Genomic DNA, 72,089 nt, shown 5'->3' on the forward strand with positions numbered 1-72,089 from the left:
TCTCCGCATCCTCGCCAGCATCTGTCATTTCCTGACTTGTTAATTTTAGCCATTCTGACCAGTGTGAGGTGATATCTCATTGTGGTTTTGATTTGTATTTCCCTGATGACGAGTGACGAGGAGCACTTTTTCATGTGTCTGTTGGCCATCTGGATGTCTTCTTTGCAGAAATGTCTGTTCATGTCCTCTGCCCATTTCTTGATTGGATTGTTTGTTCTTTGGGTGTTGAGTTTGCTAAGTTCCTTATAGATTTTGGATACTAGCCCTTTATCTGATATGTCGTTTGCAAATATCTTCTCCCATTCTGTCAGTTGTCTTTTGGTGTTGTTAACTCTTTCCTTTACTGTGCAAAAGCTTTTGATCTTGATGAAATCCCAATAGTTCATTTTTGCTCTTGCTTCCCTTGCCTTTACCGATGTTCCTAGGAAGATATTGCTGTGGCTGAGGTCAAAGAGGTTGCTGCCTGCGTTCTCCTCAAGGATTTGGATGGATTCCTTTCTCACATTGAGGTCCTTCATCCATTTGGAGTCTATTTTCGTGTGTGGTGTAAGGAAGTGGTCCAATTTCATTTTTCTGCATGTGGCTGTCCAATTTTCCCAGCACCATTTGTTGAAGAGGCTGTCTTTTTTCCATTGGACATTCTTTCCTGCTTTGTCGAAGATGAGTTGACCATAGAGTTGAGGGTCTATTTCTGGGCTCTCTGTTCTGTTCCATTGATCTATGTGTCTGTTTTTGTGCCAGTACCATGCTGTCTTGATGATGACAGCTTTGTAATAGAGCTTGAAGTCTGGAATTGTGATGCCACCAACTTTGGCATTCTTTTTCAATATTCGAGGTCATTTCTAGTTCCATATAAATTTGAGGATTATTTGTTCCATTTCTTTGAAAAAAATGGATGGTATATTGATAGGGATTGCATTAAATGTGTAGATTGCTTTAGGTAGCATAGATATTTTCACAATATTTATTCTTCCAATCCAGGAGCATGGAACATTTTTCCATTTCTTTGTGTCTTCCTCAATTTCTTTCATGAGTACTTTATACTTTTCTGCATACAGATTCTTAGCCTCTTCGGTTATGCTTATTCCTAGGTATCTTATAGTTTTGGGTGCAATTGTAAATGGGATTGACTCCTTAATTACTCTTTCTTCTGTCTTGTTGTTGGTGTACAGAAATGCAACTGATTTCTGAGCATTGATTTTATATCCTGACACTTGACTGAATTCCTGGACAAGTTCTAGCAGTTTTGGAGTGGAGTCTTTTGGGTTTTCCACATATAGTATCATATCATCTGCGAAGAGTGATAGTTTGACTTCTTCTTTGCCGATTTGGATGCCTTTAATTTCTTTTTGTTGTCTGATTGCTGAGGCTAGGACTTCTAGTACTATGTTGAATAGCAGTGATGATAATGGACATCCCTGCCATGTTCCTGACGTTAGCAGAAAAGCTTTCAGTTTTTCTCCATTGAGAATGATATTTGCGGTGGGTTTTTCATACATGGCTTTGATAATATTGAGGTATGTGCCCTCTATCCCTACACTTTGAAAAGTTTTGATCAGGAAGGGATGCTGTACTTTGTCAAATGCTTTTTCAGCATCTATTGAGAGTATCATATGGTTCTTGTTCTTTCTTTTATTAATGTGTTCTATCACATTGATTGATTTGCGAATGTTGAACCAACTTGCAGCCCTGGAATGAATCCCACTTGGTCGTGGTGAATAATCCTTTTAATGTACTGTTGAATCCTATTGGCTAGTATTTTGGTGAGAATTTTTGCATCTGTGTTCATCAAGGATACTGGTCTGTAGTTTGCTTTTTTGGTGGGATCCTTGTCAGGTTTTGGAATCAAGGTGATGCTGGCCTCATAAAATGAGTTTGGAAGTATTCCTTCCATTTCTATTTTTTGGAACAGTTTCAGGAGAATAGGAATTAGTTCTTCATTAAATGTTTGATAGAATTCCCCTGGGAAGTCGTCTGGCCCTGGGCTTTTCTTTGTTTGAAGGTTTTTGATGACTGTTTCAATCTCCTTACTGGTTATGGGCCTGTTCAGGTTTTCTATTTCTTCCTGGTTCAGTTGTGGTAGTTTATATGTCTCTAGGAATGCATCCATTTCTTCCAGATTGTCAAATTTGTTGGTGTAGAGTTGCTCATAGTATGTTCTTATAATTGTCTGTCTTTCTTTGGTGTTAGTTGTGATCTCTCCTCTTTCATTCATGATTTTATTTATTTGGGTCCTTTCTCTTTTCTTTTTGATGAGTCTGGCCAGGAGTTTATCAATCTTATTGATTCTTTCAAAGAACCAGCTCCTAGTTTCATTGATTTGTTCTATTGATTTTTTGGTTTCTATTTCATTGATTTCTACTCTGATCTTTATGATTCTCTTCTCCTGCTGGGTTTAGGGTTTCTTTCTTGTTCTTTCTCCAGCTCCTTTAGGTGTACGGTTAGGTTGTGTACTTAAGACCTTTCTTGTTTCTTGAGAAAGGCTTGTACCGCTGTATATTTTCCTCTCAGGAATGCCTTTGCTGTGTCCCACAGATTTTGAAAGGTTGTGTTTTCATTATCATTTGTTTCCATGAATTTTTTCAATTCTTCTTTAATTTCTTGGTTGACCAATTCATTCTTTAGAAGGATGTTGTTTAGTCTCCATGTATTTGGGTTCTTTCCAGCTTTCCTCTTGTGATTGAGTTCTACCTTTAGAGCATTGTGGTCTGAAAATATGCAGGGAATGATCCTAATCTTTTGATACCAGTTGACACCTGATTTGTGACCCAGGATGTGATCTATTCTGGAGAATGTTCCATGTGCACTAGAGAAGAATGTGTATTCTGTTGCTTTGGGATGAAATGTTCTGAATATATCTGTGATGTCCATCTGGTCCAGTGTGTCATTTAACGCCTTTATTTCCTTGTTGATCTTTTGCTTGGATGATCTGTCCATTTCAGTGAGGGGAGTGTTTAAGTCCCCTACTATTATTGTATTATTATTGATGTGTTTTTTGATTTTGTTATTGATTGGTTTATATAGTTGGCTGCTCCCACATTAGGGGCATAGATATTTAAAATTGTTAGATCTTCTTGTTGGACAGACCCTTTGAGTAGGATATAGTGTCCTTCCTCATACCTTATTATAGTCTTTGGCTTAAAATCTAATTGATCTGATATAAGGATTGCCACCCCAGCATTCTTCTGATGCCCATTAGCATGGTAAATTGTTTTCCACCCCCTCACTTTAAATCTGGAGGTGTCTTCACGTCTAAAATGAGATTCTTGTAGGCAACATACTGATGGGTTTTGATTTTTTATCCATTCTGATACCCTGTGTCTTTTGATTGGATCATTTAGCCCATTAACATTCAGGGTAACTATTGAGAGATATGAATTTAGTGCCATTATTAGCCTGTAAGGTGACTGTTACTGTATATTGTCTCTGTACCTTTCTGATCTACTACTTTTAGGCTCTCTCTTTGCTTAGAGGACCCCTTTCCATATTTCCTGTAGAGCTGGTTTGGTGTTTGCAAATTCTTTCAGTTTTTGTTTGTCCTGGAAGCTTTTGATCTCTCCTTCTATTTTCAATGATAGCCTAGCTGGATAGAGTATTCTTGGCTGCATGTTTTTCTCGTTGAGTGCTCTGAATATATCATGCCCGCTCTTTCTGGCCTGCCAGGTCTCTGTGGATAAGTCTGCTGCCAATCTAATATTTTTACCATTGTATGTTACAGACTTCTTGTCCTGTCTTGCTTTCAGGATTTTCTCTTTGTTGCTAAGACTTGTAAATTTTACTATTTGGTGACAGGGTGTGGACCTATTCTTGTTGACTTTGAGGGGGGTTCTCTGCATCTCCTGGATTTTGATGCTTGTTCCCTTTGCCATATTAGGGAAATTCTCTCCAATAATTCTCTCCAATAGACCTTCTGCTCCCCTCTCTGTTTCTTCTTCTTCTGGAATCCCAATTATTCTAATGTTGTTTCGTCTTATGGTGTCACTTATCTCTCGGATTCTCCCCTCATGGTCCAGTAGCTGTTTGTCCCTCTTTTGCTCAGCTTTATTCTCTGTCATTTGGTCTTCTATATCACTAATTCTATCTTCTGCCTCATTTATCCTAGCAGTGAGAGCCTCCATTTTTGATTGCACCTCATTAATAGCTTTTTTGATTTCAACTTGGTTAGATTTTAGTTCTTTAATTTCTCCAGAAAGGGCTTTTATATCTCCAGAGAGGGTTTCTCTAATATCTTCCATGCCTTTTTCGAGCCTGGCTAGAATGTTCAGAATAGTCATTCTGAACTCTTGATCTGACATATTACCAATTTCTGTGTTGATTAGGGCCCTAGCCTTTGGTACTGCCTCTTGTTCTTTTGTTTGTGGTGATTTTTTCCGCCTTGTCATTTTGTCCAGATAAGAGGATATGAAGGATCAAATAAAATACTAAAAGGGTGGCAAAGACCCCAGAAAAATACTCTGTAACCAAATCAGAGGAGACCCCAAATTGTGTGGGGGAGAAAGGGGATAAAAAGAGGTTCAGAAAGAAAAAGAAAAAAATTTTAAAAATAAAACAAATAAAGGAAAATATAAAAAAGAATGAAAAAATATAAATATTTAGATAAACTAGTCAAAAAGCGTTAAAAAAGAAAAGCGTAAAAGTTTTAAAAAATTTAGCAGAAGAGGAAAAAAGAAAGAAAAAAAATTGAAAAAAGAAAAAAATTGAATTAACCGCGAGACTAAAGAATCATGGGGAGGGAGAAAGCCATGAGTTCTGTGTTTTGCTTTCTCCTCCTCTGGAGTTCCGTTGCTGTCTTAGGAATTGAACCTGCTTTCCTTGATAGATGAACTTCGTCCTGGTTGGATATTTTTTTTTTTTTTTAGATTTTTATTTATTTATTTGACAGACAGAGATCACAAGCAGGCAGAGAGAAATGCAGAGAAAGAGGAAGGGAAGCAGGCTCCCTGCCGAGCAGAGAGCCCGATGTGGGGCTTGATCCCAGGACCCTGGAATCATGACCCGAGCCAAAGGCAGAGGCTTTAACCCACTGAGCCACCCAGGCACCCCTGGCTGGATATTTTGTTGTTCTTCTGGGGGAGGGGTCTGTGGTAGTGACTCTCAAGTGTCTTTGCCCGAGGCAGAATTGCACTGCCCTTACCGGGGGCCAGAATAAGTAATCCGCTCGGGTTCGCTTTTGGGAGCTTCTGTTCCCTGAACACTTTCCGTAGAGTTCTGGAGGACAGGAATGAAAATGGCGGCCTCCTAGTCTCCAGCCCGGAGGAGCCGAGAGCCCAGGGCCCCACTCCTCAGTACGCTCCCAGAGGACAGCAACCAATCACTCCCGTATCCTCAGCCTCTAGCCGCGCTCCGAGCTCACCCAGCCTGCGACCAGTTCAAGGTAATCCTGAGCTGAGAGTTCAGTTCTCGGCTCTGTCTCTGTAGCCGGCTTCTCTGTTCTAATACCTGCGAGCTCTGTGACACTCTGACACCCCCGATCCTTCTGTGACCCTGCAGGACCTGGGGCCATGCTGACGCCGTGTGGCCTTCACCCCGGTTTAGCCTCTGGAGCAATGTCCCTCAGTGGAACAGGCTTTTAAAAGTCCTGATTTTGTGCTCCATTCCTCCGCCGCTTGCCGGGAGCCAGCCCCTTCCCCCACGGTCTATCTTCCCGTCGTTTTAGGTTCACTTCTCTGCCAGTCCTACCTTTCAGAAAGTGGTTGATTTTGTTTCTAGAATTGCTGTTCTTCTTCTCTTCGATCTCCCATTGGATTTGTAGGTGTTTGCAATGTTTAGATAAGCTATTGAACTGATCTCCTGCTACCTGCTGTAGTCTCAGCCTGCTACTTCTCCGCCATCTTGACTCTGCCTTCTCAATACAGTATTATTAACTACCGTTGCCATGTTGGACATTAGATCCCCAGCACCTATTCATCTTATAATTGAAAAATTGTACCCGTTATGAATATTTCTCGTCTCTAGCCTCCGTTCTACTGTCTGGTTCTATAAGATTGACTTTTTTAGATTCTATATAAAAATTAGACCATGTAGGAATTGTCTTTGTGTCTGGTTTATTTCATGTAGCATAAACCCTCTTGGAAAGTTTTCTTTCTTTTTAAGACCAAGTAGTATTCCATTGTTTACATGTACAACAGTTTCTTTACCTATTCATTTGTCAGTGGATACTTAGGTTGTCTCCTTATCTGGCTACCATGACTAATGATCCAATGAATTCAGGAGTGCACGTATTTTTGAGCCACTGATCTTATTCCTTAAGGTATTTACCAGGAAGTAGAGTTGCAGGATCACATAGTAGTTCTATTTTATCTTTTTTCGAAAAAACTTCATTCTTTTCTCTATAAAGTCTGTACCACAGCTATTCTAGTAAACATATTAAGTCGATTTTTTTTCAGAATAGTAAAGAAAGTATTTAATTCTTAACTGACACTTGTGTTGTCTTTATGAACTTTGTATCTGACCAGGTTTTCTTTCCTTTCTTTGTTTATGAATTTTCTTATTTATATCTCCTTTTATTTTCCCTTTATCTTTGATCAATTGAAATTTTAATGCAGCTGGTGTGATGTAATTTTATATCATAGGCTGGTGACTACTTCAAACTTCTGATGTAAATATTTATAATTATTTTTGTAATTAGAAAGTTGTCATCCATATATTTAACCCTCAATTTGTTCCATATCATTAAGAGTCTCTTATGGTTTGTTTCCCTCTCTTTTTTTTCCCCCCTTCCCATATGTTCCTCTGTTTTGTTTCTTAAATTCCACACCATATATGAGTGGAACATATGGTTTTGGTCTTTCTCTGACTGACTTATTTAGCTTAGCATAATACAATCCAGTTCCATCAGCAAATGACAAGATTTCATTTCAAGATTTCATTTCAAAATTTCAAGATTTCATCAAGACTTCAAGATTTTTGGTGGCTAAATAATATTCCTGTGTGTATGTGTGTGCGTGTGTGTGTGTGTGTGTGTGTGTGTATCACCTCTTCTTCATTCATCAGTCGAGGGACATTTGTACTCTTTCCATAATTTGGCTATTGTTGATAATACTTTTATAAACATCAGGAGGCATGTACTCCTTCAGAATCAGTATTTTTGTATCCTTTGTGTAAATAGTAAGTAATGTCATTGCAGGGTTGTAGGGGAGTTCTCCTTTTTCTGCATCCTCACCAACATCTGTTACTTTCTGGGTTGTTACTTTAGCCATTCTGACCATTGTGAGCTGGTATCTCATCATGGTTTTGATTTGTAATTCTCTGATGATAAGTGATGGTGAGCATCTTTTCATGGGTCTGTGAGTCATCTGAATGTCTTCTTTGAAAAAAATGTCTGTTCATATCTTCTGCCCATTTCTTAACAGGATTATTTGTGTTTTGGGTGTTGAGTTTGATAGGTTCTTTATAGATTTTGGATACTAACCCTTTATTACTTATGTTATTTGCAAATATCTTCTCCCATTCCAAAGTTGCCTTTAAATTTGATGAATGTTTCTTTAGTTGTGCAAAAGATTTTTACCTTGATGAAATCCCAATAGCTCATTTTTGCTTTGGTTTCCTGTGCCTCCAGGGACTTGACTAGTAAGAAGCTGCTGCACCTGAGGTCGCAGACATTGCTGCCTGTGTTCTCCTATAAGATTTAGTGGTTTCCTGTCTCCCATTCAGATCTTTCACCCATTTTGAATTGATTTGTGTGAATGGGGCAAGAAAGTGCCATTCTTATCATGTCACTATCCAATTTTCTCAAAATCTTTTTGAAGAGACTTTCTTTTTTTCTACTGGATATTTTTTCCTGCTTTATTGAAGATTAGTTGACTATATAGTTATGGGTCCATTTCTGGGTTCTCTATTCTGTTCCATTGATCTATGTGTCTGTTTTTGTGCCAGTACCATACTGTCTTGATGACTATGACTTTGTAATATAGCTTGAAGTTCAGAATTATGATGCCTCCAGCTCTGCTTTTCTTTTTCAATGCATTGTCTTGATGATAAATGATCACATGTCCCTTTCAAGAAGACCAGTGTATATTTGGCTGTTCAGTAACATCCTTCTTCAAAGGAAGACAGCCATTGAACCCAGTTCAATGCGTTCCAGGTTTCAGAGTGGTCTCAAGATTGAATTCAGGAAACACAGCCTGACAGCAAAAATTTTTTGACATCATTCCTGACCTGCTGAAAGTAGTCCAAACAGAACTTCTCCTGGTTCACTAAGTTCTCCTCAGGAATATATTTCTCAGTCATGATGTGGAGAATGTTTTTTAGGGACTCTAGGGCAGAGTTAAGGGCTGGTTGATTAGGCATGATAAATCCACTCTAACATTCTATGTTCCCTGAGTCTTTGGAAACTTTCCTTTCTGGTTTTCATCAGGAAGATTCTGGTATATCACTTCATTTACTGAAGACCATCTTTGAGTACAGGTATCAGTCAACTATTCAAACATTCTCAAATACAGTGGGTCCAGAATCTCTCTTTAAGGTCCTCATATTAGATACAATTCAGCCTCATGTTATGTCATATTTCTTCTACTCAGATCCAGTACTCAGAATTTTGTATCACACATGTTCCTCAGGCTTTATCTGTATGAGCTGACAAAATCTTATAGCTCTTTGGTTAATGTATTTTATCTCTGGATCCTTCTAGCATTTGTATCCAATTTTAGATCTAGAATTGTACTTCCCCACATACTAGACACTAGCCATATCTGATTATTGAACGTCTGAAATGTGGCAAATTCAACTGAAGGAATGAATTTTTAATCTTTATTCATTTTAATTAAAGTTTAAAGTCTGAAGCCATATAAAATATTTTTCAGTTCAACATAATGCTTTGTTTTGCATTTTATTTTAGCTATTGAAAATTTAGTGTACAAAATAAGTTGTGTTTTGTGTTAAATACTGGATTAAAAAGACCTACTTTTATCATTTAAATGATAGCAAACATTTAATTGTTATGTATATTATTGATTTTATGTTTATACATTTGCATAATATTAAATTAGATTAAATATTCTATTGAATTAATTTTACTTATTTTTAGCTTCCATAACATGGTCAAGAGAAAATTTTAATAATAATAAGTGACCCACATTTTATTCCTATTAGACACCACTATTCTCAGAAACCATACAGAGTGGTGGAAATTTTTATGGCATAGATCACCAGTCCATTTTAAGCCAGTTACCTCAGGGGAAGATATATTTTCTCTGAATAGGGGAGACTATGTACCTCATACAAGAAAAGAAGAGCTGCTTCAAATAGTAAAGGGGGGTTGGCAGAACTTAGGATTTGCTTCACTGAAGTCTACTCACATAATGCTATTCCAATTTTAGAGTTCTATTTCGGTATGTGCTATCGTGAGTGCTGTGAAGTGTGTAAACCTGGCGATTCACAGACCTGTACCCTTGGGGATAAAAATACATTATATGTTAATTAAAAAAAAAAATTGGAAGGGGAGGTGAACCATAAGAGACTATGGACTCTGAAAAACAACCTGAGGGTTTGGAAGGGTTGGGGGTGGGAGGTTAGGGGAACAGGTGATGGGTAATAGGGAGGGCACGTATTGCATGGAGCACTGGGTGTTGTGCAAAAACAATGAATACTGTTACGCTGAAAAAAATAAATAAATTTAAATACTGAAAAAAATAAAAAAATTTTAAAAATTTAAAAAAATAAAAATAATAAAAAATAAATGACCTAGCAGAACATTAGGAGGGTTTTGTTTTATTTTGTTTTGTTTTGTTTGTTTGTTTAATATAGTCTAGCATGCTTTGTATCCGTGCCTGGGCCTTAGGCTAGATATTTAAAGCCCTGAGGTCATTGACTCATTATTTCCTTTATCCTCCTTCTCCAGCTTGTTTATCCCAGAGAGAGCAAATCTATACTTTTCTCATTCTTATTAAATCTTTGGCAGAAATACTTGGACACTCAAAGCCTTGCCTTCTTTAAGCACCTGTTTATAGAAAGTAAAAATATATGTTTGTCACCATATTCTACATACCACCAGTGTCCCCTTTGCCAATAGCAGCATAGGCCCTATTTCCCTAAGCCTAATTAGGTGAGGAACTAATGCCAAATTTCATTCTTCAGAATTTGTTACCCAGGAAGATCTTCTGGTATCTATACTCATGTCACTTAGGGTTCAGAACTACTATGAGTATTAAGGAATAAAGTATTTATTATAGGAATTAGATATAATTGTGGGAGGACATGGGGAAAAAGAAAGATCCAAAAACAAATTTCTAGCCAGGTTAGTCCTGTATGAATGAGTTGGTGTTTGCGGAAAACCGGTACTCTCGGTTCCTGGGATGGGATCATAAAGGAAGTGAGTGCAGAAATTTAAGAAGATGGTTTGTTATTCCTGGCTACTGCTTCTGTGTTTGCAGTAAAATATCTGGTGGTGCATTTGTGATCACTGTTGATAAACAGGTCAGTAGCTGTGGGGAGCTGTGTGTTGCTGAAGGACATGGGGAGAAATGAGAATCCTCTAGTATCAGTGTGTCTCTCTGTCTCTGCCTGCAAACAATATTGAACTACAGAAAACAGTAGTTGCTGTTTCACATTTCTTCCCACAGCATATGCATTTCTGATGTGACCAACTCTGAACTGGAAACTTACAAGGAAGAGAATTGTGGGAAACAGAGTGCTAGCAAGGTCACAGTGCAGTCACTCACCAAGGCACATTTTATCAGGGGTGCTTGTCCAAGTGAGAAACACAATTAATCCTCAGTTAACACTTTAAGGAATTAAAGACACATTATTTAATTAATTGATAGTAAATGAACCAAATAATAAATGAACTTGAAATTCCATCAGGGTATTTTATTTTTTAAGTACAACAAAATGACAACCTGTAATTTTATTTTTCTACAAATTGGTTTAAAGAACAAAGGGAGAGTAAAAAAACGTACAGGAAGATAATCAGCTCTAAAAGTTATTAAAATACATTATAATTTTGTAGTGATGAAAAATCTTGTGATACTGGTTCAAGAACAGACAAACCAACTATAAAAATGAAAAGAGACTCTTGTGCAAATTGAAATTTAATATGAAGAAAGAATATATGAAAATCAGTTCTGAAGTAATGAGTTATTAAGTCATTTATGTTATTAAATAAGTTAGAAATATAAAGATAGTTAATTTTCTTACCTCTCACCTCAAAATAAATTGTAGTGAGATTGGAATTAAAAGTAAAACGTAACAAACACACACCCCAATAACAATATAGATGTTGGGATGTTGATATATAATAAAGTTAGGCAGTAGCCCTAAGTTGGAAAGTGATAAAGTCATGTGTCATAGGTAATATAATCAGTATTGATTTCATTTAAAAATTTAATCTGCCATATGAAAATAAGGTAAATATAAAGGGCTTAAAGCAAAGTGTTAATGTGTCAAGTGTAATCAAAAACTCATTCTATGAGACTTTTAAGAAGCTAGGCAGAAACTTGAAGAGGAGACAGGAAATCAGTAAACACCATAAAAATAAAGAACATGACCTATTCAATCAGTAACGTACTATCTGATGATCCTACTTTTTCTAAACATAGAACCTTTAGAAATTTTTCAAATATGTACAAAACTGATTCATAGAAATGTCACAACATTGATTCTGAATTTAAAATAACTAAAATATTATATATGTTCAAATTATGAAAGATCAAATGCAAAGGAAAGATTCTAGTACATTTAAAAAGGAATAACATATCCCATATACACATATCTCTAAATTTAATAGCAAGTGAAACAATTGTCTGTGAAATGATACACAATGCCGTACCATTTACATGAAATAAAAAAATTATACTCCTAAACCCCTTAGAAATTATTGAGTGTGAAAAGATCACTTTAGATTTTAAGAAAGATAAAAAACATGTAGTGGTCATTCCCGTCTCTGAGGATAAGACAAAACTGGAAGTGGATGGGGTAAGATTCACAGGTCATTTCAAAATAAATGTCTCATGTATTTGATTAAGAATAACATTCAACATAAATAAGCCTCAGTAAAAATGGTTTTTAATTCCATGCTGTGAGAACATTTGTTGGATGTTTCCTTGTCTTACTTTTGCTGAAGGGAGGGAAAAGTAGGACTTAAAAATGGGGGGAGAAAAAAAGCACTGCAAATGAAATGATGGTGAGGGTCATTGCTTGGACTAACCACTCTCACACAGAGTGAAGTAATACAAACAGTTCTTCCTTCCAAGGAATATGTCCTTGAACTTGAAATATTTTAAAGATTATTCAAATCATAGAATCAACAATGGGACAAGATCAAATGCTCTGGAATATAGTTTGGCAGCACTAAATTTAAACAGAGAAAAAATCTCAAAAAAGAGCCCACATTTTCCCTGCTAGGTCAAAATTCTTGGTAAACAGAAGCAAGAGTACCTACTTTTTAGCAAAGACACGGAGTACTCGCTCTCGAATCTGTTTGGTCCTTACACCATAAATGATGGGGTTGAGTGAAGGTGGGATAACCAAATAGAGGTTGGCAACGAGAATGTGAATGTAGCGTGGTATGTTGTGTCCAAATCGGTGAGTGAGGAAGGAGAACACTGAGGGGATATAGAAAACACAGATGACCCCAACGTGAGAGCCACATGTGCTGAGTGCTTTTAGCCGAGCATCCTGTGATGGGAGGCGGAAGACAGCTCGCAGAATGTAGACATAGGAGATACAAATAAGGACCAGGTTCAGCAGAAAGAGAGAGACCACAAAGAGCCCATAGATGGCATTGATACGGATGTTTCCACAGGACAGTTTTGCGATGCCCATGTGCTCACAGTAGGAATGAGATATTACACGAGCCTGACAGAAGGGCAGGCGATAGATGAGATAGACTATGGGAAGTGTAAACAGAACTGGACGAAACACAATGCACACGCTGATGCCCACCAGCACCCGGGATGTCAAGATGGTTGTATAGTGGAGTGGAGCACAGATGGCCACATAGCGGTCAAAGGCCATGGCCACCAGGACCTCGGCCTCCATGCCAGTGAAGGCATGAATCAAAAACATCTGGGTCACACAAGCCCCAAAGTTAATCTCATGAGCATCAAACCAGAAGATACCCAGCATGCGGGGCACAGAGGTTGTGGAAAGGGCCAAATCGAAAGTTGAAAGGAGGGCCAGGAAGTAGAACATGGGCTCCTTCCGCAGGCTCTGCTCCATCTTGATGACCAGCAAAATTGTGGCATTGCCCAGTAAAGCCACAAGGTAAACCGAGCAGAAAGGCAGGGAGATCCAGGCATGAGCCCCTTCCAGACCCGGGATTCCAACAAGGAAGAATGTGGTTGGATGAAAAGTACTCCTGTTGGGATAAAACATCCTCCCAAATGATAGAGAAGGAGATGTCATTCCTACAAAGAGGTGAAAAATGTTTGAAGGTGATCAGGAAAATAACTAGCTTTGTCCTTCAATATATAGTGAAAATGAAAAAGGGCTTGTTAATATATTTTGTTATTATAAGCCAAGCCATACTCATTAAATAGGCCACTCTCAAAGAATCCAATCTTCTTTTTTTTAACCTGCAAGGCTTATCAACAAGCCAATGGCAAAATTTTAAGACACAGAATGTGCTATTAAATATGGAACAATTTTGTCTGCTCTATACCTTTTGTAAAGCTCCTGTCTGAAGAGAGATATGCAAAAACTCAAGGATGCACACATGGAAATGCAGATATAATCCAAGAGGCGACAGACCAGCTAGAAGCAACGTGACAGGCAACAGATGTACAAGACACTTTTGTAATTAGGAAATGCAGAAATTATCTAATGATTCATTCATCAATTATTGACATAGAGAAAATGCCAAGATCCGGCCAAACATTCTGTCCAAGATAAGCAGAATATCAGAAGTACATTGCCACAATCAAAAGCACAGACTAGGGGCACCTGGGTGGCTCAGAGGGTTAAAGCCTCTGCCTTCAGCTCAGGTCATGATCCCAGGGTCCTGGGATCAAGCCGCACATCGGGCTCTCTGCTCAGCGGGAAGACTTCTTCCCTTCCTCTCTCTCTGCCTGTCTCTCTGCCTACTTGTGATCTCTGTCTGTCAAATAAATAAATAAAAATCTTAAAAAGAAAAAAAAAGCACAGACTAGGTCATCCACCTCTATACTTGAAACATCCCAGAAAGAAAGATAACGATAAACCTTTTATTTATTTTTGTTCATGTCTCTGTGTTCCCAAGACCAACCCATTGCATAGCTATCGCATTCTAGAGTGTTAAGGAAATGGTGATTTCTAGCAGTATTTGAAAGCTTCTTCATTTACTCTCCATGCCATATCAGTTCCTCTGGGAAAACCTGCCAAGTTTACAACTGCTACAGAATGAGCATGTCCTGCGTTCCCCCCTTCTGCCTGATGAGCTAGGAATGTGGGTAAAAGACTGCCTAGAAGGCTACAGCAGGCAGGAACCAGAACAAGGCATTTTGAGCAGCACAAAACTGTCTGGAAAACAAAGTCTGTACAGAACTGCTCTCTGTAGTTTTTTAAAGGGCACAGAGAAGGTGGCTTTTTCAATGCCTTCAAAATGATGAAGCACCTAGTCACTCATAAGCTCAAATAATGAAATAAATGGACATTCTCTAGGTCTCCACCTTGAGACAGCGTGGTTCGAGATCAGAAATAGTAACACAGACTTCAGTTTTTATCTGTTATATAGCTTCATATTTCTCTGGGAAGCATAACAAGGTAAAAAAATGTTATATGCATTGTAAGATTAGATGTGTGTGTGTTTGAGGAGGGGAGATAGAAGAGCTGTATTTTGCAATGTCTCCCTTATTTGTGCTTTTTTAAGAACTGAAACTCCAGGTAACAGCCACTGTCCAGTAGTGGGATGCTAGCCAGGAACCAGCCTTCTAACCCCCAAACACCTGCCTTGGGTTTCTCTCTGAAAATAAATTCTCAATAACATGGCACTGCTCACCTCAGGTTTTCACTGTTCTTCAGAGGTCCATCTCATTCATTCCCTATAATCCCCAGCAGAAACAGAAATGATACTTTATCGACCAACTATGTAATCATTCTTCAATGCATTTTTAAATGCCTTGGATTGTCTAGATATTTTTAAAGATACCCAATCTCCATTTAAAAGTTGCAAGGTTAAACTTAAAACAGTAAAAAAAAAAAAAACAAAAAAAAAACAACAAACCCACACAAAAACAAAAAAAAACTACAAAGAAAAAAATTTTTCAGTAAAAAAAAAAAAAATATATATATATATATGTATATATATATATGTTGCAAGTTTCTTCCCCCATTAGATCCAGAAATTGGACCACATGATGCATATCATATCATATCATATCATAACAAGCCAGTAGCTCTTCTCAGCCACCTTTAACCATCTCCCTTTCATTTAACTACAGTACATACTGAAATCAAAACCACATTAATCTTTGATGATTCATTCCTCCATAGGAAGAGACACAAGGAAAATCTCAAGTAGCACAGCTCTGTGTGCTTTTCTTAAAAAAAAAAAAAAAAAAAAAAAAGAACAGTTCAAGGAGAATCATTTTATACTGAGGTTTTAGTTGCTTATAAAATTAGAGCTCGTTTTCTAGTATAAATTGTGCCCTGGGACCGAATCCTCTGAGACTACTGGCAAAAGTCTTGACTATGATTTAGAGAAAGAGAAGCCTAAGAAAAAGTGACATGAATAGAAATTCATAGGGAGAAAACTGCAAATGTGGGACAAAAATACACAGATATTATCATTACTATATGATATAAAGATAGATACATCCTATCTCTTTTAAGTAATATTTTGCAGCCTAATTCTATGGATTATTGTTTCTTAGATTAAAAAAAGATACTTAATCCATATTCTACATTAAAAAATAATAACCTGGGGTGCCTATGTGGCTCAGTGGGTTAAGCCTCTGCCTTCATGACAGAGATCATAAAGGTCATGATCTCAGGGTCCTGGGATCGAGTCCCACATCTGCTCAGCAGGGAGCCTGCTTCCCTCTCTCTCTCTGCCTGCCCTCTGCCTGCCTCTCTGCCTACTCGTGGTCTCTCTCTGTCAAATAAATAAATAAAATCTTAAATAATAATAATAATAATCACCTGGCCTAGGAGACCAAATTTCTTTCCTTTTTAAGATTTTATTTATTTATTTGACAGAGAGATCACAAGTAGGCAGAGAGGCAGGCAGAGAGGTGGGGTGGGGATAAGCAGGGTCCCTGCTGAGCAGAGAGCCCAATACGGGGTTTGATCCCAGGACACTGAGATCATGACCTGAGCCGAAGGCAGAGGCTTAACCCACTGAGCTACCCAGATGCCCCGGGAGACCCATTTTCAACCTGAGTACTCACAATCTCCCTGCATGGACCTGATCACGTTTTCTTTGTGTTTTTGAGATCTTTAAATATCCCATAGTGATTACCGTAGTTTGGTAGAAGAAAGGATGAGAAGGCATGCAAATATATTTATGTATTATCAGTCAACTAAAAGAAAAGTTCACTATTGATACTCTGGTAACATGTTTGTTTGTTTTTTTTCTTTTCTTTTTTTCTGTTGCCATGTTTTGCTATGCAAAACAAAACAAAACAAACAAGTAATTGAGTTGATTTAAATTTGGCTTCTTGACTGAAAGAGTAGCCATGAACTATCCTAACTACCAGCCACTGTATGGGGATCTCCTTTGGTATTTATTCTGTTGAATGATGACCTTCTGACATGTAAGTGTGTGGAAATCCGAGGGGGCTTGATGTTGCCCACATCTCTGAGACTCGAGTTCTGTGAAAGTTGCATTTTCGTTGATGACACCCAACATGCTTCAGCTTCAGTGTCTTTGCATTTGCTGTTCCCTCTGCCTGGAAAGCTTTCCCACAGCCTCACCCCATTCCAGATTCCACATGACTTGCTCCAACTTCCCTTACCCTTACCTAAAAATCACATTCCTGACAATGTTACTTAGAATGACTAACTCTCACCATCAGCATCCTCTCCAACATCCCAGCCTTATATGTCAACACAGTTCATTTTTGTCATCTACGTAGTTTTTTATTCTGTTTCTTGTCTTTTACTGTCCATGCTGTTTACTACTCTATAGGCAGTGCCTAAAATGGCGCCTGACACATAGTAGATGGCAGGTGCATAGTTGTTTCAATTCATCAGTGAATGAATGATAAAACTGACGTATCCATTTGAATGTCCAAGGTCAGCTCCTGTTACTCATCGAAAACCCTCTAGAATGGAAGCTTAAACACTCAACTCTACCTCCCCATGTGAACTACTCTTCTTTTTCTGTTTCTGTCTCTTCATCAGTAAAAAGGGTTGATATATGATGTTAGGACTGTAGGACACTGAATCTCATTTGACGAATGTCCCCATTTTACAGGTTTCAAAATTGAGATTGAAAGGATAAGGCAATTCGACATGGCTTTAAATAAGTAGTCAGGAAAGGAGTGATAAAATGACTAGCCTCTGCCTTCTGGATTTTTATTCCTACTTTCCACTACTGATGGGAAACCTCCGCTGGGATGACACGATAGGTTTCTGTATGATTCAAAAAAGTATGCATTTCCTTACTTCAGGATAGTGCAATTATGCTAAACATTGAGTCATTATGATGCAATTTTAGCATACTTCTTACTTTTTAGCTCTTCAGTTTTAATAAATATTGACTCAATGTGGTAGTTACATGATACTAAAAAGATATACCCAGACTTAATATAATCATTAGCTTATATATATTTGGAGCCTGGACAAGCCACCCACTCCCTTCAAGAGGTTCAAAAGTAATAGCCTAAAACTGATTCCAGGAACCCTATTGGAAAAAATGTTTAAAAAAATTTACAAGACCAAACAATAATAATATTTAATCATCATCATCATCATTATTCCACTGGAAATATGCTATTCTTATATTTGGGAGCCAAGGTCCAGAATCAGGACATGGCCTATTGGAGTCTGGTATGTTCTATTCCACTAGAAAAGGAGTTAATCCAGATCTCAGAGCTTTCTTGCCCCCACTCTCCCTAGGGAATCCCAACACAGACCAAGTTACCACTCTAGAGGCTTGGCCACAGTATAAAAAAATCCTCCCACCAATGCAAAAGGAGATCAGAAGGTTGCTAGAGGAGACTTTCTAACTATTCCAGGAGTCCTGGTTGGTAAACAATGCTTTGGAAGTATGGATCCTTATCTGTGGCCAAATGAGCACAAGAAAAAGAGTGGTAGATTATAGGATAGGAGGGAGTAGGAAAACTTGCTGACTGAAAGCCGGGGATAAAGTAACTGACTGGGGCGCCTGGGTGGCTCAGTGGGTTAAGCCGCTGCCTTCGGCTCAGGTCATGATCTCAGGGTCCTGGGATCGAGTCCCACATCGGGCTCTCTGCTCGGCAGGGAGCCTGCTTCTCTCTCTCTCTCTCTCTCTCTCTCTCTCTCTCTCTCTGCCTGCCTCTCTGCCTACTTGTGATCTCTCTCTCTCTCGCTGTCAAATAAATAAATAAAATCTTTAAAAAAAAATAAAGTAACTGACTGTAAGAATGTGTGTCATAATCTCTATGTGCACGTGAGCAACTGCTGCGTTTATTTTATTTTATGTTATTATTCATCCCGTGTGCTAATCCCAGAGAGTTGTCAATCAACTGGAATTAATTTTCATCATTATATCTAGAAGCCAGCAGAATCCTAAGTTAGTCAGAACTGAAGGGGAAGGTTCTGTTGGTGATGATGGATAATGAGAAAAAGTAGCTAATTAAGTGTCCTCTATTATCTTTAGGTCTCCTACAGGACAGAAACTCTCTGGTAACCTGTAGATTGGGTCAACATACATTTCTGAAGACGTATGCATTACAAAATAGAATGCTCCTTCCCAATGACACCCAGTTCCACCTCTTCTCCTTCTTGTTGCTGGGGATCCCAGGAATGGAAACACTGCACATCTGGATCGGCTTCCCCTTCTGTGCTGTGTATGTGATTGCACTCATCGGGAACTTCATGATTCTGTTTGTGATCCACGCTGAGAGCACCCTACACCAGCCTATGTTCTACTTCCTGGCCATGCTGGCGGCTATTGATTTGAGTCTGTCCACAACTACCATCCCCAAGATGCTCGGGATCTTCTGGTTCAACCTCAGAGAGATCATCTTTGAAGCCTGCCTTGTGCAGATGTTTTTCATTCACAGCTTCACACTTATGGAGTCAGCGGTCCTATTGGCAATGGCTTATGACCGCTATGTGGCCATCTGCAACCCACTCCGATATAGCACCATCCTCACTAACCAGGTTGTTTCTGTGATTGGTGTGGGTGTGTTAGTGAGAGCATTTATTTTTGTGATCCCATTTGTATTTCTTATCTTGCGATTGCCCTTCTGTGGGAATCATGTCATTCCCCATACCTACTGTGAACACATGGGTCTTGCTCGCCTCTCTTGTGCCAGCATCAAGATCAACATCATCTATGGCTTATGTGCAATCTGTAACCTAGTCTTTGACATCATAGCCATTGCCCTGTCTTATGTTCAGATACTCTGTGCTGTTTTCCATCTTCCTTCCCGTGAAGCCCGACTCAAGTCCCTCAGCACATGTGGTTCTCATGTTTGTGTCATCCTTGCCTTCTATACACCGGCCCTCTTTTCCTTTATGACACATCATTTTGGCCAAAACATACCCAGCTATATCCACATACTTTTGGCCAATCTTTATGTTGTTGTGCCACCAATGCTCAACCCTGTCATATACGGAGTCAGGACCAAGCAGATCTATGACCGTGTGAGGAAAATATTATTACAGAAACAAAGAAAGGAAAAAGAATGACACCTATTACATGTTCAGTTCAATCTGAAATTTTATGAAACTCAAATCAGAAAGGTGCCTTCTCCAAGAAAGTATGTTAAAATATATATCTATATTGGCTCTATTCTGTAAGTATTCAAATGCATTTAATTTCCATGTGCTTTTCAGACCATTTCCCAACGTGCATTGTTGCATCCTCTTTGCCCCTTAAAATTTGATGTAATAGGTCATGTCATTTTGCTCTATTCATCTAAATATCTGATTGATATTTATATACCAACAGTTTTGAATGTATCCATTGCCACTGAATTAGTTGATATTTCATGGAGCTTCTTTTTTCTCTGAATATAACCACTTTCTGAGTGTGTATTTCATAACTGCAAGGTGCTGAGGATAAAATGATGACTATTCCACCTTCCCTGACTTTATGGAATTTATAGAGTTTAAAATTAGTCAGCAACTCAACTTATAAACATCTATCCTTTTTTTCCAGCTTTTTAATATTTTGATAAGTCAATTTGTCTCCATTTACAAGTATCAAAGACTATTTTTTTTGCCTTTTTTTAAAAGATTTTATTTGTTTATATTACAGAAAGCAAGAAAGCTCAAGCAGGGGGGAGCAGAAGGCAGAGGGAGAAACAGGCTCCATGCTGAGTAAGGAGCCCAATGCAGAGCTTGCTCGATCTCAGGATCAAGCAAATGAAGGTAGATGCTTAAAGGACAGAGTCACCTATGTGCCCCAGTCTTGCGTTTTTGAGGCAGATTGCTTTTTCCTATAGATGACCACCATATTAGCCCTTAAAGGTGCTGTTGCCACCCTTCCTGTTAGTGGTGACAGGTAAGGAAGATGGTACAAGTCACAGAAATCAGTTGCTTTCTTATACACTAACAATGTAACTGAAGAAAGGAATTAAGGAATCAATTCCATTTACAATAGCACCAAAACCTATTAGATACCTAGGAATAAACTTAACCAAAGAGGTGAAGGATCTATACTCTAGAAATTACAGAACACTTATGATAGAAATGGAGGAAGACACAAAGAGATGGAAAAACATCCCATGTTCATGGGCTGAAAGAATAAACGTTTTTAAAATGTCTGTGCTGCCCAGAGCAACCTACAGTTTCGATGCAATCCCTATCAAAATACCATTGATGTTTTCACAGAGCTGCAACAAATGATCCTAAAATTTGTATGGAACCAGAAAAAAAAACCCTGAATCACTGGGAGAATGCTGAAAAAGAAAAAAATGTTGTTGAAAAAAAAAAGAAAGAAAGAAAGAAAGAAAAACAAAGAAAAAAAAAATGTTGAAAAAGAAAACCAAAGCCGGTCACATCACAATGCCTGACTTCAAAGCTGTGATCATCAAGACAACATGGTTTTGGAAGAAAAACAGAAACACAGATCAATGAAACAGAATAGAAATCCCAGAAATGGACCCTCAACTCTATGGTCAACTAATCTTCAACAAGGCAGGAAAGAATATCCAATGGAGGATAAAAGGCAGTCTCTTCAATAAAAGAATTTATATTTAAATCAGTCTGACAACTTTCATATTTTAAATACACTACAAATGTCATGCATATTTAACAAAATTATTTTTTCTTAATTAAATCTCATATTTACTATCTTTTACTTCAACCCGAGATACAGATATTTCACAACAAAGATTTTCTTCTTTAGAATTTTTTTAATTTTTATTTATTTTTTTAATTTCTTTTCAGTGTACCAGAATTCATTGTTTATGTACCACACCCAGTGTTCCACACAATACATGCCCTCCATAATACCCACCACCAGACTCACCTAACCTCCCACCCCCCACCACTCCAAAACCCTCAGATTGTTTTTCAGAGTCCATAGTCTCTCATGATTCATTTCCCCCTCCAATTTCCCCCAAATCCCTTCCTCTCTCCATCTCCCCATGTCCTCCATGTTATTTCTTATGCTCCACAAATAAGTGAAATCATATGATAATTGACTCTCTCTGCTTGACTTATTTCACTCAGCATAATCTCTTCCAGTCCCAACCATGTTGATACAAACGTTGGGTACTCATCCTTTCTGATGGAGGCAGAATTTTTTAATCATGATTGGTAAGTCTTACTGGCTTTGCTTTGATTTTATACATAAATTTACAGTTACTTTTCCCATTGTCCTACAGATGTCTCAAATGTATCAAATTTTAGTATAAACTGGCTGTCTTACTGTTTTCTATTCATAAAGGATAAAAAAAATTAGTTCCTTTTTCTGCTTTCTGACATATACTATTGTTGGTTTAATTTACTTCTCATAAACTTTGAAGCTTATGCACATAAGGTTATTGCTTTCGAAAGTCAACATTCATTTAAATGTTTCGAAATACTTGCTATGTCTGTTGTTATTCATTCCTCTTGCATCTTTAAAATTTCATCTGTAATGATTTTACTCATGTCTGAAGAAATAAAACTTGAATATTACCTGATACACTTTTTCTGGTAGTGAGTTTTCTTTGCTTAAAAATAACCCTTTGTTTCATCTTCATTTTAAGGTTATTTAGAGGATATGGTATTATAAATTAACAAGGGATCTTCCAGATTTATAGAAATATGACTGATAAAAGTGGTCTATATTTAGCTTGTCCAATGTGATTTTTAAAGGTGTACACGTTATGATTTTATATATATGTTATGAAATGATTGCACAATTTCATTAGCTCATCCATCACCTCACATAGTTACCTTTTGTTTTTTGTAGTGAGAAAACTTAAGATTTACTCTAGCAAACTTTAACAATACAGTATTGTTAACTACAGTTGCCATGTTAGACATTAGATCCCAAGCACCTATTCATCTTATAATGGAAAGATTGTACCCGTTATGAATATTTCTCCTCCCTAGCCACCGTTCTACTGTCTGGTTCTATGAGATTGACTTTTTTAGATTCTATATAAAAATTAGACAATGTAGTATTTGTCTTTGTGTCTGGCTTATTTCACTTAACATAAACCCTCTTGGAAAGTTTTCTTTCTTTTTAAAACTAAGTAGTATTCCATTGTTTACATGTACCACAGTTTCTTTATCTATTCATTTGTCAATGGGTACTTAGGTTGTCTCCTTATCTGGCTACCATGACTAATGATCCAGTGAACTCAGGAGTGCACGTATTTCTTTCAGCTACTGATCTTTTTTTTTTTTTAAGATTTTATTTATTTGTTTGACAGAGATCAGAATTAGACAGATAGGGAGTTGGGGAGAGAGAAAGGAGGAAGCAGGCTCCCTGCTGAGCAGAGAACCCAATGCAGGACTTGATCCCAGGACCAGAGGCTTAACCCACTGAGCCACCCAGGCACCCCGAGCTACTGATCTTATTCCTTAAGGTATTTACCAAGAAGTGGAGTTGCATGATCATATAGTAGTTTTAATTTTTCTTTTTTTGAAAAAACATACTTTTCTCTATCGTGTCTGTACCAAGCTATTCTAGTCAAGAGATTAAGTCTGTTTTTTTTTTCAGAATAATAAAAATAGTATTTAATTCTTGACTGCCATTTATGTTGTCTTTAAGAATATTGTATCTGACCAGGTTGTCTTTCCTCTTTTCGTTTATGAATTTTCTTACTTATAGCTCCTCTATTTTCCCTTTACCTTTGATCAATTGAAATTTTAATGCATCTGGTGTGATGTAATTTTATATTATAGGCTGGTAACTATTTCAAACTTCTGATGTAAATATTTATACTTATTTTTGTAATTAGAAAATTGTCATTCATATATTTTACCCTCAGTTTGCTCCCAATCTTTAAGAGTCTCTCATGGTTTGTTTCCCTCTCATTTTTTTCCCCTCCCCATATGTTCCTCTGTTTTGTTTCTTAAATTCCACATAGGAGTCGAACATGTGATATTGCTCATTTTCTGACTGGCTTATTTAGCATAGCATTATACACTCTAGCTCCATCTGCAAATGACAAGATTGCATTTCAAGATTTCAAGATTTTTGATGGCTAAATAATATTCCTGTGTGTGTGTGTATCACCTCTTCTTCATTCATCAGTCGAGGGACATTTGTACTCTTTCCATAATTTGGCTATTGTTGATAATGCTTTTATAAACATCAGGAGGCATGTACTCCTTCAGAATCAGTATTTTTGTATCCTTTGTGTAAATAGCAAGTAATGTAATTGCTGGGTTGTAGGGGAGTTCTCCTTTTTCTGCATCCTCACCAACATCTGTTACTTTCTGGGTTGTTACTTTTAGCCATTCTGACCATTGTGAGCTGGTATCTCATCATGGTTTTGATTTGTAATTCTCTGATGATAAGTGATGGTGAGCATCTTTTCATGGGTCTGTGAGTCATCTGAATGTCTTCTTTGAAAAAAATGTCTTCATGTCTTCTGCCCATTTCTTAACAGGATTATTTGTGTTTTGGGTGTTGAGTTTGATAGGTTCTTTATAGATTTTGGATACTAACCCTTTATTACTTATGTTATTTGCACATATCTTTTTCCATTCCAAAGTTGCCTTTAAATTTGATGAATGTTTCTTTAGTTGTGCAAAAGATTTTTATCTTGATGAAATCCCAATAGCTCATTTTTTCCTGTGCCTCCAGAGGCTTGACTAGTAAGAAGCTGCTGCAGCTGAGGTCAAATTCATTGCTGCCTGTGTTCTCCTCTAAGATTTAATGGTTTCCTGTCTCCCATTCAGATCTTTCACCCATTTTGGATTGATTTGTGTGTATGGGGCAAGAAAGTGCCATTCTTGTCATGTCGCTATCCAATTTTCCCAAAACCATTTTAGAAGAGACTCTTTTTTCCACTGGATATTTTTTCCTGCTTTGTTGAAGATTAGTTGACCATACAGTTATGGGTCCATTTCTGGGTTCTCTATTCTGTTCCATTGATCTATGTGTCTGTTTTTGTGCCAGTACCATACTGTCTTGATGACTACAGCTTTGTAATAGAGCTTGAAGTTCAGAATTATGATGCCTCCAGCTCTGCTTTTCTTTTTCAATGCATTGTCTTGATGATAAATGATCACATGTCCCTTTCAAGAAGACAAGTGTATATCTAGCTGTTCAGTAAGCTCCTTCTTCAAGGGAAGACAGCCTCCAGTTCAATGGGTTCCAGGTTTCAGAGTGGTCTCAAGATTGAATTCAGGAAACACAGCCTGACAGCAAAAATTCTTGACATCATTCCTGACCTGCTGAAAGTAGTCCAAACAGAACTTCTCCTGGTTTGCTAGGTTCTCCTCAGGAATATATTTCTCACAGTCATGATGTGGAGAATGTTTTTTAGGGACTCTAGAGCAGCGTTAAGGGCTCATTGATTAGGCATGATAAATCCACTCTAACATTCTATGTTCCCTGAGTCTTTGGAAACTTTCCTTTCTGGTTTTCATCAGGAAGATTCTGGTATATCAGTTCATTTACTGAAGACCATCTTTGAGTACAGGTATCAGTCAACTATTCAAACATTCTCAAATACAGTGGGTCCAGAATCTCTCTTTAAGGTCCTCATATTAGATGCAATTCAGCCTCATGTTATGTCATATTTCTTCCACTCAGATCCAGTACTCAGAATTTTGTATCACACATGTTCCTCAGGCTTTATCTGTATGAGCTGACAAAATCTTATAGCTCTTTGGTTAATGTATTTTATCTCTGGATCCTTCTAGCATTTGTATCCAATTTTAGATCTAGAATTGTACTTCCCCACATACTAGACACTAGCCATATCTGATTATTGAACGTCTGAAATGTGGCAAATTCAACTGAAGGAATGAATTTTTAATCTTTATTCATTTTAATTAAAGTTTAAAGTCTGAAGCCATATAAAATATTTTTCAGTTCAACATAATGCTTTGTTTTGCATTTTATTTTAGCTATTGAAAATTTAGTGTACAAAATAAGCTGTGTTTTGTGTTAAATACTGGATTAAGAAAACCTACTTTTATCATTTAAATGATAGCAAACATTTAATTGTTATGTATATTATTGATTTTATGTTTAAATACATTTGCATAATATTAAATTAGATTAAATATTCTATTGAATTAATTTTACTTATTTTTAGCTTCCATAACATGGTCAAGAGAAAATTTTAAAAATATAAGTGACCCACATTTTATTCCTATTAGACACCACTATTCTCAGAAACCATACAGAGTGGTGGAAATTTTTATGGCATAGATCACCAGTCCATTTTAAGCCAGTTACCTCAGGGGAAGATATTATATTTTCTCTGAATAGGGGGAGACTATGTACCTCATACAAGAAAAGAAGAGCTGCTTCAAATAGTAAAGGGGGGTTGGCAGAACTTAGGATTTGCTTCACTGAAGTCTACTCACATAATGCTATTCCAATTTTAGAGTTCTATTTCTTTCTAAAAAAATGACCTAGCAGAACATTAGGAAGGTTTTTTTGTTTTGTTTTGTTTTGTTTGTTTGTTTAATATAGTCATACTATGTTTCCTTGCCTGGGCCTTAGGCTAGATATTTAAAGCCCTGAGGTCATTGACTCATTATTTCCTTTATCCTCTTTCTCCAGCTTGTTTATCCCAGAAAGAGCAAATCTATACTTTTCTCATTCTTCCAAAAATATTTGGCAGAAATACTTGGACACTCAAAGCCTTGCCTTCTTTCAGCACTTGTTTGTAGAAAGTAAAAATATATGTTTGTCACCATATTCTACATACCACCAGTGTCCCCTTTGCCAATAGCAGCGTAGGCCCTATTTCCCTAAGCCTAATTAGGTGAGGAACTAATGCCAAATTTCATTCTTCAGAATTTGTTACCCGGTGGCTCAGTTGGTTGAGCGACTGCCTTCCGCTCAGGTCATGATCTCAGACTTCCAGGATCGAGTCCCGCATCGGGCTCCCAGCTCTTTGGGGAGTCTGCTTCTCCCTTTGATTTTCTCGTCTCTCATGCTCTCTCTCACTCATTCTCTCTCAAATAAATAAATAGAATTTAAAAAAAAACCCCACAAAGAATTTATTACCCGGGAAGCTCTTCTGGTATGTATTCTCATGTCAGTTAGGGTTCAGAACTACTATGAGTATTAAGGAATAAAGAATTTGTTATAGGAAATAGATACAATTGTGGGAGGATGTAGGGAAAAAGAAAGATCCAAAACCAATTTCCAGCCAGATTAGGCCTGCATGAATGAGTTGGTGTTTGCGGAAAACCGATACTCTCGGTTTCTGGGATGGGATCATAAAGGAAGTGAGTGCAGAAATTTAAGATGGTTTGTTATTCCTGGCTACTGCTTCTGTGTTTGCAGTAAAATATCTGGTGGTGCATTTGTGATCACTGTTGATAAACAGGTCAGTAGCTGTGGGGAGCTGTGTGTTGCTGAAGGACATGGGGAGAAATGAGAATCCTCTAGTATCAGTGTGTCTCTCTGTCTCTGCCTGCAAACAATATCGAACCACAGAAGACAGCGTCTGCTGTTTCACATTTCTTCCCACAGCATATGCATTTCTGATGTGACCAACTCTGAACTGGAAACTTACAAGGAAGAGAATTGTGGGAAACAGAGTGCTAGCAAGGTCACAGTGCAGTCACTCACCAAGGCACATTTTATCATCTGCATCTGACCAAGTGAGGAGCACAATTAATTCTCACTTAATACTTTAAGAAATTAAAAACACATTGTTTAATTAATTGATAGTAAATTAACCAAATAATAAATGAACTCAAAATTCCATCAGGGTATTTTTATGTACAAAAAATAGCAGCCTGTTATTTTATTTTTCTACAAATTAGTTTAAAGAACAAAGGGAGAGTGAGAAAAGTGTAGGAGAATAATTAGCTCTAAAAGCTATTAAAATATATTATAATTTTGTAGTGATGAAAAACCTTGTGATACTGGTTCAAGAACAGAAAAACCAACTATATAAATGAAGAGCAGACCCTTGTACAAATTGAAATTTAATATGAAGAAAGAATAGGTAAAAATCAGTTCTGAAGTAATGAGTTAAGTCATTTATTTATTAAACAGGTTAGAAATAGAAACAGAAAGGCATGTCATTTTCTTACATCTCACCTCAAAATAAATTGTAGTTAGATTGGAATTAAAAGTAAAACTTTACATACACACACCCCATTCACAACAGGTGTTGGGATATTGATATATAATAAATCCATGCAGAAGCCCTAAGTTTGAAAGTGATAAATTCATGTGTTACAGGTAATATAATCAGTATTTATTTAATTTAAAAATTTAATCTGCCATATGAAAATAAGGTATTAAAGATAAAGGGCTTATAAGAAAGTGTTACTTTGTCAAGTGTAATGAAAAATTCATGCTATGAGACTTAAGAAGCTAGGCAGAAACTTGGAGAGGAGGCAAGGAAATCAGTAAATAAACACCATAAAAATAAAGAAGTGCATGACCTATTCAATCAGGAACCTACTATCTGATGATCCTACTTTTTCTAAGTGTAGAACCTTCAGAAATTTTTCAAATATGAACAAAAATGATTCTTAAAGATGTCACGATATCGATTCTGAATTAAAAATAACTAAAATATATATATTCAAATATGAAAAGATAAAATGCATATTAAAGACTCTAGTATATTTAGAAAGGAACATTATATCCCCTATGTATCAACATAGATCTCTAAATTTAATAGTAAGTGAAACAACTCCCTGTGAAATGATTCACACTGCATTACCATTTACAGGAAATGAAAAATTTTAATCCCAAACCCCATAGAAATTATTGAATTTAAAAATATCAATTTAGACTCTAAGAGAGATGAAAAACATGTAGTGATCATTCCCATCTCTGAGGATAAGACAAAACGGGAACTGGGTGGGATAAGACTCACAAGTCGTTTCAAATTAAATGTCTCATGTATTTGATTAAGAATAGCATTCAAGATAAATAAGCCACAGTAATAATAGTTTTTAATTCCATGTTGTGATAACAAAGGTATTTGTTGTATGTTTCCTTGTTTTATTTTGTTGAACAGAGAGAAAAGTAAGATTTAAAAATAGGGGGGAGAAAAAAAAACGCATTGCAAACTAATGATGGGAAGGGTCAATTCTTGGAGTGTTCACTCTCACACAGAGTAAAATAATACGAACAGTTCTTCCTCCCAAGGAATTAGTCCTTGAACTTGAAATATTTGAAGATTATTCAAATCATAGAATCAACAATGGGCCAAGATCAAATGTTCTGAAATATAATACGGCAGCAATAAATTTAGGCAGAGAAAAATCTCTGAAAAGAACCCACATTTTCCTTGCTGTGTCAAAACTCTTGGTAAACAAATGTAAGAGTACCTACATTTTAGCAAAGAAACAGAGCACTCGCTCTCGAATCTGTTTGGTCCTTACACCGTAAATGATGGGGTTGAGTAAAGGTGGGATAACCAAATAGAGGTTGGCAACAAGAATGTGAATGTAGCGTGGCATGTTGTGTCCAAATCGGTGAGTGAGGAAGGAGAACACTGAGGGGATATAGAAAACACAGATGACCCCAACGTGAGAGCCACATGTGCTGAGTGCTTTTAGCCGAGCATCCTGTGATGGGAGGCGGAAGACAGCTCGCAGAATGTAGACATAGGAGATGCAAATAAGGACCAGGTTCAGCAAAAAGAGAGAGACCACGAAGAGCCCATAGATGACATTGATACGGATGTTTCCACAGGACAGTTTTGCGATGCCCATGTGCTCACAGTAGGAATGAGCTATTACATGAGCCTGACAGAAGGGCAGGCGGTAAATGAGAAACACCATGGGAAGTATAAATAGAATTGGACGAAACACAATGCATACACTGATACCCACCAAAACCCAAGATGTCAAGATGGTTCTATAGTGGAGTGGAGCACAGATGGCCACATAGCGGTCAAAGGCCATGGCCACTAGGACCTCGGCCTCCATGCCAGTGAAGGCATGGATCAAAAACATCTGGGTCACACAAGCCCCAAAGCTAATCTCATGAGCATCAAACCAGAAGATACCCAGAATGCGGGGCACAGAGGTTGTGGAAAGGGCCAAATCGATAGTTGAAAGGAGAGCCAGGAAGTAGAACATGGGCTCCTTCCGCAGGCTCTGCTCCATCTTGATGACCAGCAAAATTGTGGCATTGCCCAGTAAAGCCACAAGGTAAGCCGAGCAGAAAGGCAGGGAGATCCAGGCATGAGCCCCTTCCAGACCGGGGATTCCAGTGAGGAAGAATGTGGTTGGATGAAAAATACTCCTGTTGGGATAAAACATCCTTCCAAATAACAGAGAAGGAGATGTCATTCCTAGAAAGAGGGAAAAAAAGTTTGAAGGCGGTCATGAAAATGACTAGCTTAATGCTCCGATATATACTGAAAATGAAAGGGTTGCTATTTGAAAGGACTTGTTAATGTATCTTGTTATTATAAGCCAAAGAATACTCGTGTGAATGGGCCACTCTCAAAGAATTCAATCCTCTTTCTTTTAACCCACAAGGCTTATCAGCAAGCCAATGGCAAAATTATAAGACACAGAATGTGCTATTAAATATGGAACAATTTTGTCTGCTCTATAACCTTTTGTAAAGCTCCTGTCTGAAGAGAGATATGCAAAAACTCAAGGATGCACACATGGAAATGCAGATATAATCCAAGAGGCGAAAGACCAGCTAGAAGCAACGTGACAGGCAACAGATGTACAAGACACTTCTGTAATTAGGAAATGCAGAAATTATCTAATGATTCATTCATCAATTATTGACATAGAGAAAATGCCAAGATCCGGCCAAACATTCTGTCCAAGATAAGCAGAATATCAGAAGTACATTGCCACAATCAAAAGCACAGACTAGGTCATCCACCTCTATACTTGAAACATCCCAGAAAGAAAGATAACGATAAACCTTTTATTTATTTTTGTTCATGTCTCTGTGTTCCCAAGACCAACCCATTGCATAGCTATTGCATTCTAGAGTGTTAAGGAAATGGTGATTTCTAGCAGTATTTGAAAGCTTCTTCATTTACTCTCCATGCCATATCAGTTCCTCTGGGAAAACCTGCCAAGTTTACAACTGCTACAGAATGAGCATGTCCTGCGTTCACTCCTTCTTCCTGATGAACTAGGAATGTGGGTAAAAGACTGCCTAGAAGGCTATAGTAGGCAAGGACCTGAAGAAGGCATTTGAGCAGCATAAAACTGTCTGGAAAACAAAGTCTGTACAGAACTGCTCTCTGTAGTTTTTTAAAGGGCACAGAGAAGGTGGCTTTTTCAATGCCTTCAAAATGATGAAGCACCTAGTCACTCATAAGCTCAAATAATGAAATAAATGGACATTCTCTAGGTCTCCACCTTGAGACAGCGTGGTTCGAGATCAGAAATAGTAGCACAGACTTATCTGTTATATAGCTTCATATTTCTCTGGGAAGCATAACAAGGTAAAAAAATGTTATATGCATTATAAGATTAGATGTGTGTGTGTTTGAGGAGGGGAGATAGAAGAGCTGTATTTTGCAATGCCTCCCTTATTTGTGCTTTTTTTAAGAACGGAAACTCTAGGTAATAGCCACTGTCCAGTAGTGGGATGCTAGCCAGGAACCAGCCTTCTAACCCCCAAACACCTGCCTTGGGTTTCTCTCTGAAAATAAACTCTCAATAACATGGCACTGCTCACCTCAGGTTTCCACTGTGTTTTGGGGATCCATCTCATTCATTCCCTATAACCCATAGCAGAAAGAAAAATGATACTTTATCGACCAACTGTATAATCATAATGCCTTGGATCTTCTCAATATTTTCAAAGACACCCAATCTCCATTTAAAAGTTGAAAAGTTGCAAGGTTAAACTTAAAACAGTAAAAAAAATAAAAAATACAATGAAAAAAGTTTTCAGTTAAAATATATATATATATGGCAAGTTTCTTCCCCAATTAGATTCAGAAATTGGACCACATGATGCATGTCATATCATATCACAAGCCAGTAGCTCTTCTCAGCTACCTTTGACCATCTCCCTTTCTTTTGACTGCAGTACACACTGAAGTCAAAATAAAATTCATCTTTGATTTTGATGATCCATTCTTCCACAGGAATAGAGACCCAAGGAAAATCTCAAGTAGCACAGCTCTGTGTGCTTTAAAAAAAAAATACAGTCCAAGGAGAGTCATTTTATGCTGAGGCTTTAGCTGCTTATAAAATTAGAACTCAGTTTTCTAGTGTAAATTATGCCCTGGGACCAAATCCTCTGAGATTGTGGGCAAAACTCCTAGACTATGATTTAGAGAAACAAAGGCTTATGAAAAAGTGGCATGAATAGGAATTTATAGAGAGAAAACTACAAATGTGGGGCAAAAACACACAAATATTATCATTATTATATGATATAAAGATAGATACATCCTATCTCCCTCTAAGTAATATTTTGCAGCCTAATTCTATGGATTGTTGTTTCTTAGATCAAAGTGTACTTAACCCATATTCTAATTTCAAAAATAATATCCTGGTGTAGGAAATCCCATTTTCAACCTGAGTACTCGCTATCTCCCTGCACTGTTCTGACCACGTGCCCTAGGTTCACTGAATGCTTGACTATGAAATGACATCTGTGAGTTTTTGGTCCCACTATCCTTTGTCCATGATTGATATTCTCAATCTTCCTCCTTGACAGTTTATTATATCTATGTCACAGAAGCCACAGAGAGAAGTGGTGAATATATCCAATCTTAGAGTTGGGTTTCTCTCTGAAAATCTGATTCAGTTCAGATACTGGATTTCCCACTCATACGATTTGAAAGAGTTTGTACTGTTATGAGATATTAATTACTCTTTACACATAGGATAGAGTTCACCAGGGAACATATGTGAGCCTAAGATTTTCATTATAGAAAGTATTTGATTACTAAATTCAACTACAAATGCATACTCAAATTCTATTTTTCATCTTCAGTTACCTATAAAGACATTTTGAGATAAACAAAAACTAACAGACTTCTTTGCCAGACAATTGGCACAGTGAGTAAATGAATACTAACTGAAAAAATTACTCCACTCAGATTAGACCTATTGTCAAATAGGATATCTTAAAAAAATTGGTTTCCCAAGCTTTTAAAAAATGCTACGGTTTCTGCTGTCAAGATGGCAGTCTATGTAACTATTGTCATTTCCCCAGAAAGCTTCAGATATATTAAAACTGATGTTAAAACTAAGTGATAGATAAGTTAAAACTAAGTGATATATCTAAAGATAGGTGTGTGTGTGTGTATGGGGGTGTGTGTGTGTGTATATATATACACGCATATATATATGTGTCTTCAAAATCAATAGAAACAGTCATTAAAGGACAAGAGTGGGGGCGCCTGGCTGGCTCAGTAGGTTAAAGCCTCTGCCTTCGGCTCAGGTCATGATCCCGGAGTCCTGGGATCGAGCCCCACATGGGGCTCTCTGCTCAGCAGGGAGCCTGCTTCCTCCTCTCTCTCTGCCTGCCTCTCTGCCTGCTTGTGATCTCTGTCTGTCAAATAAATAAATAAAATCTTAAAAAAAAAAAAAAAAGGACAAGAGTGAGCAGTCTAGCATATACCTGCAAACACAAGGAGTAGTTAGATTTCAAACACACAGAAGGGATGTGAAGGTTTCTGTCTTGAGAAAAACCAGAGGCAAAAAGCATCAAAAGGCAAGTTCCTAAAGAATTAGGTGGAGTTTCGGGGCACCTGGGTGGCTCAGTGGTTAAAGCCTCTGCCTTTGGCTTGAGTCATGATCTCAAGGTCCTGGATTGAGCCCCACATCAGGCTCTCTGCTCAGTGGAGAGCCTGCTCTCCCCCCCACCCCGCCTACTTGTGATCTTTGACTATCAATAAATAAATAAAATCTTTAAAAAAAAAAAAAAGAATTAGGTGGAGTTCCACAGTAGTGTCTCTACCACACAAAACTCCTACCCTGGATGCTACAGTGTGTCATCTACACCCTCCTTTCAGATCTAAAGTTCTCAATCACCTAACTACTGAGATTGTGGCCCCCTTTGTTTCTATTGTCTAATGGACCTTCCTCAGCTGAGGTCAAATCCCCCTCCCAGAGAGCCCCCATAATGCCTGGTTGATGAAGGAGCATAAAGCTTACTGGATTTACCCCAATGAGGACAACAATGAAGGGCCACTCCAGTTTCATCACTCCTGTGTAAACTTCTGGCTGACACTTTTGTTCATATTTCATTACAAATCATTTTCTCCCTCTTTCTTCATTCACTTCTCCCTGGTGCTGATCTTGGGAGCAAAGCTGTTATTCGTTTTCTAATGCCGCTTGATAAATTACCAGGAATGTAGTGCCTTAAATCAATGTAAATTTATTATCTTACAGTTCAGTTTGTTAGAAAGCTGATGCATATCTCACTGAGCTAAAAACGAGTTTTCAGCAGGTCTGCATCTGTTTCTGGAGACACTAGAGGAGAACTTTTTTGTTTTTGTTTGTTTTTGTTTTTGTTTTTTACCTTTTCCAGCTTCTATAGGCTACCTACATTCCTTAACTCATGGCTCTCTTCTCCATTTTCAGAGCCAGGAATGAAGTTTTAAGTCCTACACATATGATATTGCTGCTACTTTGTTGCGAACGTGTAAACGCACCCGAATGTTCATAGCGATATTATCAACCATAGCCAAGTTATGGAAAGAGCCCAAATGCCCATCAGCTGATGAATGGATAAAGGAATTGTGGTACATATATGCAATGGAATATTACTAAGCCATCAAAAAGAATGGGATTTTTTTTTTTTTTTTGCCATTCGCAATGACCTGGATGAAGCTAGAGTGTAGAATGCTAAGTGAAATATGTCAGTCTGAAAAAGAAAAACATCATATGATTTCACTCATATGTGGAATTTAAGAAACATAACAGATGAACATAGCAGGGAAAAAAAGAAAGAGGTGAACCATAAAGCAGACTATTAACTATAGAAAACAAACTGAGGGTTGCTGGAGCAGAGTTGGAGGGGATGGGTTAAGTGGATGATGGGGGTTATGGAGGGCACTTATGATGAACACAGGTGATGTATGGAAGTGTTGAATCACTGATTCCCATTCCTAAAACTGATATCACACTGTGTGTCCACTAGAATTTACATAAAATCTTGTAAAATAATGTGTAAATAATTACACAATTCAGTCATCCCATCTTTCTCTGGCTCTGTTTTCTGTTTCTATTATCTTCCATTTTCGAGGACTTATGACTACATCGGCTCTGCTTCAATAGTCCAAGACACTCTCCCTATCATGATTAACCTTAATTCCCTGTGCAAATTTAGTTCTTCTTTGCCATGAAACTGAACATATTCACAAATTCTGAAGATTAGGATGAGGACCTCTTTAAAGGGACATGATTCTGCCTCCAGGCAAATCTCCATCTCAGAATGTGCTTTCTAAGAAATCCGACCTGAAAACATTGCTTAGCCAGGGTGTTTGAAAAGCCTACCAAGAAACTAAAATGGCAAAGAAAAACTCACAGTAAATAGTCACCAAATGTCCAAAGATTATTAACAAAATTTAAAAAGAACTAACAATATAATAAGAAACTGTATAAAATCGAACTAAAAGTAAACAGAGTTTTAAAATGCGTGTAGTTAGCAGCCTTAAAGAGAGGAGAGAGAGAGAGAATTGCAATCATGAAGAAAGGTATTTTTTTATTAAAAAGATCTCATATGTGGAGTATAAGAAACAGGGGAGAAGACCATAAGGGAAGGGAGGGAAAACTGAATGGGAAGTCATCAGAGAGGGAGACAAACCATGTGAGACTCTGAACTATGGGAAACTAATTGAAGGTTGCTAAAGGGAAGGTGGTTGGGGGGATGAAGTAACTGGGTGATGGGCATTAAGGAGGGCACAGGATGTGATGAGCTTGGGTGTTATATGCAACTGATGAATGGTTGAACACTGCATCTGAAACTAATGATGTGCTATGTGTTGGATAATTGAATTTGAATTTTAAGAAAAGGATCAAACAGAAAATTTAAGTGTTGAAATAATTACATTAAGGGACTAAAGAATAGGATGGAAACTGCTGAAAATAAAAATTGGGGGTTTTAAGAATAGACATATTTTTAGGACCTTAGTAAAATAAATAAATAAATAATGGAAGGAAAGAAAAGTTAAAATACATGGAATACATGGAATAAAGGTAAGGTGTCCCAACCTTATTTTTACATATTTACAAAAGAATATGGTGGTAAGTGGGGAAGGAACTATTTAAAGAAATAAAGTTTGAAACGTAATAGATAGAGAAATATCTAGAAGTAATAGATATATGGTATATATCATGTAAGAAAAGAAGGACTGATTGAATACTGAACATGCCTTTTTTAAAAAATTTATAAACCTAGACTCATAATGAAATTTCAGAACACTGAAATAAAGTTGATTCCAAGAAAAAGAGAAAAAATCTTTCAAAAGAGTAGAAAAATAACTGGCGTATTTTCCACTAACAACTTTAGTTGCAGGAAAACAAGTTGAACAATGAATTCAGAAAGGTTGTGGAATAGAACTTAGTTCCAAAATTCTATTAATTTTTAATTTATTTTTCAAATATGAGAGCAGATGAGGACATATTTAGCCATGAAAATGCAATTAATATTACCAATGAGGTGGGGTTGTGGCAGTGGGAAAAAGAGATATTCTCCACAAACGCTGTGAATCCCAGAGCAAGAAAATAATCATGAAGATTTATTGCAGAAAGGAATAATTAAAAATATATATGATCAAATAAAATGGCCATTTAAGAAGGTTTTTAAGCCTAGAAACACAGTTCCAGGTAATTCCAAAATGAAAGATATAGATGTACAAGAACAGGACAAAGCAAAAGAAGGCTAAAATTTTTGTTTTGTTCAGAGTAGGGTGGCTACAAATTACTATAACTAGAAAACTAATATTTGACTAATGCTAGAGAACAAAGTTAAATTAAGGAAGCAAGAAAGTTAGAAAAAAGGAAAGTATTGAAAAATATGAAATTTTTTTAAAAATTTATTTTATTTATTTTTTTGTGTTCCAAAATTCATTGTTTATGCACCTCACCCAGTGCCCCATGCAATACATGTGAAATTTTTAAGAAGTGATCAAAAACAATGATGAAGAAATCAGAAATATGTTCTTATTGACAATTCTGCTACTCAATAATTTTACTGAAAATTATAAAAACCTGCATAAACATCTTAAAATACACTAAGAAATAAATGCAAGGAAATGCAGTATGCTTTCTAATTAAAAAATAATAATGTGAATATCTATTAATTAAGAGATGACTGTATAGGTAAAACCAAATGTTAAAAAATAAAACATGAAATATTTTAAGCCATATAAATAAATAACAAATGACCTAATTAAAACACTGTGACTGGGGCACCTGGGTTAAGCCTCTGCCTTCGGCTCAGGTCCTGATCTCAGGGTCCTGGGATGGAGCCCCACATCAGGCTCTCTGCTCAGCAGGGAGCCTGCTTCCTGCACGCTCTCTCTCTCTCTGCTTGCCTCTCTGCCTACTTGTGATCTCTCTGTCTGTCAAATAAATAAATAAAAATCTCTTAAAAAAATTGCGATGGTTATAAAATTAAAAATTTCTGTACTATGTGTCAGATAAACAAATGATACATTTTGCCTCTGGAGAAATAGGACAAAATTTGTATTGGAGCAGAGTTGAAAATAATTTCCACCTTTATTCTGTGTATATTTTTATTGAGCAACATATTTGAGATGAGTTCAATGTTGAAGGTCATTAATTCATGAGTTGTAGGAACAAAGATCTGCATTATACATTTACTTTAGTTTTTTTCATAATCTGAAAAAGAAAAAAATTTTAATGTAAAGCAATATGACAAGTTTGATGATGCAAGAGGTCATTGCTTGATCTTTGGGAAATATTACTATTGAATTAACTGAAAGTCATCAGTAGGATCAAAAAATGGTGACTATTCATAGACTGGCTTGAGAACTTATACATTAAAGTCAGTGGAGGAACGAGAGATAGATCAGGGGTCTAGAATGAGAGCCCTTGCATTTGGGAAGGGAGTATTTCATGGTCAAATGCAGACTGAGAGAAAAAAAGTGAATAAAATGATAGGCAAAGGTCAACATGCATCACATAAATAGAGAAAATACTATACATGATTGAACTATAAAAACCAAACTTGTATTTATGGGCCTGACTAGAGGGAGACAGTCAGTGATGTGGTGCTGTTGATATGTAAGAAAGAGTTTTGAGGGGCACTTAGTTGGCTCAGTTGGTTAAGTGTCAACTCTTGATTTCACCAGAGGTCATGATCCCAGGTTCCTGAGATTGAGTCCTGTATCAGGCTCTGTGCACAGTGTGGGAAGTCTGTTTGAGATTCTCTCTCTCTCCCTCTGCCCTTCCTCCCCACTCTCTCTCTCTCAAATAACTAAATAAACCTAAAAAATAAAAAAAAGAAGTACTTTCAAAATTACATGTTTGTTTTGGCTATCATTCCACTGAATCTTACATGTTTGGCAGATCATTCCACTTCAAGCCACAGATTGGCAAAGATTTTTTTTTTGAATTTATGAAGTTTGCTCTTTTTAAAGAACATAACACAATTCGAGCTCCACAAGCCAGACATTTTGTGCTAGCTTGGTTCATGGATATATCCCTACCAATTAGAATTATCCAAGACATACAACAAACACAAAATGAATGTAAATGAAAGGAATAATAAAGTGAATGCATGAATGAATGACAAACCAATGAACCCGTGAAGTAGGATACAGGGTCAAATTTCCAGTGCCACATTTCTCTAATTACAGAATGCAAATAAATAAATAAATAACAGTATAATATGTTCTTTACCCAGAAAAAGAGAAACTTTCTCCTATAAAGGACTCTGCATGAAGACATGCAGACAGAGGCCATACAACTCCATCCAAGACACCCCATAAGCCTTTTAACTTGAGATCCAGTGACGTTTCCACAAGTCTTAGAATCCATTAGTCAGCAGCTAGGAATAAGTCAAATTGTATCTCAACCTGGAAGCAACATATTAGGACTAGGAGATGTTTGTTAAAGCAAGAACACACATGTTTTTCTAGATGCAACAAAATCCTTAGTAAAAGAACATGTCATGAGTCTTATTTTTTGATGAAGACACGGAGTACTCGCTCTCGAATCTGTTTGGTCCTTACACCATAAATGATGGGATTGAGTGAAGGTGGGATAACCAAATAGAGGTTGGCAACAAGAATGTGAATGTAGCGTGGTATGTTGTGCCCAAATCGGTGAGTGAGGAAGGAGAACACTGAGGGGATATAGAAAACACAGATGACCCCAACGTGAGAGCCACACGTGCTGAGCGCTTTTAGCCGAGCATCCTGTGATGGGAGGTGGAAGACAGCTCTCAGAATGTAGACATAGGAGATGCAAATAAGGACCAGATTCAAGACAAAGAAGGAAACCACGAAGAGCCCATAGATGGCATTGATACGGATGTTTCCACAGGACAGTTTTGCGATGCCCATGTGCTCACAGTAGGAATGAGCTATTACATGAGCCTGACAAAATGGCAGGCGGTAAATGAGATACACCATGGGAAGTGTAAGCACAACTGGACGAACCACAATACACATGCTGATGCCCACAAGCACCCGGGATGTCAAGATGGTCGTATAGTGGAGTGGAGCACAGATGGCCACATAGCGGTCAAAGGCCATGGCCAGCAAGATCTCAGCTTCCATGCCAGTAAAAGTATGGATCAAAAACATCTGGGACACACAAGCCCCAAAGTTAATCTCATGAGCATCAAACCAGAAGATACCCAGCATGCGGGGCACAGAGGTTGTGGAAAGGGCCAAATCGAAAGTTGAAAGGAGGGCCAGAAAGTAGAACATGGGCTCTTTCTGAAGGCTCTGCTCTGTCTTGATGACCAGCAGAATTGTGGCATTGCCCAGTAAAGCCACAAGGTAAACTGAGCAGAAAGGCAGGGAGATCCAAGCATGAGCTCCTTCCAGACCAGGGATTCCAACAAGGAAGAATGTGGTTGGGTGAAAAATACTCCTGTTCTGGGATGTCATGTTGTCACTGGTCAAAGGAGCTGAAATTCTCCTCTTCTAGGGAAAAATGAGAGAGAGCAAGATAAAGAGATCAGAAGAGAGATCAAAGTCTGAAGGGGATGTCATGTCACTTGCTGGCTCAGTGTTTCAGGATAGAGCTGATGTCAAGCCTAATACATAGTAAGTGTGCCAATGAAGGACATATATGAGATACCTCACAGCCATTTGATAAGGCAGGTTGAGGTCATATTCAAAGTTTCCCCCCTGCCTGCTGTTTGAGTTCTAATCCCAAATATGGAGGCTTGCCACAAGCTCAGTGAATATTTCTAGTAATTAGAGCTTATGATTCACTCTGAAGGAGAATAGATGTGATTCCACTCTGGGAAATATCACTTTGATGAGTGACATTGGCAAAACCAAGACTATAGATGAGGTCAAGTTAATATACTACAGAGGCAGTCAAAAATACCTTTAAGCAAAAAAAGACAGAAATAGAGAAAGGAAGAAAGAAAATACCTTTAAAAAATCATAATGAAAATAAATTCTAGATCCAGGAGTATAGGTACTCACACAATTAAAATCTGAATTCTTCTGACTGATCTGTAAAAACTCTGACCCTGGCCCAGCAGCCTCTCATTCACACCAAATCAGATAATAAGGGCGACCCCTTGGGATGCCTGGCCAGGAGTAGAAACAGGAACTGTTATGATTTACAGGCAGCACCGAGTATCAGGTGGGAAAGGGCAAAGAAGGGTTGTCTAATACCATGTCACACCTGTTCACTCTCACAGCGTATCCAGTACACCCAGAGCACCTGTTATCTTATCGGTGTTCATTTTACCACTGCTACGGAGCCAACACTTGGATACTTCCCTTACCAGTCCAAGACCCTGGGAAGAGAGGTGAGTTGGGTAAAAACCTCAAATGATTTTGGTACTAGAAAAGATATTTTTTGCAGCTTGCGTGGACAATCGTGTGTCAATAGAGAAGAATCTAGTTCTGCAATGATCTGAAGGGTATGGAGAAAGACACTTAAGGAATGCCTTCAAAATACTACAGAATGCATCAAACCGCTCAGAATGAGGTGAAGGAACTTGCCCTGGAATGTATGGGTCAGCAGTTGTAATCAAAAATAAAGCAGAGATAGGAGCACCTGGGTGGCTCAGTTAAGCGTCCAACTCTTGATTCAACTCAGGCCATGACCTCAGCGTGGAGAGACTGAGTCCTGCACTGGGCTCCACGCTCAGCATGGAGTCTGCTTGAGGTTCTCTCTCTCTCCCTCTGCCAGTGCTCCTCCCCCACGGACACATGCTCTCTCACTTTCAATAAATAAATAATTTTTTTAAACAGATATTCATTTTTGTCCTTGTAATAGCTTCACTTTATCATTTTTATATTTATTAAGTGTAGAAAACATATCAAGTTAAAAAAAATAAACTATCACTTCTGAGTTCAGTCCAATGAAGAAAGAACAGTGCTTCAAAGTGCACAGACTTGTCTTTGTCTGTTAAAAATGTAAACACCCTGGCCAAGTAAGAAACCATTGTCTAGAAGGGTGATGGCCAAGGCCACGTTGGAAAGTCCCTGTTGTTTAACACAGAACAACACTAGGAGCCCACTCATGACAGCAGCTCTCCACTGGCTTCATCCCTTCCTACTGACATGGAAATTGATTTCACCCAATGCAAACTGACAGGATGATATTAAGGGCATTGCGTCTTCCAGGGACTTTTAAACATAATATCATCCCATTTAAAGATAATCTCATCCCCATTTAAAGATACAATTTTGGTTTTTTTCCTGCCTGGTGCAATTGGCCACTTGGTCCAGCTTTCAGGCTGCTCTGCCCACGGATCTCTGCATTTCCTGCCACACCTGTTCACCAGACACCAGCCGCTAAGTCACATTTTCCTTCCATAGGAATCGAGGCCTCCACACAGCATCAAGCAGGGCAGCGCTTATACCTCTCTCTGAGGACTTCATGGGGAGTGCCTTTATGTTAGGCTCCTAGCACCTAAGGGATATTTCTAAGAAAACATCCCATTTTAATCCCAGCTTTATGTGAAGCTCTGGGATTGAGTCCTTGGAGATTGCGCATAGACCTCCAGATTCTATTCCCCAGACCAAAAATCCCAAGGAACATAAAAGCAAACTGAAGGATATGGAAGGAAAAGTTGAAAAGTAGGGATAAAGCACATGGTTTTTGTCATCTGTACTTGACACATGTGAAAACAGACTGTCTCTCCGTGTGAATGCGGCACTGTGGTCCAATTCGAGGGCTTACTGACCTACATAGAGAAGAAATTGGCCTATTTTTTTATTTGCCCATTTTTTTCATTTATTTCTTTAATAGAACTAGGTAATTTAAATTCGAATATTGGAACTAGTATAGAAGTCTTTTTTTTTTTTCATTTTACTATTTTCACTAAGTTTTTTCCAACCACCTCTCATAAAGCTGCTTTGAGTTTCCCTAAGTAGCACTAAGGACAGAGATCCATGATCATTTTTCCACACTATTTTCTGAGCATGAATTCCCTATCACTACCACAATTTCACCTGCACAAATTTCAAAAGTCCTATTGATAAGTGCCTAAGTTTCAATCCCGGTACCAGAGTGTTGGTTCAAGTTCTGGCTCTGCCACATTAACTGCGTGATTTTGGGTGACTTATGTGTCATTTCTGTGCCTCAGTTTCCTTAACTATAAAATGGAATCAAAATATTGTCTTTCTCATTGGGTACATTTGAGATACAAAATAAATGTCTCTGAGGCATTTAGAACAGTGTCCTATACATAGTAAGTGGTCAATCATAACCTCATAACCGTTTCTTATGATTATAATTAAAGACCAGTTCACAGGAACAGCTGCATTGATATTACTCAGGCAGAGAAAGTTTAGGAATCACCAATTACTACCAACTCTGTAGCCATTTTTCTTCTAAAATCTGCAATAACATTAAATATTTTCTTTTCAGGGGCACCTGGGTGGCTCAGTTAAGCATCTGCCTTAGGTTGGGGTCCTGATCCCAGGGTCCTGGGATCAAGCAATTAGGCTCCCTGCTGAGCTGAAAGGCTTCTTCTCCCTCATTCTCTGCCCCTCCCCTCAATGTGCTCCTGATCTCTCTCTCTCAAATTAATAAAATCTTTAAAAAATATATTTTATTTTCAAATATTAGAGTCAATTGTGCATGTATCATGTAGATTTTATTAGAATGTGATCTTTTGGATTGAGGAAATTATATCCCTTTATCACCCAACTGAAGTTTCTGGGAACCTTCCTAAAATAGCATTTAGACTTATGAAATAAAACACGACTACAAAGCATGAGAAGTAATATCTTTCTTTCATTTGACCATGCCAATCTTCTCCATCATTCTCTACAAACATTCAAGCTATTTCCTGAAAATTTACAGCTTTTGTTTGCCTGCACATATACAACGAAATATTCTCTTGGATCCAATAAGGTCTTTACACATAAAATCAATTTTAAGACATTTGCTTTATGGTACATTTTCTTCCTTCTTGAGTGTGAGGTAGGACACATCAAATCTTGAGAGATGCTAAGAGATATCTTGGATCCATAAAGGCAGCTAATTTTAGGATCAAGATGAGACACAGAATCTCAACAGCAAATTTTAAAACAAACTTGGTCCCCACTGACACAGTTTATTTCTTCAAATAACTGTTATATAAAACCAGACCAGTATCTTTATTGTTGTAAAAAACAATAAATTCTTTTTAATGACTAAGACAGTTGAGATTATCTTTTCAGAAACTTAAAATGTAAAATATCTGAATAGATACAGATTTAATTATCATTTTTTTTTTCCTGAAAGATCCCTGGGAGGGATCCCAGTGGCCTCAATTCTGTAGCTCCAGTCTGAATTGGTTGTTTTACATGTGCCCAGAGCTTCCACATAAATGCCTATCCTACTCTCCTGTTTGGGAGCCCCCTTTTTTTTTTTTTCATTTTTATATCCCCTTTTTCTGGAACACATCTTTATATTAAATTTCAAAGAGAGAACGAAGGGGAGATAGAGTTTCAGCATCTCTGTATGCCTGAAATATTACTTTGCCCTCAACTATGATTGATATTGTGGGTTTAGTCATTACTGGTTAAACTGTGTCCCTCCCTGCCATAAATTTATGTGTTGAAGTCCTAATACCCAGTACTTTAGAATGTGACCTTACTCAGGAATAGGGTCATTATAGACCCAGTAATTTAAGCCAAAATTAGGTCATACTAGAGTAGGGAGGGTCCCTAATTCAATATGACTGGCATTCTTATTAAGACAAAAAAGCTTGGGTATCTGGGTGGCTCAGTCCTTAAGTGTCTGTCTTCAGCTCTGGTCATGATCCCAGGGTTCTGGGATGGAGCCTCACATCCGGCTCCGTGCTCATTGGGAGGCTTGGGTCTCCTTCTCCCACTCCCCCTGCTTATGTTCCTTCTCTCGTTGCATATCTTTCTGTTAAATAAATAAATAAAAATATTAAAAAAAAAAAAAAAAGACAAAAAAGCTCTGTGAGAAAACACATGGACATCAGGAAGGCACTCCGTAATCTAGGCCTGAGGCCTGGAACAGACACTTTCTCACAGTTCTGAGGAGGAAGCAGCACTGCCAATCTCTCCCTCTCAGACTTCCAGCCTCTGGGACCGGGAGACAAGAAATGTCTGTCTTAAGCCACCCAGCCTGTGGCACTTTGTTGCCACAACCCTAGTGAACTAATACAGTTATATTGGTTGAGGATGACTTTATACTCATGATTGCATTTATCCTCTATCCTCATATGGAAATCAAGGATTCTGATACCACTATAATTCCTATTTCTTACAGGTAACCTCTTTTGATTTTTCTTTCTTCTTTGAAATATATTAGTATCATCTTCTTAAATTTCTGAAGATTCATCCTCATTTATTAAGTGAATTGGGCCTTTCTAATGTACGGATCTGTGACATTAAAAGTTGGAAATTAGGGCTGCCTGGGTGGCTCAGTTCTTAAGCGTCAGCCTTCGGCTCAGATCATGATCCCAGAATTCTGGGATCTAGCCCCGCATCAGGCTCCCTGCTCTGCAGGCAGCCTGCTTCTCCCTCTCCCACCACCTCTACTGTGTTCCCTCTCTCTTTGTCTCTCTCTCTGGAAATAAATAAACAAATATTTTTTTAAAAAATAAAAATTTAAAAAGTTGGAAATTATTTTTGATTTAAAATCTCCCTTTTTTTCTTTTTCTTTATAACTATTCTTTGTTGACAAATGGTTTTCTAGATTGATCTTTTATGTATATTTTTCTTCTTTTCATATTTTAGTCATGATTTCCCTCTTTCCTAATATTATGAGATATTTTGTTAAATTTTTTTTCCTATACTTGTACTGATTTTTATAAAAATATGTGTGGCTATTTAAGAAGCACTCTAGGATTTAAAAACCTCTTGTCCTATCTGAGCCCTGAGTTCTGAATCAAATGGAGGGATTTTTTTTTAAATGTCAGACAAATGAAGACAAAGAGCTTCAACTTTATTATTGACAAGCTGTCAGTTGAGAATCTTGTTCAGATGTGTTCTACAGTGAAATTCCTGACACAGATCCATTGAATTAGGTGGGCCTACTACCCCCATCATGGTCTGAGAACAGGCCTTTATAAGACTAGAACATGCCATCTATTCCTATAAAATATACCAGGAGGCATAATGTATGCTCTTTCCAGGCTGTTGGTTTCCAAAAGAAAAGACACAAAATAAATTGCACTCATTGTTTCGTACTTCTCTAAATATATATTTTACCTTTATTCCTGTGTGTCATAAAGTTACATGTAAACGGCTTTAACCCCTTCAAGGCTTTTCTTCAGGCTTTGTTAAGAAAGACCAAATATGGCTTTTGGTCTATGGTAACCTGTATGGTAACTGGGTGAGATAATGGGGTCATTACTAAGGGTAACACCCTTCCAAGTATACAGCCAAATATTCTGTTTATTACAAGGTTTCTCCACACTGCCTGTAAACATAGGAACTCCTTTCAGTCATATATAAGACCTGAGATATGACTGGTCTCAGGTCTTAGCTCTCTCTGCTCCTTTCTGGTGGTTCTTTCCTTGACCTTCACAGACATACACTGACCAGTACACAACTGAAGGCTTCTGAGGAATGTCCTGAGGTCATGTGTTTGTCTCTGCACACGTCTCCTTGTCTGGTGTTCTACCTTATTATTCAGGGAGAACATCAGACTCTGTTTTGGTTCTTTGACCCTCTCTGTGACTTGATAAATTTCCAGTAAGTAAGAAAGATCAGGTCAGTCTTTGGGCTCATGTTATCTTTCCCTTCTCTTAGAGATCATTTCCTTTGCTTCCCTTTTATCCAATTTTTAGAACTGTTATTTTATAAACTTTCTGACTGTTATTTAGTTGTTGAAGGTGAGGGAATAAATCTGATCCCTGCTACTCCATCACGGCAATCAACAGAAAAGAATTGTCTGTCTCGTATTTAATGTTTGATTGCTTAATTGTTTTTGCCCAAGTTATAACCTGATTGTATGGGTGAAGCTCTCCAAAACCATTTACATTCCAGATTTAGTGACATCCTCTTGATCTCAGTGCGGTGAATGCACTCCTGCTTCATTTGTCTCACTTACTATATATTGACTTTGGGTGAGCAATCATGACCTCAGTGCTTATCTCAACACCGCAGGTGATTATGATTTCTAATAGCTATACAAGAGAGTAAATGAAGAGGATGTGCAGTTAAGTGGAAAAGGAAAAGGTAAAGAAGTCAGTTATAGAGATGATATTTGACAGAGAAAAGACAGGATTTGGCAAGGTCTTCAAATTTCAGGACCACTACAGGACAAGCCTACTTTCTTGAAACAAATCTTTCCACAACATTCTGGCACTGGGCTCTTGTGTGTGCATCACAGACTGCCAAAGATAATCTTATTTGGGTCTTTGAATTATTAAGAGATCTCAACTGCATTACTGTTTTTGAAAACAATACAATAAGTCATTAAAAAGATTACTTTGTTATATTAAAATCCTCATAATGATTATTCACATGATGTTCACATAATGCAGAGCCATCATCAGAGCAATGATAAAATTTCAAATTTACAAACAAGAAACCTAGAAATGAAAGAGATTTAGGGAATTCTCTAAAACCACCTATCTAGAAGGTTGCACCATTAAGAATCTGATGGAGAAAATTTCCTCCAGACCAATGCCATTGGTTTTCTAGACTCAGGCTTTGCCTAAACATGTGGAAAATTGAAGACCAACCTGCTTGGTCCTGACACTATAGATGATGGGATTAAGTACTGGTGGAAGAAGCAGGTAAATGTCCACCATGAGAATGTGGACTATGGAAGGCAGGTGTTTCCCAAAGCGATGGACCATGCATACACCTATTAGAGGTACAAAGAAGATAAGCACCACACATACATGGGAAAAACAAGTGTTGAGTGACTTTAGTCGCTCTTCACGAGACGCAATGCCCAGTACAGCATGGAGAATTAGGATGTAGGAGAGGAGGATGAGGACTGAGTCTGTGCCCAGTGTGATAATGACCACACAGAACCCATAGATGTTATTGACACTGGCATCAGAGCAGGATAATTTCAAAATATCCTGATGCAGGCAAAAGGGGTGGCTGAAGACATTAGCGTGGCAATAATGATAGCACCTTAATAATATGGGGGTGGGCATCATGACTCCTGCACTTTGTAGCAAGCAGCCCAAGCCAGTCTTACCAATCACATCATTGGTGAGGATGCTTGAGTAGTGCAGTGGACGACATATAGCCATGAATCGGTCAAAGGCCATGGCCAGCAGCACTGAAGATTCCAGGAATGTGAAGGTGTGGATGAAGAAGAGCTGAGTGAAACAGGCTCCTACTTTGATTTCCTGGGCTTCCCACCATAACACGGCCAATATCGTGGGGAGTGTAGACATGGACATGCCCAGGTCAGTTATTGCCAAGATGGACAGCAGATAATACATGGGCTGGTGGAGTGAAGACTCATTCCAGATAACAGAGAGGATGGTGATGTTGCCTAGAAAGGTATACAAGACAAAATGGAATGGGAGCCAAGCATGAACAGACTCGAGCCCATGGAAACCCCCTAAGAGAAAGGTGGGTTCCATAATACCACTGTTATTCCAGACCACCATGGTGGCACTTCAGAAGCCCTTTGGGTGTGACAGATGCTGAGAAAGTCACAGGCTATTCAGAATGGTGAGCAAATTCTACTATATTCATGTAAAATCAATCATTAGTATTCAAATGATTTATAAAAATACAAGTAGGCCTTTATTTGTGGATTTGTGGAGAGGCTAATCTCCAAAGGGCCTTGTCTTTAAATTAATAATAATAATAATAATTTTTTTAATGAAGAGAAAAGTAAAATAAAAACTAACACACAAAAATAAAAAATAAAAAAAATAAAAAAAAAATACAAGTAGGAAGACAGACATCCCAAGCAGCTGAATCATCAGGTCAGGAACAGCTTATAAAATATGCAGTCTGGTCGCAACTGTATACAGGGACCCGTGATCTTTGCTAGGATGCTATCAGGTATACGTCACAGCCTTGAAAAATTTAATGTGCATGCAAAATAGATAAATGTAAGCCTCTAGCTAAATTGTGTACATTAATACAACAAAATTTAAGTGAAAATAAGGATGCTGCATTGATCTTATTCAAATTGGCCTGTAGATCAATTCTCAATCTTATTTTCATTCTTCAGGGGTAGCCTTATATCCTTAATCTCATTGCTAACTATACATAACATTTTGTTTTATTTACCGTTCTTTACTTCATACTGTTTTGCAGTTTAAAAATAGTTGTTCATGCATATGAACACATCTCAGTTAAATCAAATGATTTAATTAATTAGTTCTTTTATTTACATATCAAATGAATTCCAATTTCAAATTCTTTTATTTATTTTTCCAGGAACCTGAATAGTCCTGCATATGTGGTTCCAAAGCACACAACAATAGACCTTCTTATGTACTTGGCTTTTATTTAATATTAATAATTGTTTGATTAAATTTTAAGTCAGAACTTTTGTCTTTCAACTTTATCTTTCTCAATAGTGAGTAATGATATTTTGTTACCCTTTTCTGTTTATGATCCAACTGACTTAGACAAATATATACCAGTCCCCAAGTGAATTTTTTATTACTCTTAGATAAATTTGAATTGGTGTATACAAAATATAAATTATTTGATATTCCAAGACTTTACCCAGTCAAAATAGATAATCAGAGAGGATATGCTGCTTTATGTTCATTATTTTGACTTCTGTATTATCTACCAATGTATGTTTATTTGTCTATGTAGTTGTTGATCTCACTGTATAAATATTATTATATTCTTTTTTCATTTTATATAATGTGGTATCTCTATATTTTTACTAATTTTCTAGGCCACTATTTTCACACCTACCATTATATGAATATCTTCATGTAAATCAATTTTTTTAAAGATTTTATTTACTTATTTGACAGAGATCACAAGTAGGCGGATAGGCAGGCAGGGCATGGGGGAAGCAGGCTCCCTGCTGAGCAGAGAGCCTAGTACAGGGCTCCATCCCAGGACCCTGATATCATGAACTGAGCTGAAGGCAGAGGCTTAACCCACTGAGCCACCCAGGCGCCTCCATGTAAATCAATTTTTTATATCTTAAGGTTTTCCTCAGAATGGATTTTCAAAAAGGGGTATACTGAATCAAAATATATAACAATATATACAGATATATAATACATACTGATATACATTGCCCTACACAAATTTTAAAATAATATTTAAATTAAACTATCATTTCCTGAATAATATGACACTGGTCCTTCTGTCAAGTATGTATGTGTGTGTGTGTGTGTGTGTGTGTGTGTGTGTGTGTATAAAATCTTATTTAGTTACCATATAAAAACAGAGTAACTAAAACACAGAGGTGTCTCGTAATTTGTCCAAGGTTATACAGCCAGTAAGCAGAATAGCCAGAAATTCATGAGTCTTTCTACCATCAGCTCATGTCTAAATGATGTAAGAAATTGTCTCTGGCTATTAATAAATGTTATTTCTAAGCTCCTTTTCCCTCAAAAAAAAAAAAGCTATTCTCATTTGTTTACCAGTTAGATCATTCTTTCACATAAATGATTATTTATTTTCATTCTTCTATTAATTGTCTTCTTAAGCTTTTTATACGTCAATTATATTTGTTAAATAAATAACAAAAAATTAATGGTTTAACCAAAACAGTTAACCCACTTTAATAGTTTTTTACAATTTTCTTACTCTGGCCATTATGCTTCAGAAATCAATTGTAGGCAGTAAATTAAACTAATCTTTTCTTTTGTTTATCTGTTGCTTGCAAACATGGAAAAGCATTCTGTTTTCCAGCAATTAATAAGTATTGAATAGTATCTTCTTTGATGGTTTTTTTTTTTGGCTTGATCTATAAACTTTCTTTTCATCGTCAAGATGCTATATGTGTGTGTATGTGTGTGTAAGGAAGAATATAGTATAAAGAACAGTATTATTAGATGTTTATAATTACTAAATTCTAAACTTCATTATCATTTCTCAAATTATCTCTTCTTCAAAATGCTGCAGAAAATACCGGGATCTTACCCTTCTCCTTCTCAACAATGCCTAAATCTCCAACTTTTAAAAATCTGTCCCTGGGGGGCACTTGGGTGGCTCAGTGGTTTAAGCCTCTGCCTTAGGCTCCAGTCGTGGTCTCAGGGTCCTGGGATCAAGTCCTGCGTCTGGCTCTCTGCTCAGCGGGGAGCCTGCTTCCCCCGCCCCCTTCTCTGCCTGCTTGTGATCTCTGTCAAATAAATAAAAAAGATATTTAAAAAAAAAAGAAAAAAAATCTGTCCCTGCTATTCGTCCAGACCAGGGTGAGAACTTCCCTGCAAAGAGTTTGAGTTTTCTTTTAAATTTCAGCTGCCTAGACTGATGTATGTGGATTTCTTTCCAGGTAGAGAAAACTGAATATTTAATGCAGGGTTTGGAACATGACGGTTCAAGTTTAACATCCTTCTTTTCTAAGGTGTGCCTTGTCCCACATAACAACTGAAAGGTTCAGAAGGAACATGGAACCAGGGCCTCCAGGAAAAAGTATAAATACATTTCTCGAGTTCCCAAGTCCAGCAACTCCTGATCCATAGGTTCTCATCCTGTCCCCTAAGGGACTGACATGTTGTTGAATCTTCTGGATGTTCTACTCACCAGTGTAATCTGAAATCTCCTCCCGGGACCTTGTATCACAGAGGGAGCTGTTCATTAATCTCCCATGGTCTATCCTAAACAAATACAAACACCCCCCCACCCTCACCCAGAGGGTTTTCTTTCATAATCGCCAAACAACAGTTCTCTACTTCTTAGGGTCTGATGATATCAACTTTCAACATTCTTTTCTCCTTCTTCACCAGTAAAATCTTGTCCTGTCTACCTTGCCCTATTACTTAATCTATGCACCTCTCTCATGCATCCCAGAAAATCTAAGTTAATTCTTTGTCTTCAGAGAAAGAGCAGTTATTTCTACTCACTATGAGGAGTCTCTTTATGACTTTTTGGGCTACGTTTTGAACTCATGTTTCACTCACTCCTGAAGGAGATGGAGAATGAAACATGTACATAAGTTCCATTAAGTAGTCTGTCTTCTCCCATGCTGGATTCTAGGAATACCTACTACCTACCTCAGGTAGGAATACCTACCAGAAGTCCCTACCTCTAGCACCATCCTTTCTCACTACTCTTGGGCCATGTCCATCAGTCCCCATCATGTTCTCTTTCTTAATTAAGCTCTCTGTCCTTGTCTCTCTGACTCTGTTTCTGTGACTCTTCTAAGTGACTATTTGAGTCTCTTTACATCTCCTTGTCTCTGTAGTGTGTCCCTCAACTGATTTCTGGTTCCATCTTTCTGATACTCACTTCCTCAATCCTGGGGTTTCTGTGCAATATAATAAGCAATGATATATCACCTATGACCTGAAACAAAACCTTACCATATTTTTTAGTAAGGTTGAAGGATCCTCTTTAAATTCCTCCCTCCATCTGTAATCCCAATCTGGTGATTCTCAAGGCCAGAAACCCCAGGATTGAGAAAGGACAATGAAGAGCTGAGCTAATGTTTTTAATATTGTTGCAAAGTATAATGTGCTCCAAATTCCCTCCTTATGATCAAAAACACCCCTTCCTTCCTTATTTTTTCTTCTGAAGCTTACAAAGAACTTTCCAGGTACTGCGTTGTCACCTTGCAAATAGTTATTTGTCAACCATACAAGGAAATTATTATACTCACTTAACATATAAGGAAATTGAAGCATGCAGCAATAAATTATTTTGCCCAAAGTCATAGAAATAGGATATAGTGAAGCTGGAGCTAATAGGGCTCCAGACTCTGTGCTCTTCATCAGTCCGGTATGCTCTCTCTCCAGTGTGGACAGACAAGGGGTGTCAGGTATGTCTTGCTAGCAGACAAGAGTAAAGGAAGAGTTAAGGTCAGTGTTCCTGTTAAGTATAAGATTTTACAAAAGCAGGTTCTCTCCAAGGGGATCAAAGTCTTTCTGACCTTTTCTATCTCCCCTTCTTCTGGTTTTCATCTCCTTTTTCTATACCCATATCTCCTGTATATAACTCCTTTGTATATGTATATGTATTTACTAATTTGATACCCTGACTTATATTTCACAGTCTTTGTTCTTTTATCTCTCCTGTTGAGCCTCCACTATATTTTCACTACTTTACCCATCTCTTTCTACTCCTGTCTGCTTCCATCTCTTTGGAGTCCTTTCCTCTTTCCCCCAGATTTCAGTGTTTTGGGTATACCCATTGTTTTCCCATGACGTTCTCTCATAGCTTTGTCCCTTAATCATGCCCTTTTCTATCTTCCTTCTGTTTTAGTGTCTTTCTATGTGTTGTTCTGCTTCCGTATGTCTCTCTACCTCCCTTGAGGTAGAAATCAACACTCTACTCATGAAAGACGCTACCACTGAGTTTTCTTGCTCAACATCACCCATCATTAGGGACATACAAATCAAAAACCACAATGTAAGATGTGGTCCATATACACAATGGAGTATTATGCCTCCATCAGAAAGGATGAATACCCAACTTTTATAGCAACATGGATGGGACTGGAAGAGATTATGCTGAGTGAAATAAGTCAAGCAGAGAGAGTCAAGTATCATATGGTTTCACTTATTTGTGGAGCATAACAAATAACATGGAGGACATGGGGAGATGGAGAGGAGAAGGGAGGTGAGGGAAACTGGAAGGGGAGAGGAACCATGAAAGACTATGGACTCTGAAAAAGAACCTGAGGGTTTTGAAGGGGTGGGGGGTGGGAGGTTGGGGAACCAGGTGGTGGGTAATAGGGAGGGCACGTTATTGCATGGAGCACTAGATGTGGTGCAAAAACAATGAATACTGTTACGCTGAAAATAAAAAAATTAAAAAATAAAAAATAAAAAAAAAAACCACAATGGGATATCACCTCACACCAGTCAGGATGGCGAAAATCAACAACACAGGAAACAACAGATGTTGGTGGGACTGCAAACTGGTGCAGCCACTCCGGAAAACAGTACGGAAGTTCCTCAAAAAGTTAAAAATAGAACTACCCTATAGTCCAGCAATTGTACTATTAGGTATTTACTCAAATGATACAAAAGTACTAATTCCAAGGGATATATGCACCCTATTGTTTATAGTAGCATTATTTACAATAGCCAAATTATGGAAACGGCCCAACTTTCCATCAACAGGTGAATGGGTAAAGAAGAAGGGATATGTGTGTGTGTGTGTGTGTGTGTGTGTGTGTGTATCCCTATATATATCTAATAGATATATCTCAGATATAAAAAAAGAATGAAGTCTTGCCATTCTCAATGACATGGTGGAAGTAAAGAGTACTATGCTAAGTAAAATAAGTTGGAGAAACACTGATACTATATGATTCCACTCATATGTGGAATTTAAGAAATAAAACAAATGAGGCCACAATTGGGAATTTAAATGTCATAGCACTGTGGAATACCTTTTCTGATATGGTAAAGGGGTAATAGTATTAGATCAAAAGGAAGTTTGCTTTCTACAAATCACTGAACTCTTTTAGGAAAGTAATGTGCATTTTTTTCCTATGTACTGAATAAAAAAATAGAGACAATAGGGGGCTAATCACCTATGATAGTAATCTTAATGTGTTCTTAATGTATTCCTGGTCAGAGAGTGAAGTTCATTGCCAACCTTCTCTCTCTTCATGGCCAGCTAAACTCTTTATGTTCTGGCCATTGTATTTTTTTTTAAGATTTTATTTATTTATTTGACAGAGAGAGATCACAAGTAGATAGAGAGGCAAGCAGAGAGAGAGAGAGGGAAGCAGGCTCCCTGCTGAGCAGAGAGCCCGATGCGGGATTCGATCCTAGGACCCTGAGATCACAACCCGAGCCGAAGGCAGTGGCTTAACCCACTGAGCCACCCAGGCTCCCTGGCTATTGTATTTTTAATTTTCAGAATATAATGTTATTTTAGATCTCTTGCTTTGGCAAATGTTCCAGTGCTCTACAGTATACTTTTTTTTTTTTTCATGTCTGTATTTGCTTATATCCTAAGACAGGCATCATTTTACAAAACCTTTAAAACTCTCCCCTGCCTTCCAGTGATGGTTTGGTCTATAACCTCTTCAAGAAACTTGCATGGTTATTCTACTAATTATGGTTCATTTGTTCGGCATCTCTTCCTCCAACCTCACTGCTTTCTTTGAGAGCAGAGGATATTTTATATTTATCTCATTGTCTCTCAATCTTGTGATACATTTGGTTCTCATTCAACATGTGTTGGACAATCAATCTTTGTCACAAAGAGGCTGAAGAAATGTAGGACAAAAACAAAACAAATAAGAATAATCACTGGCACAAATTCTGTGCTCCAAACATTAGCTTGCTATCAGGCCTGTATTCTTGAAGGAATAATCAATCTCAAGACAGTCAATGTTAGTTTACAAGTGGAAAACATAAGGAACATATTTAGAGATGTATATTTTACCATAACCAGTGTCTGGCTATTGTTTTCTTCTCACAACAGAAAAGCAATTATATTAAAGAGAAGTATTCACTTTATAAACAAACTATCTATATTCCAAATTGTTAAAGGATAAATATAAAATTAAACTGTTTGCATTCACAACAATACACAGTCATTAAAGAATTTATATTTGTACACCAAGAGGCACCTAGCAATGTCACTTTACACTGCTTTGTTCTTTTTCTTGCCTTCACTTTCCCTCATACATGTTGCAAGAGGATTGCGGAAGAGGCTTACGGATGCTTTCTGTGTGTAACAGGTGCTGAGCTTTTCTATTGTTGCCATTCTTTCCTACACATAGACTTTCACAATTCCTTTCTCCATGTTTCTCTTCCTGCACCTAACTTTCTGTATGTATCATTCCCTCTCTTGTACATCTTTTTCTTGCTTGTAGACTCACAATTGATAAACTGTGATGTAATCCTGGTATGTTTCTGAGCTACTACTTCTGTAATACATTTCTTGAGCTCCTGAGTTGCTTCCCCTGGGCTGAAGTTATTGCTCAGTTTAGTTTGTCCCTTTAGATTGCCTACTATAGTTTAATGATAACTGAATCCACAGCAACAAAACTTTGAAATAAAACAGGGAATAATAGGACTCTTGGGAGAGGATACAGGGTAATTTCTAGATGTAATTAACAATAAAGAAAACATTTTAAACTTATAAGAAGTTTATTGAATATTTATTACATGAAACTTGGAAGACACTCACCAGTAATGTCAAATTGATGATTGAAAAAAGGAGATGTGGGATTTATATATCCCACATCTTCTTTTATCATATATATATATATATATATATATATATATATATACACACACACACACATATATATATACACACTCAATCATAAGAAAGAATGAAATCTTGCCACTTACTACAATGTGGATGGAACTAGAGAGTATTAAGCTATGCAGAATAAGTCAGCCACAGAAATAGAAATACCATATGTTTTCACTCACATGTGAAATTTAAGAAAACAAAGAAGCATAGGGGGAAAAGAGAGAGAGAGAGAGACAAACCAGAAAACAAACTCTTTACACTAGAGAACAAACTGATGGTCACCAGAGGGGAGGTGGGTAATGGTTGAAACAGGTGATGGGGACTAAGGAGGGTACTCACTGTGATGAGCTCTGGGGGCATATAGAATTGCCAGATCACTAAATTGTACACCTGAAACTAATAGTACACTGTATGCTCACTAACTAGATTTTTAAAATAAAAACTGTCAAAGGGGAGGGGGGCAATATATGTACACAATTGTTACAATTGCCTTTGGCCAGTTGTCAGAGTTGCCTTCCTCTATCATTAATTTGATCAGTCCGTCTTCTCTTAAGAAAACTCAGAAGTACGTTCCAATGTCCAATTCCTTGTCTGACCTTGCCCTCTCCATAGTTTGGCTACACACATTTCCAGCCTCTTTCCCACCTCACTCTTCCACTTAAGTCTTTTGTTCTACCAGCTGGGCTTATTAGTCTCTAAATATGTGTTTAGAGCTTCATGCTGCATACTCTTGCTTCACAAAATGATCTGAAATGCAGGATTGCAGTGAACAATGGGAAGCAGTCACTTGTTTAGAGGATACATATTTCCAAATGATAGTGTAGATTCTTTTCTTTGAGTTAGGTGAACTTAAGGCAGAATATGATAATTTTAATGTTACAAAATTTGAGCAACATCTATAATTCCTACAGCTTGGAAATGATGTTTTGTTGTTTTGTTTTGCTTTAATCCTTCCTACCTAGTGAACCCAAATCAATCCTCAAATTCTTGGTCAAGGATTAACTGTAACTCAGGTCACAGTGGGGTCCCACTGGTGATGGTACTGCTTGGCCTCCTCTCTCTGGCTGCATAGATCCCATGTCAGCGATAACATTTTGATATGTACTGACAAACACTGAATGAATGAAAACTCATAACCTCATCTTGCAGGGCTGTGTCTTCAAATTAAATAAAATTTATGCAAAAAAAAATCCTTAAAAGATTATTTAAAAGCGATGAACTCATAGAAACCATTTTTGTTAGAATCATAAGGTTGCTTTCTTGTTTATCGAGAGGGAAATGTAAAGCAAGGATTTAAATCTAACCAGAAGCATGCAGGGTTAGGACAGGCTGTGGAGAAAGACTGATAGCGGCCACCATTTTTTCTCTGATGCCTACCTGAAGCTCAGTAGACACACATACCCACACCCAGAAACAACTTATATTATCACATAAGGGGACAACTATGACAACAGCAAACCACATCACTCAATATCTAGGTCAATGTTCTTTTCTTGGAGTTTCTTGCTGTGATCTGCACCTATCAACAAGTTGATTCCCATGGCTGGCAGGATCGTGAATTTCCACCTATGTGTTCACATGTATTGCACTTTTTAGAAAGTTGGACTGCTGGCATTCATGCTAAGCACTGGGGAAACACACGAACTCATAATACAGACCTGGCTTGCTTGAGTTGATCAAAAGGGACTGACACCTGTGACTATCAGGAAACTTACCAGCAAGTGGGTAGGCATATCCTTGTACCACATGTCACAATAAGGGGGGAGGGGGGGCACACAGTTACTAGAGTTGTGCTGATGTATAAACACACTGATATATGCTGACCCACACAATATAGCCCTCTTTGATGTTTTCCCAGTGGCCCAGAAACCTCTGGAGAGTCCAGCTTAACAGGATGTACTCAGAAGAAAAAGAAAATTCCCCACAGGTGAACCTTCAGAAGGGACCAGAGACCATGAAAGCGTCAGAATTAGTCATTTGTGGAGAACACTCTGAAGCTTCCTCTGCTCCTTCTGGTACAATTATGGTTGCCCCACCCATGATCCCAGAGCACCAGGTGAATAATAGAGCAGTTTCAGATTATGTAACTAAGCCTTTCTGTGCCTGCCTCCTCCACTAGATTTACTTCCTGAAAGTTACAGGGTTTTTCTTCTACAAGTTGAGAACATTTTGAAATTTTAATTGTCATTGAGCATCTTCAAGATCAAGGGGTTTTAAATAGAGATACAGAAAGAGTTCACTATGGGGTTTTATAAAAATGCAGATGTCTAGGTCCTATTCAAGACTCACTGAATCTCTTTAATTGATGTTCTTGGTGTAGTTTTGATATTTGCTTGTTACATTGTATATATTGTTTCTCATGACTACTGTGAGTCGAGGTACTTTCCTCAGAAAAATTTCTATTTATCAATTTGTTTTTAAAGATTTTATTTATTTATTTGACACAGAGAGATCACAAGTAGGCAGAGAGGCAGGCAGAGAGAGAGGAGGAAGCAGGCTCCCTGTGGAGCAGAGAGCCCAATGAGGGGCTCGATCCCAGGACCCTGAGATCATGACCTGAGCAGAAGGCAGCGGCTTAATCCACTGAGCCACCCAGGCACCCCTATTTATCAATTTTTATACAAAAATGTAATATCTACTGTCCTTGAAAATCTGCATCATCATTATTTTTAGAGATGATTATCAAGAACTGCATTTCTTGTAATGATTTAATTACATTGAAGAAAGGTGAGACATGTCTGACAAAGTGAAGGACAATGGCCAGGTTGACAATGGGCAGATAGAAGATGATCACTGCACAGATGTGTGAAACATAAGTACTGAGGGCCTTGAGTTGCTCCTTTGGGGATGCAATTACCAGAACAGTCTTGAGGATCAGAATGTAAGACACAGTAATGAGCATAAAGTCTACCATAAGGCAGAGTACTCCAAAAAAACCATAAAGACATCAATTTGGCTTCAGAGAAGGCCAACTACATGACATCCTGGTGGAGACAGTAGGAATGAGATAATTGGCTTTTTCTACAAACTTCTCAGAAGGGTAAGGGAAGAACCAGAAGGAAATGCCTGAAAAATAATGCCATTCCTATTTTGGCAACTCTGACAGGAGTCAGGATGTATCTGTATCTCAGAGGGCTGTGAGTGGCTAGGAAGTGTTCAAATGACATGATCAGGAGCACTGAGGACTCAACTACTATGAATCCATGGGTGAAGAATTCCTGGGCAATGCAAGTACTGGAAGAAATTTTAGGAGCATCAAATAAAAAGATCCTCCCCATGGTGAGTAGAGAAGAGAAGGACAAGCCCATGTCAGACATGGCCAACATGGAAAGGAAGTAGTACATGGGCTCATGCAAGGAGGGCTCTGTCATGATAACAAGAAGGATGGTGCAGTTTCCCAAAATAGCAAAAAGATACATGCTTCAGATGGGGATAGAGATCCAGATGTGTGCATATTCCAGCCCTGGCATCCCAACCAGGAAGAAGGTGGTGATTTCAACATATGATATGTTGATAATGGACATGATACATTTAGAGGGCTCTACAATGAGAGAGATAGATGCTGAGTTAGTAAAATATGAGGATCTGAATATATCACAGAAAAATAGCAGTTTTTGAAGAGCTTCTTTCAGCTCTTTTGACAGAACAAAGCATTTATGTGGCTGCCATACAGTGAAAAATATATGCCACTTTCAACTAGAATTTTCAGATATCCTAGCTTAGAAAAATTACTGCTGGCCATATTTTCCCTATAAAGAAACTGGGTCTGTATTTTGCATTCAGATACAGGTCTGAATTCATTTTTTTGGTAGTGTTTTAATAACCAGTCATCAATCCCCTCCCTTTTTTTAAATTTATCAAGTTTTTGTTTAAATTCTAGTTAGTTAACATATAGTGTAATACTAGGTTCGGCAGCAAAATTGAGTGATTCATTACGTACATACAACACCTGACACTCATCACAATCAGTTCCCTTGAGTTGTCTACTGTTTTGTTTTCCTGTCCTAGATCTAATATTGGGTAGAATATGATTCCCGAAGTGACACTTATTAAAGGCAAAGGGATTTCATACTCTTATTCTTCCTAACCCTTCCCACAAATGTATATAGCCTTCTCAAAATTAAACTCTCCTTAATTCTGTTTCTTGCCATCTGAAAATTGGTTATTTAAACCTTCTTTAAAAATTATTACTATTTCAAATCATGTATATATTTGTCAGGGAAGTCCTTGCAGAGATTACTGACAGATTATACCTCATTTCCTTTGGCCTGGAATTTGTGAAACACCGTGTAGTGTTGCCAGAAGAATAATAACCTGACGCGGTCAATATTGCAATTTAGGAGAATTTGAATACTATTGAAGGCTGATCCTCCAAAAGATAAACAGTCTTTTTAACTAGTCTCTGAAAGGGAAATTCTTCCTAGAGGTATGACTTTTGGAGGCTTCTTCCTGCTCTATACAAAGTTCTATGTTGTTAAATGCCAAAAATTTAAAAATAAAATACAAAATTTTAAAAATTAAAATTGGGGCACCAGGGTGGCTCAGTGAGTTAAGCCTCAGCCTTCGGCTCAGGTCATAGTCTCAGGGTCCTGGGATCGAGCCCCGCATCGGGCTCTCTGCTCAGCCAGGACCAGGAGGACTTCCTCCTCTCTCTCTGCCTGCCTCTCTGCCTATTTGTGATCTCTCTCTGTCTGTTAAATAAATAAATAAAATATTTTTTAAAAAATTAAAATGTAAGAGAAAGCTAAAAAGAGGGATATCTGGGTACTCACCAGAGAGTGGATATTTTGGAGAGCATCTTTGAGAGTAACTGAAGGCTTTCAGTATAAAATCGCAGAAGTCATTGAATTTGACTGCCACAAAGTCTCCTCCTCATATAGGAGGGCTTTCCTCTTTTTATTTCCCCAATCATCAGCTCAAAGAGCATTGAACTCTCTGGGGATTTCAACCAGGCTGCACCTGTTCTGAGAATTACCATATAAACACATGCAGATGCAGGAAATCTAGAGAAAATTAATACCAAGGACATGTAATAAGTACCTAGACCATGAATCAGGAACTGTTTTCCTTAGAAAGAGGATGTTAGTAACCAGGTATGGAAGAAACATGGTAGTGGTAAATGCTGAGCAAAATCTCTGAGACTTCTGTTTGATTTGGCTCGGATATTCCTCTGCCCGTCAGAGTCAAAGCAGAGATGCTGGGAGTTGAGTTTGTGTCTTTAAAGAAGTGATGCAAGACAAACACGCTATGACATATATTTTAGCCTAGACTTCACTCAAGTTGGGTTCGTCCTTCCAGATACTCCTGGACATCACTAACTAAATATCCCTGTAAACCAACATATCCAAATTAGACTTCATTTTCTCCTTTCCTAAATCTGCCTCTTCTTAGGTATTCATCATAATAATATACTCTGATGCTCAATATTTCACAAACCAAAAATCTGAGCCCTTTAATCTCTTCTTTCCCACCCTTCATACTTTCTCTTTTTTTCCCATTTACTTGTTTGTTTTATTTCTAAAATTCCAAATATAAGTGAAATCAAATGGTATTTGTCTTCCTCTGACTTATGTTGCTTAGCATCATACTCTCTAGATCCACTCATGTCATTGCAAATAGCAAGATTTCATTCATTTTTATGGCTGAGTAATATTTCATTGTATGAATATACCACATCTTCCTTACTCACTCATCAATGGACAAGAGTAAGTTAGTTTTATCTTTTTAAAGATCCCATTTTTTAAAAAATATGTTATTTATTTTTGAGAGAGAGAGAGAGAAAGAGATAGCACAAGCTGCGGGGAGAGGCAGAGGGAGAAGCCACTCAGTTGCCCACGAGTAAGTTAGTTTTAAAAAGCCAGCCAGCAATATACAAAACTGAGATCCTACACACTTGAAAAAATAATTTGTATTAATATAAAATACCATTTATGTCAGTCAATGTACTTAATCAGTAAAATCAAATATGTAAAAATAAATACAATAACTATTTTTAAGATAGCTACACTGATAAATTCAAAACCTTGCACAAAATTTCAAGAAGTTCTATGTAAGTTGAGAGATCAGACTCATTAGTTAGAAAATTGTGTTGCTAACAATTCTTCACAAAGTAACATTGGGTCAGCACAATTCTAATCAAACCCTAGTAGGTTTTATTGTAGAAATTGACAAGGTGATTTTGTGTGGAAATGCAAAAGACTTATTAGACTATGCAAGATAAGAAAAACATTGTTGGATATCACTAACTCTAAAGCTACATTTATTCAGCAGTGTGGTATTGACACAATGTTGGAGGAATTCATTAGGAGGTGACTGTGACTGTCAATTGACCCATTAGCTGGGCCTGGATAATTGGAGGGTCCTCACCCCCCACCCAATCTTCAGAATGTACACCATTCCCACAGTGGGATCCCTGAAATGTTCAAGGAGATAGCCTTGAGAAAGCAAGGTGTTATTGAGACCATCTGGATGGTGTACATGACTGAACCCCACTAAACCCTCTATATAAACTTTTTAAGATTCTGGCCACAGGTGTGGACATTTACTCGTTATACAACTCTCCAAGACAAGCCTCATACATGTTTCCATGCTTACTAAACCTGCCACCTACTAATGTGGAGGGCTCTGCCTCTTTCTTTGGTCTCTGCTTGCCTTCCCTGTATGGGGGCCCAATTCATATTTTACCTGAGAAATTCCTGAGGTTGCAAACCAACACACAAGAAGGAACAGAATGACAGCGAAAAAATGAGATAGGGAAAAATCTTTTAAATAAATGAAGCAATTCATATACAGAAATAAATGAGTATGTAGTGAACTTTATCATAAATTAATTTCAGCTACATCATAGACCTAAGCATTAAATATAAAAGGAAAAATGTAGAAGAAAAATTATTTTAAAAATTCATGACCTTGGAATAATTGAGGTTGTAAAAAGATTAGCCCTGAAGTAATAATAATCACTTATAATTAAGAAAAGGGAAGAACTTCTGGTCACTGAACAACAAAAGACAAACCATTCATGAGGAATAAATAAAGATCACATATATCTGACAATAAATAAAGATCACACGTACCTGACAAAGATGTATAAAGAACTCCTAGAAATTAGTAAGTAATGTTAAAAAAAAAAAAAGTACTTGAAGTCTCACATTTTAATTTACATTTAGGAAAATAAAAATTAATATCATAATGAGATACCATAACATAAATACTACAGCTGTCACAAGCAAAAACATCTCTATTATTATCTATAGGAATTTTGTTTAAAGCAGTTAAAATTTAGAAACAACTCCAATATCCATCAATAAGATAAAAGGTTAAAAATAATTTTGTATTCTGATTTAATTGGTCTGTGATATTACATTATTATCCAGACTTTAAAAAGCTCCCAAGTGAATCTAATGCCTTGCCAAGATTGAAAGGAAGACTTTCGTTGGCTCTTATATAGGTGCTGTCAGTTAAGATGATATATATCAGCATACTTGGCTGTCTTCTTAAAGGTAGCATTCCAAAGATGACTTACCATTTCCATGATGAATTGCATTCTCTAAGTACACTAATTCCTAATTCTTGTATAAAAGTATAATGGGTGTATTTTCTAAGAACTCCCAATCAAACTCTCAGAGGCCTCTATTTGAGTTCATTTCTTATGTATACTTTAATAATTTTTTTTATTGAATCATGTTTTTTATATATTTTCTCAATAATGTCATTCTGCTTTTTGGCAGGTCTAGTAGACAGCTACTGGTTTTATTTGGTTTTCCTTCATTTAATTTGTTGTGTTCCATTTTTTCCAAATAGCATTCTCCAACCTCCCTAGGAAAAGAAGTATCTTCCTTTGTGTATTCCAGTCACTGTAATATAGTAGTGCCATGACCCAGTTTTGCCAATCACAATGTGTTCATATGCAAAGGTATCATGACCAGTTCTGATTTAAGAATGTCAAGTAATTCATATTTTTTAGCCTTTTCCTTAAGTCTCTAAGCAAAGTTCACGTTGAAAGTCCACTCTCTTTTGTTAATAGAGATGTAAGAATTGTCCCCACTACCTATCCCTCCAACCTGTGACCATTTATTCAACATATAAGGGGCTTCATTCAGAATAGTGATTGAAACAAAGTAGAAAGGTGAAGAGAACAATAGTTGGTGATGCTAACAGTGACTTCTAGAATTTAAGAATGATGTAGCTCCCCAGGTTCCTGCAACATCTATTTCCTATCTGTGAGTCATTGCAATGTCTCACCTAAAAATGTTGTGTTGCTTAGGACACTATAATGTAGTGCCATCTCTAGCATGGAGTGTTTAATCTTACTCATACAGACCTTCTAATTTTCAGGGTTTAGTGTGGATTAAATAGTCGTGCTTATCAGAAGTGAGACTAAATTTAGTTAGATAATTTTTAGTGAGGGCCGGACTAGATCTTATCCACATACATGAGATTACTCCACTTATTTAAGGATTGCTGACTATATTTCTGTTTGCTTTTAGTTTAATTTCTATCCAAGTAATTAGTTTGTAGAAGTGAACTTTATATTAATGGATATTTCCAGACATACTTTAATGGGTTCTTTGGCTTTCTTATCATGCATTATATTTGTGTCTTCAAAATGTGCTAGGATTGCTATGCTTTCAACAAACATATGATAAACAATTCATATGTTTCAGGTACTTTGCTAGACACAGAGCACAAAGATAGAAATTTAAATATTCTACTTCAATCACATACACATGGATGGAGGATGTAGACAATTAAGAAATAATACTACTGCTTAGGTATGTAACTGGCAAAAAGAGAGTATTATACAAACTTTCAAGGACCAGCTCACCCAATATGCATACTAAAGGGGGAAGTTTATTAAATATATTGCAGGGAACTTAAAATATAAATCGATGACATATTTCCTCATCTGCTACTGTATTTACATTTAGTACATGTTTCATAGTACTTAAAGACAGGAGCATTTTTATGATTTATTTGAATTATTGTAGAAACATACACACAAATATATATATATATATATATATATATATATCAGTCCCCAACACATGAACATACATATATACACAAAAACACACAAATACACATACAAATGCACACAAACTAGAGGATGTTTAGGGGATACTGATGCTGTGTGTGTGTGTGTGTGTGTGTGTGTGTGTGTGTGCTTAATCTTTCAGTTCACTTCAGATAAAGCTAATTATGTCAGAGTCAGAGTTATGTTTGCTTTTTTCCCAAATAGACATACTAATTTTCTTTTTTTTAGAATAATAAATTGAAAAATTTATTTAATCAAATTATGATGGTACTTCTGTAGCTATTGTTGACATAGTCATATAGCTAGTTGTGAAGAGAGGTAAAAGGAATAAAGGAGGCAGAAAATGTAGTGGTCAACATATTACAACCCCAAGACATGTTGGATATTGTTGCTGCTAAATGAAATCAATACTTTGAAACTTGATGAGCCTGCTGAGTATATGAAATATATATTTTTGTCAATCTCTATTCCTTCACTGTCATTACTGTACCCCTATATTTGTTCAAACATTGCCAAGTGAGCTGGGCATTCATTGCAGCTCAAGTTTCTCATCAACCTTGTCTCTCACATAATTTCATGAGAATCAGATTTCTAATCTGCTGACTCTTCACGGAGTACACAATAGGATTCATTAGAGGGGGAACCAGAAGGAAGGTATCAGCTATGATGACCCTAACAACTGGAGAAATGTTTTTGGCAAAGCGGTGAATAATAGCCAAGGTGATGATTGGCACATAGAAAATCAGCACAGCAGAAATATGGGAAATGCAAGTGTTAAGGACCTTGATGCGGCCCTTGTGTGAGGCAATGCCCAGAACAATTTTTAAGATCAACAGGTAAGACACAGATATGCATATCAAGTCTAACATACCTGTTAAAGCTACAAACAGTCCATAGATGACATTTACCCTGTTGTCCGAACAGGCCAGCTTCATGACATCCTGGTGGAGGCAGTAGGAATGGGATAGGAGGTTTTTCCTACAGAATTTCAGCCTCTTTAGAATAAAGGGGAAGGGGAAAACCAGTAAGATACTTTTTATGGCAAATACAAGGACAATTTTAAAGATTCTGACACTGGTCAGGATGGAGGTGTATCTGAGAGGACTGTAGATGGCTATCAAGCGATCGATGGACATGATGAAAAGTACTGATGACTCCATAGCTGAGAATCCATGAATGAAGAACTCTTGGGCAAAGCAGGCATCAGGAGAAATTCCAGTGGCATTGAACAAGAAGATTCTCAGCATGGTTGGAAGCGAGGAGATGGACAACCCCAGGTCAGAAAAGGCCAGCATGGAGAGAAAATAATACATAGGCTCATGCAGAGAGGTCTCAGTTTTTATGAAAAAGAGGATGGTGCAGTTCCCCAGGATGGCAAGGAGGTACATGAAGCAAATGGGGATGGAGACCCAATTGTGAGCATGCTCCATTCCTGGGATCCCAATGAGAAAGAAGGTAGAGATTTCCCCTTCAGAGGTGTTAAAGATTGACATTGCAGGAAAGTGAAATGAGGATGTGTGTCTCAGAAGAGTCTTCTTGCTATGGCAAAAACTAGTTTGCTTAAATGTGTATTTCATTTGGGTCAGTGGAAATCTTGTAATCCCACCTATTCTTCAATAATTCTTAGGATGAAAATAAAACATTTTGTAAAGTATGGACAGAAATAATATCATAATACATGTAAGTAGGGAACATGAAAATATACCTATCCCTCATATAATTGTCAGTAGATGGATATAAATATTCAAAATGTTTCCCCTAGACTCAGCACATAAGAAGGAAACAGAAAATTTATCAGTCTCTATTTCCTATAGCATATTATTTTAGGATAATGACACTCAATGAATTTGGAAATTACATGCATTAACAAAGGTTCAAATCAAGAACATCATCCTACAGATACATGTGCAGTTATTTGATATCTAACCTTTAAGAAACTGCATTGCTTTCAAAAATGATGGTAGGACAATTGCATATTCACAAGCAAAAGAATGAATTTAGACACCACCTCACACTATATACAAATTATTTCAAAATATAAGACTTAAATACAAGAGCTATACTAGTAAAACCATTTGAAGAAAACAAAGGAGTAAATCTTTGTGAACTTGGGTTAGAAAACGTTTTTGTATGGCACAAAAAGTACTAAAAGTATAAACAAAAAATACATAAATTGGACTTAATCATACTTTTTCTTAAGTTTGTGATTCAAAGTACACCATTGAGAAAGTCAACAGACAACCCACGGAATAAGAGAATATATTAGCAAATCCTATATCTAAATGTGCAGCTAGAATTTAGGAAGAATCTTTATAACTCAAAAATGCAGACGTAAGTGATCTTCCACATCACTCGTCATCGGGAAAATGCAAGTCAAAACCACAACAAATCCTTAATTAGATATCATGACCTTTAGAATATTTTCTTGGAACATTTCTTCACCTTACTTCCAAAATACTATGGACTCTGAGAAACAAACAGAGGGTTTGGGGGCAGAGAGGGGTGGGGGGTTGGGTGAGCCTGGTGGTGGGTATTATGGAGGACACATATTGCCTGAAGCACTGAGTGTGGTGCATAAACAATGAATATTGGAACACTGAAAAAAAAATTAATTTAATTTAAAAAAAATTGGAATATGCTTTTTTTATGACCTTTTGCAAGTTTATGAGTATTTATTTGACATTTATTTCACATCTGTTCCTCCCACTTCGCTGATCTGTTTGTGGTCAGGGTATATTTCATGTTTATCTTGATGTTCCTCGATGCTTTCACCCGTTTGATTCTCAATAAATATTTGTTGCGTAAATATAAAGGATCGTTTTAAACTAGAGGCTAAAGGAATGAGGGACTGAAGTGGAATATGTAAAGATAACTGCTATGCATGGGTGACTGCCTCATGCCGACACCCACCCCCTACTGCAAACCTTGGCTTGCCCTCCAACCAGTATTTCTGTGGGAACAGAGTCGCTGTTAGTTACAAGTGGAAAAACATGAGGACTAAAAGGGAACATTTAAGTAAGAGAGATACATTTTAATATAACTGGTGCCTGGCTACCACTTTATGCTGGCATGAAAGCAGTACTATTGAAGATAACTTGTTGATATTATTTAAAGAAGCTGTAAATATTCCAAAGTGTTAAAGGGTACATTGCAAATAAACATAAATTTAACATATTAAGATTTACTTTTATGCCAATTCCGGATCACTAGAAAACTGATGCTAGCCCATAAAGTGGTACATAGGTCAATTGTTTATTACACTGTCTTGTTCTTTTCTCTTCCTCTCTTGTCCTCACATATGTTGCCAAAGTCTTGTAGATTTCTTTATATATAATCTATATCAACTAGTTTGTAATGTTGTCTCTCTTTTCTATACCTTTGTTCCTTCATTCTTGCTTTTATCTTTTCTCCGTTCCTCTTTTTTGTTTTTTAAGATCTTATTTATGTGGGGGGGGGGGGGGCTTAGATAAGAGCAGAGGGTAGGGGAGGAAGAATCTTAAACAGCACAGAGCCCCACATAGAGCTCAATCCCAGGACCCTATAAATCATGATCTGAGCTGAACCAAACCAAGAGTCAGATGCTCAACAATGGAGGGGCCCGGGCACCCATGCATTCCTCTTCTTTTGCACATATTATTTTGTGTTTGTGTGTGTGTGTGTGTTTGTGTACACTTATCTCCTGTACCCTTTTCTTACCTCTTCTTCACAATCCATAAGCTGCTTGCACATGCCTGCTGCATTTCTGAGTGGCTATTTCTGTGATCACTTCTGTTGAGGTTTTGAGGTCCCCCCCGCCCCGGGTTTAATTCCATTTTTGTAGATTAAATTCCTTGTTTAATTTAACTTCTGTCTCTATGTCACCTATTAGTGATTTAGTGGTAAATGTATCTACAGAAAAATATAGTTTGGAAGTAAATGCATGTAAAATTATATGCTAAATAGTGGAGAATACAGAGGAAGTTCTAAATGCAATTAGCACACAAAAAGAAAATAAAAGCCTTATAAACAATTGATTGGTCAGTACATTCAGGTTTGAAAGGTACTCGCCACCAGTATCATGGAGGCCTTGTGTATGTAGGGGTATTACAAAATGCCTTTTGTGCCAGCTGCCAGATTTGCCTTTCTGTAATATCAGTCATTCTTTCTCTTAAGAAAATCAGAATAACCCCCACTTCCCCAAGTCAGATCCCTTCCCTGAAGTTCAAGGCCCAGCCTTCTCCCTATTTAGGGAGTGTCTGTTGACTTTCTTGATGATGTACTTTGAATCACAATAAAACTCCCATGCTCTTGGACTGCCCTACAGCCCCACTCCTGTTCTCTGCAGATGCCAGTGAGCTGTTTAGCCCCAAACACACATATGATAATGCTCCTGTCTTCCCTGTTAGTGCTGCAGAAGGTGACCTGAAGAGAAAGAGTGCAGTGATATAGGCAAAGTAGTCATTTCTTTAAAGGATACATATTTTTATATAGCAGTATAACATTTTTATTTTACAAAGATGAAGGTAGGGCAGAACTTGACATTTTCAATATTACAAAACTTGAGCAACACTTGTTTTTCTCCTGGTTGGAATACCAGCTGTGTCTTTGTTGCTGTTTGTTTGTTTGTTTGTTTGTTTCAACCCTGCCTACCTTGTGAACACAAATTAATCCAAACTTTAGGTCAAGGGCTAACTCAGTAATGAAACGAATGGTAACTCAGAGCATAGTGTGCTCTTGCTAATAATATTATTGCTTTCCCACCTTCCTCTAGCTTATTGTGTCCCATATAATCATATATCATTTCCCGTGACATCCAATGAATGAATGAAAAATCATATCTTCAACTTGGAAGACTCTAAAATGAAGTGATTAAGTAGAATTTGTGCAAAACCTAGCCTTATGTGATTTATTAAAATCTGTGAATTCATAGATCAAGCAGTTTGTCTTTCCCTCTATGGGATGGCATGATCCAATCAGTTTAGGGCCTGAATAGAGCAAATGGGGGAGGGAAGAAGAATTCAGTCCTTTCTGCCTGAGTGCTTGAGCTCGGACATCAATCCATCTTTTTCTCTCTTAGCACCATGATCCTCAGGTCATGACTGTAATTCAGACTCAGACTGAATTACACCACTACCTTTCTAGAACTTCCATCTTCTAAGTGGCAGATTATGGGACTTCTCAACCTCCACATATAATCCTCAACGTCCAAGACATATCCTATTGCTTCTGTTTCTCTGGAGAACTCTAACCAAGACAGTGATATTGCCAAGGTCTTAAGTATATCCTGAGATTTAAGCCAGTATTAAACAGTAAAATACTAACAGTTCATCAATGACACAATTTATCCATTTGAATGTTCTTGATTGATAACATCTAACTGGAACATTAGGGTCTTCAGGTACTTACCGAGGAGTGGGCCATTAAGCCTACTCTTCAGGCTCAGATATATGAACCAAGAATGAAGGCACTCCAATCCCAGCTTCAGGTACACAGGATTATCATGACTTCCTGATACTAGTCCTTCCTTCATAATGCTTTCTTAGTAGCCTTTTGGGATGATAATGCTACCTGCAGAGGGAATAAAAAGCCCAGCTGGATACTTTAATGAATCCTTAACTGGATGCAAGAAGAGTCAGGTGAATTCCCATAATGCAAATGATTTAGCCATTTTTTTAGGGGAAAAAAGAGAATATGAGAGTGTCCTGGTCCCATTATGCTGCATTAATTGCTCCCTTGCCTGCAGTTTCAGAGCATTCTGTTCTTGGCTTTTTCTCAGCAGTTGTCATATTGTATTATTCTGTCATTATATTAGTGATACTACAGTTGGGTTATTGACTTTTTAATTCTTGTTTTTAATACTTTATTTTTTTTGAGACAGAGAGAGCACAAGTGGGGGGAATGGAAGAGGGAGAAGGAGAAGCAGACTCTCTAATGAGCAGGGAGTCTCACGTGGGCTAGACCCTAAGACTCCGGGATCATGACCTGAGCTGAAGACAGGCAATCCACCAACTGAGCCACCCACGTGCCCCAGAGTTCTTTAATTCTTACAGGAACAAATGATTACTTTTAAAAGATAAGGGAATAATATTTACTTTTAAAATACTGCCCAATATTGAAGATAAATAATACTGGCATGTTTAATACAAAAGTGGATATAGACCTCTCTTTTTGCCCCACAACCGTAACCAAGGATAATCTCCATTGACCATTTGAAATGATTGATTCCAAGAATCTCTCTTTCAACATACACACACACATACACACTACATGCACACATTTTGTTTGAATTATTTTTTTAGAATTGAAATAATTCTACAGCACAGTTATTCAGCTGCCTTTTTCAATAAATCATATATAAAAAGTACATGACTACATATGCATCCACATTATTCCCTTCGGTTGCATAATATATATACAAACAGATTTTCTTTTTATTTTAAGTGTTGATCCCCTATACGGAGACTTAACTGGTACACCTTGTGATCACTTTGGGTGAAAAAGGAAGTATCCTGAGACTGGCACATATACAGAATCACTGGCAGTGGTGAATTAGGACTGACAGGAAAAGACTGAAAAACCAGAGTCCAGGAGGCCTGGGTGGCAAAATAACATGAGCATATGTTGTGAAGATCTTCACACTACACATTATTGCCCACCAGAGACTATACACCATGGAAGATGCAGCCAGACTGACAGAAGAGCCTAATCAGCTCACAGTCCACAGTGTTTGCACCGTGGCGCATGAACAAGGAGGCCATAGAGTGCTATACAGCTGCCGGAGGGTCGAACACTACAGAATCCCACATGATTAAGTCTGATCTAGCTGTTGCCATCGCTAAATGTGAGACCTTCTAGCAACAGAGACTAATGTCAAGAATTCTATATGTCACCATTTCTCATGGTTACCAACTAACCACTTCATGACATGTTGACTACGTTTGTTCTTTCAATCCTGCCACAGGGGGCAGCTTGATCTCACAGAATTAGACATGCATTCTGGGTGTGGGATTGTCCTTCTGTCCTCAGAACCTCAGCAGCACCGTTCTCTGAAAGCTTATGGAGTGTTTCATCCACTGCTCAGGATTTCACTAAACACTGTGTCAGACCAGGGGACACAGGTTATAACCTAAGAGGTGAGAGAGTGGGCTCATAACTATTCAATCCATTAGTTATATATCCTAATACTGCAAGTTATAGGCCTAACAGAGCATTCACATAGCTTGCAAAAGGCACATCTGCAATATCAGCTCAAGGAGTAGTCTAGGGGATGGTATCCTCTTAGCGTCAATGTACACACTAAATCAATGACCTTCATGTGTGCTGGGACCACAGTGGGAAGACTACATGAGTCATGGGAGATATTGTGCTTTCTGACCTAACAATGACTGTGTGCTTATAAGTCCTGGTGATATAAAGGGAGTGTACTTTTTCCAGCAAGATTTACAATTAATTATAAATTCTGGCTATCATCTGGGGACTTAGGGCTTTGGGCACAAGAACCAGGAGGCAAGAAGAAGGCATACCATATCAACAGGTAT

General features: G+C 37.6%; 6 protein-coding genes and 1 pseudogene across 6 annotated transcripts; 1 reads left to right on the top strand and 6 right to left on the bottom strand.

Annotated features, from left to right (window-relative positions):
• Nucleotides 1-12,372: 12,372 nt before the first annotated feature.
• LOC123949174 (olfactory receptor 52J3-like) lies at nt 12,373-13,311 on the bottom strand. Its single transcript, XM_046016528.1, has one exon. It carries the CDS (start codon nt 13,309-13,311, stop codon nt 12,373-12,375), a length of 939 nt encoding a protein of 312 aa, XP_045872484.1.
• Nucleotides 13,312-18,798: 5,487 nt separating this feature from the next.
• Nucleotides 18,799-19,752, top strand: LOC123949092 (olfactory receptor 52E2-like). The gene has a single exon (XM_046016407.1). It carries the CDS (start codon nt 18,799-18,801, stop codon nt 19,750-19,752), a length of 954 nt encoding a protein of 317 aa, XP_045872363.1.
• A 4,187-nt stretch (nt 19,753-23,939) lies between these two features.
• On the bottom strand, nt 23,940-29,934 carry LOC123949173 (olfactory receptor 52J3-like). Its single transcript, XM_046016527.1, has 2 exons — nt 29,021-29,934; nt 23,940-23,946 (listed from the first exon to the last, which is right to left on the bottom strand). Exons 1-2 carry the CDS (start codon nt 29,932-29,934, stop codon nt 23,940-23,942), a joined length of 921 nt encoding a protein of 306 aa, XP_045872483.1.
• Nucleotides 29,935-38,762: 8,828 nt separating this feature from the next.
• On the bottom strand, nt 38,763-39,701 carry LOC123949171 (olfactory receptor 52J3). Its single transcript, XM_046016525.1, has one exon. It carries the CDS (start codon nt 39,699-39,701, stop codon nt 38,763-38,765), a length of 939 nt encoding a protein of 312 aa, XP_045872481.1.
• Nucleotides 39,702-46,900: 7,199 nt separating this feature from the next.
• Nucleotides 46,901-47,830, bottom strand: LOC123948756 (olfactory receptor 51L1-like). The gene has a single exon (XM_046015915.1). It carries the CDS (start codon nt 47,828-47,830, stop codon nt 46,901-46,903), a length of 930 nt encoding a protein of 309 aa, XP_045871871.1.
• Nucleotides 47,831-58,173: 10,343 nt separating this feature from the next.
• Nucleotides 58,174-59,083, bottom strand: LOC123948757 (annotated as a pseudogene).
• A 6,040-nt stretch (nt 59,084-65,123) lies between these two features.
• Nucleotides 65,124-66,065, bottom strand: LOC123948759 (olfactory receptor 51A4-like). Its single transcript, XM_046015916.1, has one exon. The coding sequence runs from the start codon at nt 66,063-66,065 to the stop codon at nt 65,124-65,126; it is 942 nt and encodes a 313-aa protein (XP_045871872.1).
• Between the last annotated feature and the right edge of the window lie 6,024 nt (nt 66,066-72,089).

Source organism: Meles meles, chromosome 8 (assembly GCF_922984935.1).
Source record: "Meles meles chromosome 8, mMelMel3.1 paternal haplotype, whole genome shotgun sequence".
NCBI classification, from domain to species: Eukaryota; Metazoa; Chordata; class Mammalia; order Carnivora; family Mustelidae; genus Meles; species Meles meles.

Excerpts from the sequence above, each read along its gene's own strand:
- LOC123949174 (XM_046016528.1), bottom strand. The coding sequence starts at position 13,311 with ATGTTTTATCCCAACAGGAGTACTTTTCATCCAACCACATTCTTCCTT.
- LOC123949092 (XM_046016407.1), top strand. The coding sequence starts at position 18,799 with ATGCTCCTTCCCAATGACACCCAGTTCCACCTCTTCTCCTTCTTGTTG.
- LOC123949173 (XM_046016527.1), bottom strand. The coding sequence starts at position 29,934 with ATGTTTTATCCCAACAGGAGTATTTTTCATCCAACCACATTCTTCCTC.
- LOC123949171 (XM_046016525.1), bottom strand. The coding sequence starts at position 39,701 with ATGACATCCCAGAACAGGAGTATTTTTCACCCAACCACATTCTTCCTT.
- LOC123948756 (XM_046015915.1), bottom strand. The coding sequence starts at position 47,830 with ATGGTGGTCTGGAATAACAGTGGTATTATGGAACCCACCTTTCTCTTA.
- LOC123948759 (XM_046015916.1), bottom strand. The coding sequence starts at position 66,065 with ATGTCAATCTTTAACACCTCTGAAGGGGAAATCTCTACCTTCTTTCTC.